Source organism: Anabrus simplex, chromosome 7 (genome assembly GCF_040414725.1).
Source record: "Anabrus simplex isolate iqAnaSimp1 chromosome 7, ASM4041472v1, whole genome shotgun sequence".
In the NCBI taxonomy this organism is placed as follows: Eukaryota; Metazoa; Arthropoda; class Insecta; order Orthoptera; family Tettigoniidae; genus Anabrus; species Anabrus simplex.
Window position 1 is genome coordinate 12,774,200 of NC_090271.1, and position 69,410 is coordinate 12,843,609.

The 69,410-nt window shown below is 38.4% G+C and overlaps 1 protein-coding gene and 1 non-coding gene across 4 annotated transcripts; one reads left to right on the top strand and one right to left on the bottom strand.

Annotated features, from left to right (window-relative positions):
- Nucleotides 1-21,835: 21,835 nt before the first annotated feature.
- On the top strand, nt 21,836-41,998 carry LOC136876860 (protein phosphatase 1L). Of its 3 annotated transcripts, none has more exons than XM_067150620.2 (5): nt 21,836-21,960; nt 22,212-22,489; nt 22,584-23,052; nt 32,050-32,180; nt 41,030-41,998. In XM_067150620.2, the coding sequence occupies exons 1-5, from the start codon at nt 21,918-21,920 to the stop codon at nt 41,420-41,422; spliced, it is 1,314 nt and encodes a 437-aa protein (XP_067006721.2). In that variant the 5' UTR covers nt 21,836-21,917; the 3' UTR covers nt 41,423-41,998. The 3 variants fall into 3 exon arrangements, with proteins under 3 accessions (XP_067006721.2, XP_067006720.2, XP_068084662.1); XM_068228561.1 differs by lacking the exon at nt 21,836-21,960 and adding an exon at nt 22,018-22,151 and having other exon boundaries at nt 22,265-22,489; XM_067150619.2 differs by having other exon boundaries at nt 21,867-22,489.
- Nucleotides 41,999-45,157: 3,159 nt separating this feature from the next.
- On the bottom strand, nt 45,158-45,230 carry TRNAS-CGA (transfer RNA serine (anticodon CGA)). Its single transcript has one exon. It is a non-coding gene; the product is annotated as a tRNA-Ser (tRNA).
- Between the last annotated feature and the right edge of the window lie 24,180 nt (nt 45,231-69,410).

The window sequence follows — 69,410 nt, forward strand, 5'->3', positions numbered from 1 at the left end:
TTTATTTATTTATTTATTTATTTATTTATTTATTTATTTATTTATTTATTTATTTATTTTGGCACTGTTCTAGGCCATTAGGGCTGCTTATTTCGATGTTTTATAAGCAGGGCTGGACGAGGATAGAATGGTTGGAGGTTTGAATCCGCTTGACTGGGCAGCAGCCTGTTAGCGCAGTAAGTGTTTGAATAGACGGCCTTCTGCAGTAATGCACGTTTCAGCACGCCGTTGAACTGCCATTCGGGCTCTTTGAAGTATTATAGATGTTACGGATTCACAGGCTTCCGTAATAAGGTTTTCGAAGGCTTTTAGGATTTTCCGGCTGCTGAGCATACGCTACATCCTTCAAATACGAGGAAGTCCAATGGCGGCAAATCGGGCGATCTAGCAGGCCAGGAGACAGGTCCTCCCCTTCCTATCCATCGACTGGGATGTGTAGCATTCAGGTAGTTGCGAACATCTGCTGACATGTGAGGGGGAGCTCCGTCGTGTTGGTATCAGATGTTTACACGCCCACCCAGTGGCACACCCTCTAGCTGCAATTGTAGTTGGTCTTGAAGAAATTGTGGATATCGGGCTCCTGTCAAATGATCCTCATAGATATATGGTCCAATTAGATGATCACCCAGTATACCACACCAGACATTTATTCCCCATCGTGCATGAAATGCTGCCTGTCTTACCCAGTGTGGATTTTCAACACTCTAGCAGTGTGCATTATGACGATTTACAGAGCCATTATTACGAAAAACGTGCCTCGTCCGAAAATAAAATGTGAGATACAAACGCTGGATCATTCTCCACTTGCGTATCCACGCACAGAAATCAACACGAGTTTCGAAAACTCGCCCGTGGAGTTCTTGATGTAGTTGCAGGTGATACGGACGAAAAACTGAAATGCAATATCCTTACAACATACGACTGGCTGATGTTGCCTTGTTCTGCTCCTGCCCGGGTACTCGTGTGAGGATTTTCCCGGAAAATGTCCAAAACAATCTCAGCAGTTTCACCGGATGTAACTTGTGCCTTTCTAACAAGACCTGTTCGGGGAAATGACGAAGTTGTACTCAAACGTCGCTCCACCCTCCTAAACGCATTTGCGTTTGGTTGTTATCTGTGTCGAAATTTTTCCTGGTACAGGCTGTGCTTCCTGTGCGTTCTGTCTTGCCTCACCGTAGACGAGGAGCATGTCAACCTACTCATCTGTTGAATATATAGCGAAGAAACGACCAGGACTGCCAGGCTATTGTACACGCAACTTTTAGTGATACCCGGTGTTACGGGGGTGAGGAGTAAGGAGGGAGCTCTCCCAGTTCCGATAATACTGCCATCTGAATGGAAATGAAATCTGAATTGAATCGATAATCAATCAATCAATCAATCAATCAATCAATCAATACTGATCTGCATTTAGGGCAGTCGCCCTGGTGGCAGATTCCCTATCTGTTGCTTTCCTAGCCTTTTCCTAAATGATTTCAAAGAAATTGGAAATTTATTGAATATCTCCCTTGGTAAGTTATTCCACTCCCTAACTCCTCTTCCTATAAATGAATATTTGCCCCAGTTTGTCCTCTTGAATTCCAACTTTATCTTCATATTGTGATCTTTCCTACTTTTATAAACGCCATTCAAACTTATTCGTCTACTAATGTCATTCCACCCCATTTCTCCGCTGACAGCTCGGAACGTACCACTTAGTCGAGCAGCTCTTCTTCTTTCTCTCATTTCTTCCCAACCCAAACATTGCAACATTGTTGTAACGCTACTCTTTTGTCGGAAATCCCCCAGAACAAATCGAGCTGCTTTTCTTTGGATTTTTTCCAGTTCTTGAATCAGGTAATCCTGGTGAGGGTCCCATACACTGGAACCATACTCTAGTTGGGGTCTTACCAGAGACTTATATGCACTCTCCTTTACATCCATACTACAACCCCTAAACACCCTCATAACCATTTGCAGAGATCTGTACCTTTTATTTACAATCCCATTTATGTGATTACCCCAATGAAGGTCTTTCCATATATTAACACCCAGATACTTACAATGACCCCCAAAAGGAATTTTCACCCCATCAACGCAGTAATTAAAACTGAGAGGACTTAACTCACAACCTGACTTTTAACCCCGTTTATCAACATACCATTACCTGCTGTCCATCTCACAACATTTTCGAGGTCACGTTGCAGTTGCTCACAATCTTGTAACTTATTTATCACTCTATAGAGAATAACATCATCCGCAAAAAGCCTTACCTCCGATTCCACTCCTTTACTCATATCATTTATATATATAAGAAAACATAAAGGTCCGATAATACTGCCTTGAGGAATTCCCCTCTTAATTATTACAGGGTCAGATAAAGCTTCACCTACTCTAATTCTCTGAGATCTATTTTCTAGAAATATAGCAACCCATTCAGTCACTCTTTTGTCTAGTCCAATTGCACTCATTTTTGCCAGTAGTCTCCCATGATCCACCCTATCAAATGCTTTAGACAGGTCAATCGCGATACAGTCCATTTGACCTCCAGAATCCAAGATATCTGCTATATCTTGCTGGAATCCTACAAGTTGAGCTTCAGTGGAATAACCTTTCCTAAAACCGAATTGCCTACTATCGAACCAGTTATTAATTTCACAAACATGTCTAATATAATCAGAAAGAATGCCTTCCCAAAGCTTACATACAATGCATGTCAAACTTACTGGCCTGTAATTTTCAGCTTTATGTCTATCACCCTTTCCTTTATACACAGGGGCTACTATAGCAACTCTCCATTCATCTGGTATAGCTCCTCCGACCAAACAATAATCAAATAAGTACTTCAGATATGGTACTACATTCCAACCCATTGTCTTTAGTATATCCCCAGAAATCTGATCAATTCCAGCCGCTTTTCTAGTTTTCAACTTTTGTATCTTACTGTAAATGTCATTGTTATCATATGTAAATTTTATTACTTCTTTGGCCTTAGTCTCCTCCTCTATCTCGACATTATCCTTGTAACCAACAATCTTTACATACTGCTGACTGAATACTTCTGCCTTTTGAAGATCCTCACATACACACTCCCCTTGTTCATTAATTATTCCTGGAATGTCCTTCTTGGAACCTGTTTCCCCCTTAAAATACCTATACATACCCTTCCATTTTTCACTAAAATTCGTATGACTGCCAATTATGCTTGCCATCATGTTATCCTTAACTGCCTTCTTTGCTAGATTCAATTTTCTAGTAAGTTCCTTCAATTTCTCCTTACTTCCACAGCCATTTCTAACTCTATTTCTTTCCAGTCCGCACCTCCTTCTTAGTCTCTTTATTTCTCTATTATAATAAGGTGGGTCTTTACCATTCCTTACCACCCTTAATGGTACAAACCTGTTTTCGCATTCCTCAACAATTTCTTTAAACCCATCCCAGAGTCTGTTTACATTTTTATTTACCGTTTTCCACCGATCATAGTTACTTTTTAGAAACTGCCTCATGCCTGCTTTATCAGCCATATGGTACTGCCTAACAGTCCTACTTTTAAGACCTTCCTTTCTATCACATTTATTTTTAACTACCACAAAAACAGCTTCATTATCACTAATACCATCTATTACTTCAGTTTCCCTATAGAGCTCATCTGGTTTTATCAGCACGACATCCAGGATATTTTTCCCTCTGGTTGGTTCCATCACTTTCTGAATCAGCTGTCCTTCCCATATTAACTTATTTGCCATTTGTTGGTCATGCTTCCTGTCGTTCGCATTTCCTTCCCAATTGACATCTGGCAAATTCAGATCTCCCGCTACAATCACATTTCTTTCCATGTCGTTTCCCACATAGCTGACTATCCTATCAAATAATTCCGAATCCGCGTCAGTGCTACCCTTTCCCGATCTGTACACTCCAAAGAAATCAAGTTGGCTATTATCTTTAGAGATGAGACTTACACCTTGAATTTCATGTTTGTCATCTTTAATAGCTTACAAATTCTTCTTTCACCACGATGAATACTCCCCCGCCTACCATTCCTATCCTATCTCTACAATACACACTCCATTTCCATGAGAGTATTTCTGCATCCATTATATCATTTCTCAGCCATGATTCAACTCCTATTACAATATCTGGTAAATATATATCTATTAAATTACTTAATTCTATTCCTTTCCTTACAATACTTCTACAGTTCAACACTAACAATTTTATGTCATCCCTACTTGATTTCCAGTTCCCTGTTCCCTTATCACCGCTCCCTAGGCCATCCCGTTTCCCTGAATGTACCTCCCTATTACCCTTCCAAACAAATTTCCTAACTTATACGTACCACTGCGGTTTAAATGAAGGCCATCTGATCGCAGATCCCTATCTCCTACCCAGCCATTAGGATCTAGAAATTTCACTCCCAGTTTCCCACATACCCACTCCATAGTCTCATTTAAATCCCCAATCACCCTCCAGTGATCCATCGATATGATTTGTCTAATCCTTCATTATCATCAGCCAACAACTGTGTCACACACACATTACATAACACTAGCTGATGTACCCGTGGTTCGCTACGGGATTCTCAGAAAGACTGTCGTTGTAGTTTTCCTACCTGAAGTCATTAGTAGGAATGTAGCGATTAAAAGCAATGTTATCATATAAAATACTCGATCAAATTAAAAACCGCACATTTTCTCACTTTTAGCGGACAGTACTACGGTACCGATCTAACAGTCACCGAGCTCGATAGCTGCAGTCACTTAAGTGCGGCCAATATCCAGTATTCGAGAGATAGTGGGTTCGAACCCTACTGTCGGCAACCCTGAAGATTTTTCCCGTGGTTTTCCATTTTCACACCAGGCAAATGCTGGGGCTGCACCTTAATTAAGGCCACGACCGCTTCCTTCCCACTCTTAGCTCCTTCCTGTCCCGTCGTCGCCACAAGACCTATCTGTGTCGGTGCGACGTAAAACAACTTGTAAGAAAGATCTAGCATTCCAAAGTTCCAGTGCTGGAATGATCAGACCGCAGACAGCCGATTCTCTCCAGATTAATGTGCGACGGGAACCGTTCTGAAAACTGAAGCGGGATGCATCTGTGAAGAGCACATGCCTCCATTCATTCATAGTCCAGTTTCGATGTTGACGGCTCCACAGTAAACGGGCTCGTCTCTGTGCTGGAGTGAGCGGGACGCACACCGCTGGACGTCGGGCAAACTGCCCTGCTGTTCTGAGCCTCCGGTACACAGTTTGCCGGTAAACGGCAACCCCTGAGACGGCGGCAAGCTCTGCCGACAATTGTCTTGCAGATGCACTCCGATTTCGTCGGGCGGTTAAGGGCAGATATCGGTCCTGCTGTGAGGTGGTTACCCTTAGTCGTCCTGGTACTGGCCTACGACTAACATCTCCGGTGTCTCGAAATCGTCTCCAAAGCCTAGAAATGACACTTTGTGGCACATTCAAGGATACGGCGACTTCGGTCTGTCTGGCCTGCTTCCAGGCGGCCGAGTATTCTATCCTGCAAAACGGGGTCAAAATGGCGTCGTTGTGCCATTATGTTGACATGTTCACCACGAGGCTACACTTCGCACAATATAAAAGGGCAAACGCGACTGAGGGAACATGGGACGCAGGCATTGGCTGTGTTTACCTTGCGGTCAGCCGCTAGTCAAAACAAGGCACACTCCTTTCCTATATAGAGCGAACACGTAAGGCAGTACCGGCTCGTGATATTTTACTCTGACAGGGCTGTGCCGCCATCTCTTTCCCCTTCCTAATCAGTCCACTTTTCACTGACCTGCACTATGATACTTTTAGATGAATAATAATAAGAAGAGATACTGGAACTCATGGATGAGCGGCGGAAATGGAAAAGCCGAGAGATAAATAAATACAACCAAGTGCACAAAGAAAGAGGAGGATTGTGGCTGCAAAAGAACACTGGATGACAGAAAGATGTCAAGAAGTAGAAATCCTGCAGCAAAAGAATGACACTTTTAATCTACACAAAAAGTAAAGGAGTGCCTTGGGTTATATCGTAATAGAGAGCATCATGTTCTGGTGGATAAGAACAACCACATTGTGACTGACATCACTGACAAACTCAGGGTCTGGAAGTCATATATAGAAGAACTGTTCAACGATGATAGACCTCACGAACATGGCGTGAATGAGACAAACACAGGTCCCGCCATTTTGAAGGACGAAGTGAGGCGGGTCATCTGCCAAACGAAGAATGGAAAGGCACCTGGGCCTAATGAAGTGCATGCAGAAGTCCTCACACTCCTGGGCGACAATGGTATCAGTATTCTGACAGAACTATTCAACAAAATCTACTCAACTGGAACAATACCATGAGACTGTCTTAGGTCCACTTTTATCACTCTCCCCAAAAAGGCAAATGCCAGACGATGCGAAGAGCACAGAACCATCAGTCTGATGAGCTATGTCCTAAAGATGTCCTTAAAGATCATTCATTGCAGAATCCATGCTAAGTGTGAAGAAGTGATAACTGAAACAGAGTTCGGATTCAGGAATGGTCTTGGGACTAGAGATGCACTTTTATGTATTCAAGTACGTGTCGAGCGTTGATTGGAAATGAACAAGTATGTCTATGCATGTTTAATAGACTACGAAAAGGCATTTGATAAAGTCCAGCATGGGAAGTTGATGGAAATTCTGCAGAACATCGGACTTGGCGACCGAGATATTCGGATTATTGCCAACTTATACTGAGGTCAGAAAGCAACAGTCAAGATTGAGGAAAACCAGTTGGAAGAAATAGACATCCGCCGTGGCGTTCGACAAGGCTGCGTATTATCGCCTCTAGTCTTCAACATTTACTCAGAGGCTATTCTTGCCGAAGCTCTGGAAGAACCGTCTACCGTAGGCATCATTATCAACGCGGAACGTCTAAACAACCTCCGTTATGCTGACGACACGGTGTTGCTAGCCGATAACGTAGAAGACCCTCAAGTATTATCAGACAAAGTGAATACTGCTTGCAACAACAGAGGACTGAAGATAAACATTAATAAAACCCAGTTCATGGTCATCAGTCAACGGCAAGACGTCCACGTGCAGCTCACTCTCGACAATGAACCCATCGCTAGGGTTCGCCAATACAAGTATCTAGGATGTTACCTCAACCAGAAATGGAACTGCAGCCAAGAAATACGGGTCCGCATTGAACATGCGAGATGCATCTTCATGCAGACGAAGAAACTGCTCAACAACCGCAACCTACAACTGAACCTAAGGCTCCGTCTGGTCCGTGCCTACGTCTTTCCCACGTTACTTTATGGAATGGAAGGCTGGACACTTACTCAAGCCTTCTGTAAAAGACTGGAAGCATTCGAAATGTGGGTGTACAGACGGATGCTTCGCATTTCGTGGACAGACAGAATCCGGAATTCCGAGGTGTTGGATCGACTTGGAAAGAAGACTGAAGGCATGCTGACCATCACCAGGCGGAAGCTGGAATACTTCGGCCATATAATACGAAATGATAAGTACAGAATCCTGCAGCTTGTTATACAAGGAAGAATAGAAGGACGTAGGAGTGCTGGTAGACGACGAACTCTATGGATGAAAAACTTCGTAGACTGGTATGGGTTGGACACGATGGCTCTGTTCCGTGTCGCTGCATCCAAATTCAAGATCGCCATGTTAACCGCCAACCTTCGCTAGAAGATGGCACATTAAGAAGAAGAAGAAGAATCCTGTGGGGGTTTTCTGTTCCTCTATCGGGCACGTCCCGCATTGAGGATCGGGGGCTCGCTGGTCTCGTCCGGAGGGTCTGTTCCCCCTGTGGGTAGAATAACACCCACGGTATCCCCTGCCTGTCGTAAGAGGCGACTAAAAGAGGCCCCAGGGGCTCTGAACTTCGGAGCGTGGTTTGGCGACCACGGGGCCCTCAGCTGAGTCCTGGCATTGCTTCCACTTACTTGTGCCAGGCTCCTCACTTTAATCTATCCTATCCGGCCTCCCTTGGTCAACTCTTGTTCTTTTCAGACCCCGACGCTATTAGGTTTGCGAGGCTAGGGAGTCTTTCATTTTCACGCCCTTCGTGGCCCTTGTCTTCCTTTGGCCGATACTTTCATTTTTCGAAGTGTCGGACCCCTTCCATTTTTCGCCCTGATTAGTGTTATATAGAGGATGGTTGCCCAGTTGTACTTTGTACTTTGCAGTGAGTAACAAGCTCAGTACTGAACTTCATGTCTCCTTCTGAAAGAACTTCATTACTCCCAATTAAGTCAGGAAACAAAGCCTATATACTAATCAGTGCACGTGCACCTACAAACAACCACAATCAAAAAGATCCATAGAAAATAGACGACTTCTGGGAATAAGTAGAGAAAGCTACAGCCAAAATTCCGAAGCACCATGCCAAAATAAATTTGGGAGATTTTAATGCCCAAATTGGCAAGGAAAAGAAGTTCAGAACCATCGTGGGACTCTATCCAGCTCATCAGAGAACCAATAGAAACTGAGAAATATTAATTGGCTTCTACTGGAGTTTTCATTTTAAATTAATGTCATTTCCTGGCACTACCACGAAAGAAAACGACTTGGAGATCCCCTAACTTTCATTCAGGAGAATTCCATTAGATCCTGTAGCGATTTCTAAGAAAAAACAAAGGGAAATTATGAATATTAAAGTCAAGAAAGGAGGTATTGACTCTAATCACAACTTATCTCCAATTAACGTTAAATTTCAACCTAACAGACCCAAAATCAGAACAAACAGGAAACTGCGAATCGACCCGGAACATCTTAAAGAAAACTCGGGCTTATTTACTGCAAATATCTCCAACCAGGATCCATGAAACTGGTTAGAACTCAAAGAAGCATTTGTTGAAGCTTCCAAAAGTATAGGCATCCTTCTCAAGAAACGCAAAGACAGATGATGGAATGAAACCTGCTACAAGGCCATAGAACTTAGAATGAGAGCCTAAAAAGATTGAAATTCCCATAAAACTGGAAAAACTCGGCAGGAATTCATTAAGATCCAGAAACAAACCTCAAAAATCATCAGGTGTGAGAAACGCTAAAATAATAAAAGAAAACGATAGAAATTGAACTGAAATTCACAAAAACAACACACGAAACTTTCACAGAACTTTCAGAGGAGAAATGTCAAATTATCAGGCCCTAGCCTTTGTTTCAAACGTCCGGAATGAATTCTAGATACAAATAACTAGGAAAATTTCAAACTGTTAGCAAACCTTATTCAGAAAATTCGAACTGTGAATCTCCTGGAGAATAACTCACCTTTCAAAAACACACACCTATCCAGATTTATAACCACCTACATTAGAAGAAATCAAACAAATTATCAGTGAACTGAAAAATAACAAAGCTCCAGGTGTGCACAGTATAATTGTCAAAATGTGGAAAATTATTGGCGAAAGTCTTGCATCGAAACTTCATGCTATTCCCAGCGATATCTGGATCACAGAAAAGATTCCCGAGGGCTGGAAATGTGCACTCATTCACCCACTGCACAAAAAAATGATAAAACTGACATCAACAACTATAGATGTATCTCCTTGGTATCAGTTATCTACAAAATTTTCTCCAAAATTCAACTGAGATGACTTGAAAGACAAACAGATCACCTCACTGGATAATATCAGACAGGTTTCAGAATGGGAAGATCATGCACAGAACAAACACTCCATCTCAAAACTATCCTACAAATGCGCAAAACTAGAAAAACAGTGATCACCTTCGTAGATTTTAGAAAAACATATGACCCCATAGACCGACGGACACTTTTTAAAGTACCGGTACTCGAAGAATTTATAGTAGACAGAAAAACAAAAGAAATGATCAGTCAAACATTAACTGAAACTATTTCCAAAGTTAAGTTCTTATGAGAAATATCTGGGCCTTTTTATGTCAACACACGGGTTCGACAACTGTCACTACTCTTGTTCAATCTTGTTCTAGAAAAAGTAATAAGAACCTGGGAAACAGAAGTTAAAAGAATAACTCTTTGTAGACAATTGAAAAACAGAATTCACGTGTGGTGTCCAGCGTTTGCAGACTACCTGGTAATTGTTTCTCATAATACGCAATAATCAATCCGCTCCCTCGAAAACCTACATGAAATTGCACCCAAAATTGGACTTCAAATATCATATTAAAAACACCAGTACATGGAAAGAGCACCTCGGTTTCTAGATGGTCAAGCTATGGTGACTAAATTTGGACAAATTTCCCATGTAAATAAATTCAAATACCTTGGAAAAAACATCCAACCTTCTGGATTAAATCGTGAAGCAAATAAGGAGAGAATTACTAAATTACAGAAAGCATATCGGATCACTTGGAACACATAACAAAAATCATTATCTCGGAAAACAAAACTAAGACACTATAATACAGTAATATAATCTGAAGCATTATACGCATCAGAAACCTTAATCATTGGTGGTAGATAACTCATAAAAGATATGGAAAAGCAAGAAAGATAAATTTTACGGAAAATTTTCGGACCAATCTGCACAGAGTGTGTATGGGTAAAAAGGACATCTCATGAAATTCATTGCCATACTGAAAAAATTTCAGACACCATCAGGAAAAGGAGGTTGAAATTCTATGGTCACATTCTCTGAATGAACAATGACAGACTGACGAAAAAATTCTAAATCCTGCCCTCACACTGAAAGTCAAGAACTGGCTAAATGAAATAGAATCAGATCTTCAGGAAATAAACATCAACCAGGAAACCGTGAAGAACCGATCTTCTTTCAGAACACTGAATAATAATCATTGTTTCGCGGAACGAAAACCTAGAACTAATAAAACCTGGACAGAGAAGGTAAGAAGAATTTGAGTGAGAGGATGAAGAGATTTTGGGAAGAGAAGGAAGCAAAATCATCAGCCAAATAAGTTCAAGCGTGCTCCTCAGTAGGGTATAACGATGCGAAAATAATAATAATAATAATAATAATAATAATAATAATAATAATAATAATAATAATAATAATAATAATAATAATAATACGATGACACTGGCTGAATAGAATCCTGATTGAACTACAACAGAAATTAATTAATTAATTAATTAATTACACTACAATGGCTTTTATGCGCACACAGTGACAGGCTAACACAGCTGCCTCTATGGATCGGCCTCCGGATCGCAAGATAGCAGGTTCAAACCCGGCAGAGGTAGTCGGATTTTTGAAGGAAGGAGAAACGTCCATTCGACACTCCATGTCGTATGATGTCGGCATGTAAAAGATCTCTGGTGACACATTTGGTATTTATCCGACAAAATTAGTTAAATCTCAGTCACAGACGCGCAAGAGAGATCCGGTTTGCTCTGTCTGCCATCTAGTAGGCCTAGAGTTAAACGGAACGTCGAAATTGATGAGCAGACAGCTAGATGCGTCAAATGAAAATATCTGCACACGGTAGCTGAGGCCAAGCGATTATTATTATTATTATTATTATTATTATTATTATTATTATTATTATTATTATTATTATTAACAGGCTAACAGCTAATGCCATGCAGACTACTATGACACTGCACTGTTTCACTGATCACATACACAAGTGATAATAACAACAACATCCATGAAAACAAATAAATAGTGCACTCCTGAATTTTTCTCTCCTTGCTCATATTTCAAAGCTTCACAACGTACTTAACAATTTGACCACCCTACACATGGTGCCGTCACGGTATGGTTACATTTTGAGCAGTGGCGTGCGGTGAACACATTCGTTACAACAGCAACAAAATGTTTTTTTCAATATAAGAAAGCGTAGCCCTACTACACTCTCTAAAGTGAACATTACAGTATTGCATTTTAAGCGAAAATATTTATACGAGAAAGGTCTTTCAAGAATATTTTCAACCACAAATTCGCACATATTTCCAAATTGCTGTTCACGGCAGTGACGACACCATCATAACTTAATCTATAGCAGATTTTAAACAATGTACTTACAGTTCCACACCGTGACACTTCGTGATAGTACAGTCATCGTTTTTACAAAAATACACTGGAACTATGTATTTGTTTTTAACTTAAAAAGCCTAGCCTAAGCTGAGTCAGCAAATTGTAACTGGTATTTTACCGTCGCCGAAGTTTTATAGTTTCACTCGCTTTCTGAGTGTACGTGCAACAACGACAAACGAGAGAAAATATTCCACACGACGTATAACACACGTTATATTCATGAAGAATGGCAGAGAATTTACGAAAACTTCGCCTATAATCCAAGAGGAATACTAAACGAATTCATTATATACCACCATCACAGACAACCAAATGCAATATCATTTTACTTCGCGCTTAGCTCTGTGTTCATGCTGGGCAACCTAAAAATTTTTCTGCGGCTTTCGGAAAACATACTCTACACGTGCCGTCAATGAATTGCTCGAATAACTTTATGCATGTCAAAATCCAAGAGTAAAATATATTCTTCTATATTACAATTCATTTTATAAACTGACTCTATTTTTATTAGCAAGACGATGTGCAAGTAGACATTTTTCTTCAAGTATCTAGTATGTGGCGCTGAACACTTCGATTGTCAAGTATTAAAACTAGCATACCTTTCCTAAGCTAGCTGGCCTGTCACCGTAAATTGCTGTCGGCGGAGGACCCACAGCCCCGCCCCGCTTTCAGGACAAGGAAGCTTCAACTGCATGCGTCAACCAAGGGACTTAAATTTCGCTGGGGTTGTTCTCTTTGGCGCCGGCAAGGAAATCCAGCTCGCTGAAGGACCTGCACTGCGATAGAGCAAGCGGATTTTCGAGACAGCTGTACTTGGCTTAGATGTTCGCAGTTTTTTAAACTTTACAAAAAGCGTTCTAAGGAATATTAAGAAATTGTAAATACAAAGTTATTTACCCCAGCGCTGCTGGGGTAGGAGTTCAGTGCACGCCGCGGATTTTGGGTCTTTATTTTAGCTTCCTTATAGAATTGAATTGTTTAAATAGTCAGTATAATGGAGGTATAATATAAGACGTGGGGGGGGGGGGGGAGCCTAGGTACATTGTAAAATGGTTGGCGATGTTACTGAGGGCTCCGCCGTTCAGCGCTTCCATCCGTCTGCACTCTTCTTACCCCTGACTAGTCCATATCGTTCTTCCGCGCTCCTCCCGCACCCCGCATATTAGGAAACTCTTGGGACTTACTGCGGGCTCTGCCGAACAGATCATACACCCGCCGCACTCTTCCTTCCCCTGACAAGCCTGCATCGTCCTTCCAGGCTCCTCCCGCACCCCGTACACTTGCAAGTCTTGCGACCTACTCAGGGCTCTGCTGCCACAGTCCTAGCGCTTCACGACTAAAGAGAAAACATCGTGCTTGCTGGACAACAGCCACGGTTTACAGCGGAAATAATTAAGATAGCATTGTATAACTGAATATCACACCATATAAGTTGCATTTGGCCATCTCTTTATGTAATCATTTACAGAGTGAAATAACGTTAAATGTTTTTGAGAAGGTGGCGGGGTGGCGCCCAAAAGGCCTACATGCACGAACCGCCACTGCTTTCCAGTTACCAAATAACAATAATATAACTGACCACAAGTTGGATGTTGCAATATTCACTTAAATATGGGAGGTTGCCTGTTCAATGTTTCTTTCAAAATATATAGTTGGATCCAACTCTGAAGCAGTCTGCTTTTTTAGATGAATAGCAATGATGTTGGCTCTTCTATTCGACCCCGTAGAAGACGTATGTACAGTGAACTTCTTCGTAAATTTGCCACTTCATTTCTGGTAATGCTGAATCTAGAGCTGATTATAGACCGTAAAGTGCTCCTTTGGGACAAATACCAAGCACGCGTCTTAACGTTTCAGTCTCGCCACAGTCACTATGACGTCAGCGGGTTATACTTAGGCACCTTCTTAGGATTACTCGAACCTCTGAGATGTTGGACGACATTTTCATGGAGTGTGTGCAAATACAGTAGAGACAATACGCGACACTTACGGATTTAGCCTTGTTAAAATGGGAGACAATTCGACGGTGGCGCTCCTAGTGACTTGACCTGAAAAGTCGCGCTAAATTCAAATATCAATTGAAATGCATATACGAAAATGGATAAATAAATTACGTCTAGAAAGAAAGTATTATTGAGATATTAACTTCGAAGTTGCTAACGCAATTCTGGATAATGAATGAAGAATTATTTAAAAGGTTATTATTTAAAGGCTGAAATTAGACATATAAACAAGATATGAAATGGACTGCTGTGAAATGGCTTGATCTTTCATTTATGCATTACTTTTTTGCTTTAGCATTCCTGCCTGAACTTTTACGGTTAGATTTGTCTTTTTTCTCATTTAAAAATCATTGTATCATCACATTAAGACACTTGTCAATAAAAATATCGGCACGTCCCTTACACACATGATGCAATGAATTAACATTTTAAAGCTGGACAATTTTCCTCTTAACATGAAGCCTACTAACAGAAAGAAAATCTATAAAATCCCGGCTTTAATCTGAGAAGAGGGATAAAAGAAAGAAAAGTATGAAAATTTTGTCGATAGTGATGCTTTGAGGAATATTTACGTACAATTAGGGTAAAGATGTAACATACTCTTGGATATATAGTCGAGGATTTCTAAAGTCGCTGGCCTGGAAATGATCTGAACAGATCTTATAAGTTAATTCTTATATAAGCGTAACGTCCCTTCTTTCTTGTACAAAATCACTTCTGTGACATTTCAAAACCCACAGATCACACCTACAACAACACATTGGTATTGAAGGTTAACTCCTGCACTATACAATAAAATATGCGTATTATATTTTAAGCCAGTTAAAATATGGGCCGAGCAGGTCAGAAGATTATGAAGTACTATATAAATCTCTTTATCACTGGAAGAATATGTATACAAACACAATATTACTTACATGTTCTTGTCACGACGGAAGCGAAAGAAAGACCGCGCATTCTTCTCTACTTCATAATTACTGCAGCCAAACACAGAACATACCTTTCCCCTCATGTTGAGAGGAGATATCAAGGAATGATACACGCTACTATTTAATTATGTCAACTCACTGAAAACGCATAAATAACACCAAAAACTTCACACACAAATACACGTGCTCTTATGACAGAATCAGTAGTTCTCAGGTCAGTCCGCTAGAGAGAGTTCTAATAGCTGTCCCTCGATACCTCGCTGAGTGTCGCGTATTGTCTCTATTGTATTTGGTGTGTGTCCACTTCAAAGACAATCCACTTCGATTGTTAAACTCTAAAGTTAGCTTTGTGTAAATCAGCGTATACTGAGACGCCTCTTCCTCTCAAGAGTTTTAAGTCCATGTATGAAAGGCTTCCTCCCTCAATACTCTGCTTTTCGCTTGTTATCAGCTACATAGACATTTGAAATACCAAAGACAGGTTTTCTTTCACTCCGTGGGCATCATTGACGCGAAGTAGGTTACAGATGTTGAAGTGTTGGAAGTAACCCTTCCATTTATCTTTAAATAGACTTTAAATAGACTCAGTCCACGACAACTTCCTGGAGCATTTTTCATTTCATCTGGACAGTCGTTAGGAAGCCCAGTGATTACTTTCACAGCTCCTCTCAGTAACTTCACTGCATCATCTAGAAAGCTAATTTTAATCTTTATTAATGGTGCACAATGCAGGAAATATATGAGACTGATTGTGATGGGAAGTTTCTGATCAGGTTTCAGCAAAGGTTTCTTTTTCAATCTGTAATAAATCTGTTACAATTAATTAACTTTGTATTTCTGGGCTTAAATAAGCAGTTTTCCTTTTTATTCCTTGGTCACTAAGCGGGATAAAATTGGATGCTGCCTACTTAAAAGTAAAAGGTAGAGGGTAGTTTCTCATGAAGTTATTTTCTACAGGCTGTATGTATTACAGAAGTGGATGAGGTGGATGCTCTTGGCCGCTTGGCTGTCATGACCCATCTTTCGTACAGTGACTCTATGTGTAGTGACCAACGAGTTCTTCATTCTGATTGGCTTCGCCATGTTTTAACCAAATGTGCCGTCAGCTTATTTAAACGTATGTATTCCGCATCGGGTAAGATCACTCTTTATGCAATTTCAGCGAAGTACAGGCTACCTGTTTTAACCTCAATACTCCAAAAATGTGTTTTTATCAAACACGGAAGATTATTTAGTATCATTAGTTTCGAAATGTGTGTGAATTTACGCATTTCTGAGGTCTGAGTTTTGAAAAAAATACGCCAGGCTGTTATGCTTATGGATGCAGAAATAGGTCAGAAAAGGGTTTTAAAATGAAAATGGGCAATTGCTTATTTTAAACTCTGAAAGTAGCACGTTATAAGATGCTCCCAGCAACGAGTAGAGTTTCTCCGTTAATGTTCGCCACATCGAAAACCTGTACATAACGAATTGTTTAGAATATAATTTCTGATCTTTTACGTTTTGTGCGATTTCATCGTGTAAGGACAATTAACAGAGATTTTCACGATTATATTATTTTTCACAAATTTCCAAATATTCCCGAAAATATCCGTTTTATCTAAAACCTGTACACAACCAAAGTTACAGGAAAGGTCACTCTCGATCATTCGCTGTAAGTCTCATTCATTTTCACCGTATGAGGTATTATGATTGTTATGTTAACGAATTCAAACCTTTATGGCTATTCACCTCGTAAAGGACGTGCTTATAAGTGCCGCCTAACATCAAGTTGAGTTTTCCCATACATTATAATAACAATAATAATAGCCCAACTCCGAGGTTGAATGGTCAGCATACTGTCCTTCGTTTCAGAGTGTCTCGGGTTCTATTCCCGGCCGTGTGGGATATTTTAATAACTCGGGCTTGGGGACTGGATATTTGTGTTTGTCCTAACACTCTCCTCTTCATACTCAGACAACATACCACACTACAAATCACCACAGAAACGCGCCATAGTTGTTGGGTTAGACACTCGCGCACTACCCGTGTCACAGATCCTTGCATCAACATTAATAACTACAGGACATCATCTATACATGTAAACACAGTTCAAAACACAGAACATACTTTCACACGAGATTTAATTCTCCAGACATCTACAAACCACAAACAATCACACCATTTTCTTTTTACACACTTCCAGAGTTCTCCATTTCCAAAGAGTACATAACCAAGTTCAAGGAAGTAAACAACACAAAGAACACATATTACTGGTTTCTCACATCCTCCCCCCTTGATTGTTGCACGAAGCAACAATCAACTATGCTCAAAGGTTCAGTTTCTCAGGAAATTTTACTCTCCTCCCGCTTCTCGTCACCTGTACCTCCCTCAGTGGAGACATTGAAGGTTGTCGGACTCTGTCATCAACATCAATGACAGGACTAACATCTGAAGGTGAAGATCCCTCAACAAGTAGAGTCTCTGTAAAGGGCGGGTAAGTTCACCAGAAGAAGTCTTCAACCGTACCACTCGTACCACACCATCTCTTCCAGGATATACCTCAAGCACCTTGGCAATAGGCCACTCGATCCGCCTTTTCTGGTCGCAACCAACGAGCACAATGTCCCTTTCCTTGATTTTTGTAGGTTCACCACTTGATTTCTGATGACAATGTACAAGCTGACCCAGATATTCATCGCTGAATCGCTTCCTCAAGTCCTGACGTAGTTGCTGAATATATCTCATCCTTTTTGTTAAACACTTCTCATCTGTCAAGTCCAAATCAGGAGTACTCACATTAGGCAGGTCTTGTAGAAACATGTTAGGCGTGACTGGACTCAAATCTTCAGGATTTTCTGACATACAATTGAGAGGTCGAGAGTTTATCAGAGCCTCGCAGTCACATTATACTCAGTAGTTCTTCGTAGTTTAGAGACGCTCTTCCCAGCACACGACGAAGGGCTCTTTTGATTGTTTGGATGATCCGTTCCCACCAACCTCCCCACCAGGCAGCGGTTGGAGGGTTGAACTTCCACTGGATTCGTAGCAACGAGGCATCTTCTTCTATCTTGCTCCAGTCAATGGATCTGAGCAGGTTATTACTCCCAACAAAGTTGCTTCCGTTGTCGCTGTAAATTATCTTTGGCCTTCCTCTTCGCGCAATGAACCTACGAAGACTCATAATAAACCCATTTGTTGACAGAGTGGTTATTAGTTCTAGATGAACTGCCCTATACACGGCACAAGTGAATAGTACAATCCACGACTTCTGTCCTCCCTTGAGGATTAGTGGACCTGCAAGGTCTGTTCCCACAACTTCAAACACCGACGCGTCCTTCACTCTATCTTCTGGAAGAAGGCACTGCACTTCTGGAACAATACTTTTGGCTTCATGTCGTCTGCATTTCTTGCACGATGCAATCACATTTCTAACAGTTCATCGACCTTTCAGTATCCAGTATCTCTGGCGCAAATGAGCTAGTAGTATATGAGTTCCACTATGAAGCAGTCTTTCATGTTCCACCTGAATCAAAAGCTGAACTAGTTTATGCTTGTTTGGCAAGACAACGGGACATTTGATGTTTTCATCGTCCTTCCTTTCCACAATTTTCGACTTCACCCGCAGGATTCCTTCTGCATCCTTGAAGACACATAGAGATTTTAAACTAGAATCCCTTTCTTTGGTGAACGTTTCCTCTTGTACCAGTTGTATAAGCTTCGTTTCAGTCCTTTCTATCTCTTGCGCTGTTAACTTCCCTTTATATCTTTCATTTGTTTCTTTTGCACTATTCTTCACAAATCTGAATATCCATGCCACCACCCTCACTATCTTCGTATACTTCGAAAAGTACTCCAGGAACCATGAGGTAGTACTACCAACTGTCATCACTACCCCTTTCTCCTCTTCCTGACAAGAGGACTCTATGTCCACAGCCATATTACTAGGCCATTCCTCCTCAGGTAGCCTTAGCCATGCTGGTCCTTCCCACCAGACAGATTCTAAGAGTTCTTTAGCCGAACATCCTCGCGACGGCAAGTCAGCAGGATTTTGTTTCCCAGGAACGTGGTTCCACTCATCCCTTTGTGTGAAGTTTAGCATCTCCTTTATTCTGTTCTCTACGAAGGTTCCCCATCTTCCATCCCTCCTAATCCAACTCAATACAACAGTCGAATCAGTCCAACAATATTGAGGAGTCTCTATGAGACCTAAACTGTTCTTGACAGTGACTAACAGTCGGACACCAATGCAGCAAGATAACAATTCTAGTCTAGGCATAGTTACTTTCTTCACCGGTGCAATTCGTGACTTCGCTAGTAACAACTGCACTGTCGTCCTACAGTTACTTTCACTTCTTAAAAATACAACAGCAGCATAGGCTCAAGCACTGGCATCACAGAAGGCATGTAAAGTGTATGATGTTCGATCGCTGCTTGAAGTAAATCGTCTAGGAATTTCAACATCAGCCAAACAATGTAATTCTTCCAACCACCTTTCGAAGTTTCTTTGCAGATCTTCTGAGACCTCCGCATCCCAGCTTGTCTTCTCTTTCCAACTTTCCTGCAATAGTTTTTTCGGTACAACAGTGACAGGACATGTATAACCTACAGGATCAAATACTGCCTGACAGACAGACAAAATCTTTCTTCTTGTTACAGGTGGCTCTATATTTTGTATTTTCCCTACACACGACAGGCTATCAGTTGTTCTGTTCCATAGTAATCCGAGTACCGGTATGGTTTCTTGAATCGCATCGCTTTCATTTAGTGCAGTACTCGCCCAACCTCTTAACTCAAACTTTGCCGTGGCCATCAAAAGAGAAGCCTCCTGAATAAAACAGTTTAATTCTTCTTCCGAACTGACTGAAGCAACACAGTTGTCCACATAAAATGAATGCTTGAGTTTTTCTGCAGTTTCACGGTACCCAGCAGGACAGTTATCAAGATGATGCTCTATAACAGCTCCTAGAATGAACGGGCTGCAATTTACACCAATTACCTCGCGACAGTGGCGAAAAATCTTAATCTTCCTGGTCGTATAATCATCCCACCAAAGGAATTTCAGATAATTACGGTCCACTTCGTTCACAGAGATTTGCAGAAATGCCTTCTTTATATCTGACACTACTCATATTTCCATTTCTCGAAATCGCAGCAGGATGGATGGTAGAAGTTCCAGCAAGTTGGGGCCTTTCTCCAAACAGTCATTTAGGGACAGCTTTCCTCCTTGTTTACTGGAAGCATCAAAGACGGGTCGGCACGTCGTAATTGAATCACTCTTGAAAACTCCACGATGAGGCATAAAGTATCCCTGCTTGTTTCCAATGTCATCATCAACTTCTTCAATTATATTTTCTTGTAGCCACTCTTGTAGTACTGAATGATATTCTTCGTATCTGTTCTCGGAGGCAAGTTTTGAAGTCATCGATGCAAGTCTTTTCTCTGCCACCATTCTGTTATTCTCAAGATCCTCTCTTCTTTCAAGGAAGTAAACAACACAAAGAACACATATTATTGGTTTCTCACAATAGTGATTACATCCCTTCATATAGCATTTGCGTCAGGAAGGGCATCCGGAAGTTAAACGGGATCAAATCCACATGTGTGACGCAGTTCTCACTCACAACCCCACAGTTATTGGAAGAGCGGTAGATAAAGAAGAAAGTAATGATAACAGTAATAATAACGTATTAGCAAAACCGATAGTAGCAAATAGAATGTTTAAAATACAGCGGATATCTACCAGTACTAACCGAACCGGGGCACAGAATTAGTCGCACATCATGGGGATCGAACCGTGGGTGGTCGATAATTGAGTCCTGAATACAAGTACACCGGGACCAGGAAAACTGCTTGCTTTCACCAAGCAACAAGTAGTATTTTCTCAAACTATAGGCCTGTTGTATAGTGATACTAATATTTAATTCCTCTTTGCGGGGATCAAATCGTAGCCATCATTAAAGGAGCACTATATACAACCCGGGGACCATGGCAGTTGCTTGTTTCTGCCACTAAAGAGTAGCATGTTTTCGATGTTACGAGTGTTTCTATTAGTACCATGAGTAAAATGGTACAGTATATTATGTTAACTTATATTACGGTATGTTTATGGAGCTAGTTAATACAATTTTGTCTACCCATCGGTTAACTAATCATATTATTTTCTACCTTCTGCGTGTGTTAAGATTATATACATACCGATAAGTTATATATATATAAAGTGCATTTCTACGTATAGTTTGATGGTATTACGTTTTATATTCTGATATGTAAAACCAAGTAACCTGGAATATGGTGAGGTTATTTTTTTAAATTTAAATGTAGTCTAACTTTACAGTCATCACATAGGCTTACATTATCCAAGACAATGGCTTTACTATTTTCTGCCACATGTATTATAATATAAATGTTACGATAGGCCTAGCTACCAACACAGAATTTCTAAGCTCTTCAATAATATTGTGACTTGTAGGCATATACCGCGAATAATTCTAAATTTTGAAGTCTTACGTCAGGTAGTCAGACTCTGAATATAACAAGTACTGATAGATATTAGAATCATTCCGTATTGACGGTTTTCACTTTACAATGGCGAAAAATGAGAGTATCCTCCTATTGAATGCATCATATATTCCGTCATTAGACGGAGCAAATTTCACTGAAGATGGCTCAAGCGAGCCGAAACATGTTTGAATTTGTTTGCTCCGTCTAATGGCGGAATATATGATGTATCGAATAGGAGGATACTCTCATTTTTCGCCATTGTAAAGTGAAGTACTGATAGGCCTATATACACACAGCATCTGTCAGCTGAGTACTTGGCTGAAACATGGCGGCTGAACTGGACTTGGCCACACTGTACCTATATAGTCACTGCAATCTTTCGAAATAAGAGGTATAGTTGGTATATCTGGCAATAGTACGGTATTTATTTTAAACCCTCTTATAACTTCCTTGGCTTAGATTACCTTTGAAATGACGTCGAGTTATATCTTTAGATATTACTATTTTTGATTCTGTCTAAGTAATTTTCTTTCAACTTTCCTGTGCATGTCGGCCGCAAATTACATCTTGGCATCACATGTTGGCTGGAGTGAGTTGTCTTCCGGTATCAAAGATCATAATCAAAACATAACACGAAATTCCAGCTCGCGAAAATGGAGGACGAGCTGGAAGATCGTGTATTATATCAAACATATCTCTCCCATATGAAGTTGATATCTCGATTTGCGGTTGGAGTCCCCCTTAACTCGACGTCATTGAGTTATATATGGCGTTTGTTGCGTATGTATATATTTAAACCCGAAGTTTTCGTATTTAGTGCTGTTTTATTTGTAATTATAGTTTATCTTCAAGCTGCTGATGTGTGGAGTCGTACTTTATTGGGACGCTTACAGTATACCATCGGACGATCAACGTCGAAAGTGCAGCGATTGCAGTATTTCGTAAATGGATCAGTATCAGGTGGAGATAAACTCAGCTGGGAGCTGAAAGAAGGACATATAGCTGCTTATGCTGTTCAAGGCAGACGTCCTAAGATGGAAGATAGGTTCGTTGTTCATGAAGACATTAACAAGACTGGCGTGTCCTTATTTGCTGTTTTTGATGGTCATGGGGGAGAGGTAAGGTCCAGTAGTGAATGGTGTATTGCTTATGTACTTTGCATGATTAGTGTTTGCCATATTTCATTCTTATTTAGTTCTGTTTATTTTTCAGTTTGCAGCCAACTATGCACGGGATAAACTGATTCAGAATCTTAACAACAAAGTCATCGAGCTAAAACGTTTGATTACTGAAGGGAAACATAAAAAACCTGAGTCATATTCTTCAACAACACCCAGCTCAAATGTGGAAAAACCTAAAGATTCCGAAAAGAAATTTGAGCCTGTAGAAAGGAAGAAGAGTTTTAGGAAGACTTTAAGTACATCTCAGACTGATGAGTGTGTGAAGAAAACTGGGGGAGTAACAGATCCTGAATTACTCAACCGCCTCGACACATTATCCCGACCAATAACACGAGAAGTTCGCCCTGGACGTTCAGACACTACTCCTATTCCAACAAAACCCATTACGAGCTATGTGGATCACAATGGTGCGATCAACTATGGCAGACTACTCACTGATGAGGTCTTGGCTGTTGATCATCTTCTAGTAGAGGCAGCAAAGAAGAGTTTAGATGTAGCAGGTAACAAAATTAATCTCTCTTTGGATCTTCCTCAGGTTGGTTTAACGCTCAGTTAGTCGTGTGTCGGTTCCTTTGCCACTGTTTTTCCTTCACCCAGTGATAAGACTGGTTAAATTCTTATACAGCGTTGTTTCCCACTGTAGCTTCTGTTCAGTTGTTAAACTATAAATAGTGGTCGATATTATTTATATTTGTTGCTTTGTTCTTGAGTGAAGTGTTGATAAACACAAGGTTGGTCCTTTAGACTGTGATGCGCCTTGTTAGGAAGGTGAGGTTTTTGTAGTGTTGGAGTGTTTTTGTTCTGAAATTCCGATGTTGTACATGTTCTTCGTAGTTGGCAGACTCCTTCAATTTTATGAACCCTTAATGGGAGATCCTTGATAAAGACAAAATTGGTGAATATGAGGAAGTGAAGAAAATATTTAGCTAGAATGTGATCATAACATGGACACCGATAATTAATTTTCTGATGAGGAAGCAAACGTTGGGAGTGATTTATCAGATACCGATGGTACTTTCGTTTTAGGAAAGGATAATATGAATCTGGGCAAATATATCACCCAGTTGTTTTATCATCACCATGTTCTAGTTTACTACGCACACAGAAGGAGGGGGCGATAGCAATTTTAAGAGAAAGAAAACGTGACATTATTAGGAATGGTTTATACTTCAATTTTTTAATCCTCTTGATGACTTACAAGGCTCTATTAACCATCTCTATGAATTAACCAGCAATTTCAACACAAGAACCAAAGGCGGCAAATCCACTGACATGCGACCAAACAGCATTACAGAATTAAGCGTGCCTCACTAGAGGTTAATTTTTGTTTTGACGTTGACAGAATGTTGTCATTTGGTGCTTCCTTCTATATGTTCTTGCCTCCTTTGTAAGATAAACGAAACATGATTTAAGTGTCGATATTGGAAGAGGAAGAATTTGATCACATGTAGGTCATACGAGATGGCTCTTTGTGGCAATCCATTGATCTGAACAGACCTGGCTCATAGTTACATTATGTTGGTTTAAATTGTTGCTCCAGTACTTATTAACCCATTCACATCCTATTTAAATACTGTAGCAGTTCACTGAGAAAACACATTCAAATCCCGCACTACGGCACACACTGTGAGGATGTGGGCCACGGTAAAATCGGCACCACAAAAACACACTGAGGGGTCTTACCCCTTCAGGAGTTAAAAGTGCGTAGATCTTCAATGACATATCCACAGCCTACACAAAACTAAGGCCTCTCGGGAGGTCACGTGGTCTCACCGTAGACTTGCCCACTGTCGTCATTTGTATCACTTTCCGTGTCATCAGCACTATTACACGCATCACTCGAACTAAGACCTTCAGGGTCTACTTCATCGTCACAAACATCACACTGTCTTCATAATCACTCTCTAAAACACTATCTATTAGCTTTCATATTCATTCTTCATCAACACCAACACATCTGCTTGACGCCATGATTGCAACTGACGTGAGCGAAATAATATGAACAAAGATTCTTGAATCTCTTGTTCCAGAAGTGTGTGATAACCTGGAGCACGGGAAATAACCAAAGCCACACGTCTAAACTTCAGCTCAGAATGCGTACAAGTGGCATCTGTGAGTTAGTAACTGAACTACATGTATTGATATACAGCAATGCATCGCCGCGAGCTGAGCTTGTCATTGGATTCATATGCCACGAATAACTTTTGCGAGCTAGGGTCGTCAAATGATGCGATTGGGTTAATAAAAGCCTTGACTAATTCATTTGTCACTGTTGATAATCGCACCTTTCTTGAATTCTGGGATTAGTGCCATTCTGTTATAAATTTCAGCCAGTTGAAATGATAAATGTAGCATGTTTCTTTTAATAGCCTATTTTGCTATAAAAGGAAATACATTTTTTATGATGGCTTAGTGGCTTGGCAATGAGCACATTTCTCTCCTGTGAGTAACGTGATAGGTAAGATTTTTATGATTTACCTTCCAAAATAATGTGACTTATACTGTGATACGTATCTTACAGTAAATTATTTTCTAGGCACTATAATACAGCACATTGTAACTTGAGCACATTTGAAAGAATTAATGCATCAACGTATTTGTACTAATAGAGTCCCAAAAGGCTACTTAACAGCTAGGCGTATGTCTTAAAATACAGTAATGAATTTACTGAATTAAACTATGTATTAAGTACAATTTTATGCTTAAAGCATTGGGAACAAATTCTTTTGACACACACAACAAACGTTACATTCATTGAATTATTATTGTTATATATATTAGACCCACATTATTTTATGATTTATCAATCAATCACTATTATTATACTAGTACAGTGAAACTTGGTTAAGAAGTTCCCGCATAAAAAGTGTGATATTCTTGTGTAGTTGTGTAGTTTGTGTAGTTGAATTACTTTTCTTTCTGTTCATCTAGGCAGCCCTTTTCAGTTTTTATAATCTGCTTTTATCTTGAGCACAGCTTGGATATGAAGCTTCCACTGCCTCAGCCATACTCGTCGGAGACAGCATTATCAGCAGAGTCTGAAAGGGGCCTCATTGTGGGTCTCGATTTGGTCAGCTGGTCGAATCGTACAATATCCAGATTTGTGGGACATTCGGATGTGACAGTGGCCCCGATGTTGGACTGCATGGGATCGTGAGGATAGACATAGAATTAACAAATTTGACATTTTTTTTTTTACCTTATATTGGTCCGTATTGACTGAGAGATCATCAAATAAACACAAGGGGTTGTTTAATGGGTCCACCCTGTTGAAACATAGTTAGTCTAATTATTTATTCATCATACATGTTTCGAGGACTGTGCCATTTTCTTCATCAGTGATATTACCAGTGTGCAAAATTTCTGTACTTTCTAAAATCCAATATAAATACTGTAATTACAATATTATTAAATATACACTGTTACAAATCTTTAAAAAAACTGAGCACAAAAAACTTTCTTGTTAATGATTGTTTTAGGATATTCCTTAACTATTGCTGCAACTGTTCTTAAGATTAAGGCTCATTCTCCACGAGCAGGTAAAACGCCGCTGTTCGCCCGCTACAAACCCGCCTGCGGAACAGAACCATGGGGGTATTTGTAGAGTTGTCTACACGGGCGGTTTGCACGCCGCGGGTGGACGCGTCCATGAGCGGGCAGGCGGGTCTAACACCAGCAAAGGCGTTATTCCCGCTAGCGGTAGAACAGCGAATCATTCTCCTCGTAGCGGCAGTGAGCAGTTCACCCACCTCTGTCGCACGATATGAATTGCCTGAAGTGTAGTATATTCTTTACTAGCTGATGTACCTGTGCTTCGCTACGGAATTCTACATGGTATACAGAATTCTAGGTTGGGTAGTGTACATGTTGTGAGCAAGATTGTATTATGTTCCATAGCTCGTAACGTTACCCTAGAAACGCGACGGGGAAGTCACCGAACGTCTTTTCTAATGTAAAGACTGTATTAGGGAATATCCATTGTAACAATAGGCCCGCTCGCCTACCGTCAGTCAAAATCAAGTTGAGGAGCATTATAATGGCAGACACTCAATCTCCACCTGCCTTTTTTACATCCTCAGAAAGACAGTCTTAGTCATTTTCCCAACTGAAATTAACATAGGTCATTACAATGATGTCAGTAGGAATGACAAGATTAAAAGCAGTCTTTTGATATGAAATACTCGATCAAATGAGAAACCACGCATTTTCTCACTTTTAATGAACAGTACTACGCTGGCGATCTAACAATCCAAATTTTCAGAGCTGGAGTGACCAAGCCGCAGACAATCGTGATCCGTGAACACTTCGTCTTTTTTTTTCGGGGGGGGGGGTCGAATAGTGGAGAGTCCCAGGGCCAAAACTATGCCCTTTTACTACTCTGTTTCCTAGCAATACACAATGAATCGAAAAATCTCAATTCACTACACTGGCGGGGGAAGAAACTATCTGACTTGGAGGCAAATTCTTCCTCAAAGCCAGAGGAGAAAGCCCCTCTTCACGGCTAATTTGGAATAAAATGAATATAGATTTATTAAAAGTGAAGCGGAAGAAACTTTTCTTAAGAAACGGCTCTTTTCAGGGTTGAATTTTGAATTATTTAGTGAATTGTGGTGCTATAATTTGGAGTAGACCTAAATTGTAATTCTAGACCAGGCCTGCTCGTCAGAGTAGGGATGAAATAGCTGGAATACTATGATGAACCAGTGTGTTACGTACCAGCAGTATCAGGAAACGTACGAACCAGAGGAATGGAATGCTAAAGATGAACGTTTTCTAACTCCCCAGCTATTTCCCGCCAATATTCAGTCAGGCTGTTATACTCTGTACGCAGCAGTAATCCCATATATCGGAGTTAAGCGGCAGCATAAGAGACGAAGAACATCACAACAAACAATGGTCAATATAATGTTATTGTTGATGAATGTTATGCGCTTTCGATATAGGCCTTCACATTTAGTTTTCTTCCGACTCTGAAATACCACTCTTATCATATTTAGTATTAAAAACTTCATTTTTTGTCCGTATTGACTCAAGATTTTACAATGCTTAGTAAAGCTAAGGGTTCCACCTATTCAATACGTTATCGTAATGGTCTATTTAGAACATCACATATTTATTTAACTTATCATAAAATACATCTTTGGTACCGGTTTCGGCAATCCACTATGCCATCATCAGCCATTGAGATTTTTATAGCAAGGAACATTCAAAAATTTAAAAATATGCAATAGCAAGTCCTATTCTTACATGAAAAACATTAAAAATATAGCTAAATAGCATAGGCCCATTGTACTATACAAATAACATGTCTTTTTTGAAAAATACAATATTATTTAGTGCATCTAAAATTATTTTATATATAATTGGCAAAGTCTATGATTTGGTATACCTTATGTACAATAGAATCATGTAAAATTGATAATTTGAATACAAAATATACAGAAAACCGACACATACAGCCACGACCATCAAACACGATTCTGAACATCCTCCTAGTCATAAAAGAGCTACATACAATAATTTAATACAGAGAGCATTTAATGTACCCATGTCCAATATAGAACGTAAAAAAGAACTCAACACTATACACAAAATCGCATCTTATAATGGATTCAACAAATGTTTTATAGAACGCATAATAAATAAATTTAAACATCAACCCAATACTAAATTACAAAAAGAAACACCCAAAACAAAAACATATGCTACTTTTACTTTTAACTCTGACATTTTCCGTTTAACCAATATTTTTAAAAAAAGAAATGTCAATATTGCCTTCAAAACCAATAATAGAAATTTAGATATTTTTTACAACTCAAAATCGGTTAATATACAAAACCCATTCGATAGATCAGGTGTATATAGGTTTCATTGCAACGACTGTACCAGTGTTTACCTTGGACAGACTGGGAGATCATTTAATATCAGATACAATGAACATGTCAATGCCATAAAATATAGAAAATTTTCGGCAATAGGTCAGCACATACAGGAATACAAACACAATTTTTACGGTATCAACAAGGACTTGGACATCATCGAAACAATAAATAAAGGCCCACTCCTAGACCTAACAGAGCAATGTTACATTACTTTAGATCAATATTATAATCCCAATTACAATCTAAATTATATTTCGGAAAAACCTACAATTTTATTTGACATGCTTATTTCATTAATTAACAGTTTAAAAATTCCTAAAAATCAATCCGTATATAAAATATTACGTAGCGCGCTAGCCTACTATCCCCGGCAAAGTCCACGCCCCCCCGACACACAGGCACACGCGAACGCAACCTCTCCTGCGTCCCCTTCCCCTTACAGCTGAGTCGGCTGGTTGGCTTTAGACATTCAGCAGTTGTTCCTCACTCTTTCTGCACGCTGTTACATTCAACCTGAGGTGAGTTTCATATCTTCAATTCTTTTCTATAGTACCGCGTATCGTTCTTAATAACTTGTACTCATTTCACTATTTCCTTTTTAGGTCCGTACTGGTTCGAGATTAACACTATTTATGGCCCACTTCTATCTGGCACATAAAATAATATTCAAGATTCGGCCTCAGCCACACAGTTATTTACATTGGAAAATACTAGAAGCAATACTCAAACAAGAAAAAACACATCAGGACTTACATAGTCAAACAGACTGTTGTTTCAATAAGTTTTAAGGAAGAAGAACCTGTATTTATTATCTAAAACAGTATAAGTCGCATATTATGAGGAACTAAGAAACTGTGTTAAAAATGACAGAGGTTTTTATAGAAACATCAAATTTCCTGTCTATCAACTATATCAAACCATAGTCTTTTTAAGCACCTAAAAAACAATTCTAGACGCACAAAAAGATACTTTATTTTTTAACAAAACATGTTACTTGTATAACATTAAAAAAGGGTTAATACTAACTAGCCAAGTTTTAATATTTTCCATGTAAAATAGGACTTGTTGTTTTAAAAACTGGTTAAATGGCAAAAATTAGATTCTTTTATCAATTTTACATGATTCTATTGTACATAAGGTATACCAAATCATAGACTTTGCCAATTATATATAAAATAATTTTAGATGCACCAAATAATATTGTATTTTTCAAAAAAGACATGTTATTTGTATAGTACAATGGGCCTATGCTATTTAGCTATATTTTTAATGTTTTTCATGTAAGAATAGGACTTGCTATTGCATATTTTTAAATTTTTGAATGTTCCTTGCTATAAAAATCTCAATGGCTGATGATGGCATAGTGGATTGCCGAAACCGGTACCAAAGATGTATTTTATGATAAGTTAAATAAATATGTGATGTTCTAAATAGACCATTACGATAACGTATTGAATAGGTGGAACCCTTAGCTTTACTAAGCATTGTAAAAACTCTTATCATAGTCGGTGTGGTGAAACTGAATAAAACATAAAGGTAAGGGTGTATTCTGCTCGAAGGCAGGTCCGAACCTCCGCAGAGGTGTGCCTGAGCCGGAGTTTACGTGCGGTGGAGTGACCAGTTCTTTTCCGCTCCTCCATTCCCTTACCCCCACCAACAGCGTGTGGCAACCCATCCCAAGCTTGACCACGCCCAATGTTGCTTAACTTCGGAGATCTCACGGGATCCGGTGTAGCAGCCCATCCCAATCTTGACCACGTCCAATGTTGCTTAACTTCGGAGATCTCACGGGATTCGATGTTTCAACACGGCTACGGTCTTTGGCAATAAAACATAAATGATCGGAAATTGCATTATCTCTAACTTTTGTTATGCAGTACTTTTCGATAGGACCAATAACTTATTGTAGGTATTAAAAAATACATTTTAGGTGCCTTTTCCTAAACTGCAGTTTCATCCAGGGTGAATAAAATTGTTTATAGCTTAGACTGTAGTTTCTTATTCCCAGACTCTATGTACCGATTTTCATCATATTCTGTTAACCCATTTTCTCCTGGTTCGGCGTTGATATGGACTTAGCAACAAAAATATAAATTCATGAATGTCTCTGTTGTCATAGCCGGTACGGTAAACATGTAAGAGACATAAATAATCGGAAATTTAATTCTATATAACTTGATTTATGTAATATTTATTGATCATCAAACTTGCTGCCTTGCTAAATAATAAATAATAGAACTTCACACTACCTGGTAGGCTCACCATATTTTATATCACAACAGAACGTTTTGGATCTGTACTGTTCCTGACTTAATTAATTGAGGAATATCCTAAAACAGTCATTATGAAGAACTTTTTGGTTCCAAGTTTTTTTAAGATTTGTAACAGTGTATGTTTAATAATAGTAATTATTTAAATTGGGTCTTAGGAAATTTTGCATGCTGGTAATATGCTGGTTGATAAAGAGAATGGCACAGTTCTCAAAACAAATACGATGAATGAATAATTAGACTATGTTTAAATAAATATTGACAGGGCAGACCCATTAAACAACCCGCTGTGTTTATGTGATGAAGGCAGGCATACCGTTGTCAAGGTTCCGGTCGACCACAACTGAATACCACAAGGGAGGATCGCCGTATTGTGTACCAGGCTCATCACACGTCACCCCTTCCCATCTGCACCTGCCATCTGAGAACAAGTAATGGATTGAGGGAACTCTGACGGTACAACGGTACGTCACGGACATCCTGCGTCCTCACGTGTTACCTCTTATGTGACAGTATTGTGGTGCCATTTTTCAACAGGACAGTGTTCATCCACACACAGCATGTGTAACTATGAACTGTCTGCATGTATGTTGAGGTACTCCCGATTCCCACATCTGTCCCCAATAGAACATTTGTTGGACCACACTCTGTCCCAGTGCCAGCATCCAGGATATGAAGGACCAGTTACAACAGTTGTTGGCCTTCTTCCCTCAGGAGAGGATACAATGGCTTTATGACGCCCTTCCCAACCGAATCAGTGCATACATCCAGGCCAGAGGAGATGCAATGTCATAAAAATCCTGCCAAGCTGGAATAACATCACATAACCTCTCAACACACCAAGTTTCATTTTGTTTCCTCCTCCCCTGTGGGGGCTTCATTTTGTTTGTCAGGCAGTGTTTATTGTCCCCCCTCTATCAAGCTAACGAGTATACAAATTGTCAAAAGATTAGGAGAGCTGAAAAAAGTTGTGATTACCCATGTTAGATCAGTTTTTATATTTATTGATTGGTTTTATGTGTAAGCCATACAGAACGAGCTGCAAATGTTAGAGGGTGGACACTATATAAAGAAAGAATCTAGACCAAAACTTCAGAACTCCAGGTTCCCTAGTTCGTCACTTTTGCTAGTTTGCCGTAGTGGCAATGATCTACAGACTACACTAATATGGTTTATGTGTAAGTATAGTAGTATTTGAGGATGAGATGTCGTTGATATGCAGACTGAATCGTAAATGCCACAGTGCAGATAATAATACTCTACAAAAATCGGCAGCACTAAATGAAATAAAGAAACACAATGATGAAAATATTTTAACATGATATATCTTTTTTATTTTTTCTAGGAACTACAGCTCTGATTGCTATGCTAGAAGGTTCTCGGTTAGTTGTAGCCAACGTTGGTGATTCTCGAGGAGTAATGTGCGACAGCAAGGGGAACGCTATTCCACTGTCTTTCGATCACAAACCTCAGCAGGTGAGATGTTTATGTATAATATAACCATGAATTCAGATCTTGAGTGCAACAAAGAAACAGAAAAAAAGGAAGAAAAAATCATATTAATGTGTATTGATCAATTAATCTTAATTTAGTTAAATAGTTAATCTGGCATCGAGTACTTACTAACATATACACACACACCCATCTTCATTATAGACGGTTTTGCCTTTCAGCATTCAATTTGCAAGCATCTTTGAATGTACTAAATGCTTCCACAATCATCTATCTTGAAATCATTCGAAACAGAGTCCAACCATTGTCATCTTGGTCTCCCTTTACTTCTCTTACTCTCCATGACCGAGTCCATTATTCTCTTCACATGACCCCACCACCTAAGCTGGTTTATGCATACTGCTTCATCCATCAAGGTCATTCCTAACTTGGCTTTTATCCCCTCATTCCGAGTACCCTCCTGCCATTCATCCCACCTGATTTCACCAGCGGTCATTATCGCTGCTTTCATGTTTGTTACTTCTAGCTTATGAATAAGATGTCCTGACCACCCAGCTTTCACTCCTGTACAGCAAAGTTGGTCTGAAAACAGACCAGTGTAAAGATATTTTCTATCCGGGAGTTGACTCCTTTCTTAAAGAATATTGTTGATAACAACTGCTAGCTCACTGCTTTAGCACCTTGATACAGTCTCAGTTGCTATACTACCATCCTGAGAGAATACTGTCATATCCTAAATACTTGAAATTATCTACCTGTTCCAGCCTTGTATCCCCAACCTCACATTCACTTCTCTTAGGTTTCTTCCCTACTGGCATCAATGTACTAGTAGCGGTGGGTTCTTTCTAATTAACGTGAATATGACTGTGATACTGAACTTTATAATGAATGAGATTATGTCTGCGTGTTAATAATAGCAATAAAATGTTAGTAATGTTTTATTTGATCAGTAATTATTGCTTACTTCATTTCTAGTTCTAAGTTATAGTACTGTGACTAGGCTGGGGGTGGTAAAAAAAACACGGCTTTTTAATTCTATGACTCAGATTTATTCAAACTAGTACTTACGCACAAACAGACATTCACAGTTTGCGCTCTCTCAACTCACACCAACTCAGTCAAACTGGTTTTACAGTTTGTACACTCTGTCACTCATAAACTGGCACAATCACACAGATTCCAATATTGCACATTGTGCATTGTCTGCCACACAATACAACTCACTGGCATCTGTTGCAAATTTGTAGCATAGAACACCCATCTGATCCGGAACAACGAATATATGGAAAACTTCCCTTAGGAGAGCAGCAGTGGTATTATGTATACATTCCTACGGAGTGCATGGACCTGGCCGTTCTGTGCCATAGTCTAAACCTTGCGAGAAAGAAAGAAACGGTTTGCAAATAAACCACAACAAAACTAAACAAATGACCTTTAGGAAAGGAGGAAAACATACACCTAAAAATACAATAACCATGCACAACAAACCTCTGGAAGTAGTGCCGAAATTCAAGTACCTTGGAGTCACCCTCCAAACTACTCTAACATCCTACAATATCCACGTCAAAGAAAGAGCAGCCGCAGCAATAAAAGCCATCTACAACATTCAACAACCTCAACAAATATCATTGGGTACAGCAATGCTACTGTTCAGGACAGCCATATCACCAATAGCAACCTATGGGATTAGCATCACCTGGGAAAAACTCACACTCAGCGACCTGATGACAATAGAAAAAGTCAAGGCCCGATATCTCAAGAGAATACTAGGCATTGGGAAGTCAGCCCCTTCAAGGTTAACGTATGTTCTAACCAAGGAGGACTATTTCATTGACGATATCAAAACACAGTTTTGTCTACCAAACACCAAGCCCTACGAGAATGCGCGCCAAAATTTAAATGAGAAAAGGAATGCTATTTGGTCCGACTTCTATTCCACGGATGCTATAATGGCGGAAGAATGGAAGCAAGCAAATTACGAGCTACGGCACGTAGTACCACAGATTCTGCCAAACCAAAAACTTCCGCCAGCCAAACGAAGACTGTATATGTAACCTGTGCAACGATCATTGTGAAAGATACCATGCACAAAACTGCAAAATGAGGACAACCTCAATAATAAGAATGGCATTAGCATAGTTGACCATCTGTACAAAAACTGTTTTTGCACATTGTGCGCTTTTCATTTAATAATTGTGTGTGATGACGAGCAGTCAGTAGACCTTGTCATCCATTTTATGAGGGATAGTGACCTGTTTTATTTCATTTATTTCAGGGTAACTATTAGTTCTGTTTTAGTTTGTCTTTGTGTATTTTTAATGTGGTTTTGAAACTTAATTTAAATGAAATATGTTTTCATTTTAAAGCCAATGCGTTATTCCATTTGAATACATTTTAATCTATTTCTAAATCGTTTTATAATAAAATAAGGTGTTTATTTTAAATTCATAGTCATTTTCATCATAACCATTAGGGGCCGATGTCCTAGATGTGAGGCCCCTTTAAACAAGCATCATCATCATCTTTGCGTAGATCCATAAGAAATGCCTCTTTGCTGTGAAAGACATGTAAGTGAATTTTTGAGGGATTTCTCCTAAGATCGACCAGTTTCTTCAGAGAGAACCCTGTGCTATCTCTTAGATTTGTTTAGCTGAACACTACGAGCTGATTGCAGAAACGGTGTTTAGACGATGTCTACGGTTAAACAATGCCTAAGTATGGCTGCCGCATTGCAGAGATGTTATTTATCACTTAGACTCTGTCTAAAACCGATGTTCAACCGGCCATGTCTAAACACTACCGAGAACACTGTTTAACCTCAAATGAGAGGAGTGAATCACAATCAGAGGTTATGTACCTCGAAACATGTAATTTGTGTTATCATGTTGAGAAGATTCCAGGAAGAAAGGTTTGTCTGACAGCCTCTCTGTGTGTTGCCCACTGCGAGATCGCAGCAATTTATTTGAAATGTACGTGGAGGTAAAGCTTAAAATAAGAGTTCGCTTTTCAAGAGACTTGTTTCTTGAGACTGACAAAAGGACAGTCCGGTAACTGCCAACTGGCAACCGACATATTTTATTATACATGGGGTAATTTCCATGGAGTTATAGGACACTTCGACTACATACATGTCAGAATTACTTGTCCCAGTTGTCAGAGGGCTGTCACAAGCATCAACCGGGAGTGATGTACTTATATTTACTGCCAAATAAGCACACATAATAGTGAAAACTAAAAAGTAGGTTGTATGTGGTTTATATATATATATATATCAGTGTTCTCCCCAGAAATTTTTGTCAGCCGAGTGGCAGGTATAAGTAGCCGGGTGGGGGAATACTACTTCAAAAATGAGTGATAACATTTCAATAAATAAATTGTTTATTCCCCTCTGGTTGATATAGGTGGGGCACATGCTTGGATTAACAATAATATCAGAGAGGTAAACATAAACTGAAAAATTGATTTCACTGTTATCACCAACAAGACAAAATAAGATATATATTTTTCTACCATTAAAAAATTGAAATTTACTTTTAGCATGACATTTTATATGTTGATTTTTCTTTTCTTCTTTGAGGCCCAATTGTCTGCAGCTCTTACATAATTGAATTCTGGTGAGTCTGGTCCCTCTAGTGAAATCAGCATCAAATTGTTGAGTGTGCTCTGCTTCATACAATTCCTCAAAGAGGTTTTAACTCTCTTCAAAGCCGAAAATCCCCTTTCACATTCTGCTGTGCTCACGGGTATGGACAGTCCAATAGCAGCTAGTCTTGCTAAATTCGGAAAAGATTCCTTAAGCTCGCATGTTGTTGCAAACTTCATCATTATTTGTTTAGGTCTTGGAACATTTTTGATGCAACAGACCATTCCAGTTTAGCACTATTGTAATTTATGACTGGAGGGCTTCCCATTTTAGAGTAGAAGTCAAGAAGCAACTCAGAAGCTTCATTCTGGAAATGGACACTGCGCCGGAATCGAGTCCATGGGAATACGCATCGGTATCTCTGACCGTTTGTAAAATCACTTGTAACAACGAAACTAGCGGGAATGAAATCGTGATGCAATGAAGGAAGTGTGTTTAAAATAACACTTAATGACTAAGACAATGATATGGTTCAATATATGCGAAGTACATACATCTCAAATCAAGAATAAAATAATGAACAAAACCCCAAACTCTGTTAAATCTTAACTTATGATAATGTCAAATATTAGTGTGGTATTCGCGTTACCACTTCATGAAATTAAGCATGGAAGGACTGAATGTCAGTAATTTCTGTGTAGCTGCTAGTGATAGTGTTGCCCGGCTGAGCGGCTCAGACTGTTGTGGATCTGGCCTTCTGACCCCAACTTGGCAGGTTCGATCCTGGCTCAGTCCGGTAGTACGGTACTTGAATGTGCTCAAATATGTCAGCCTTAGTTGATTTCCTGGCACGTAAAAGAACTCCTACGGGACACAATTCCGGCACCTAGGCGTCTCCGGAAACCGTCCAAAGTAGTTACTGGTACGTAAAAGACAACATTATTATTATTATCAGTATAACACTGTTAAAGAATTCACCAAGGTGACTGGGAGGATGCCGGTACCAAGCATCACATTGGGATGCATGACTTTAACAATGCTGCTGCAACAGATAATCCTCTCCAATTGATTCGTAAATGTATTTCTATATTGAGAGAATGTAGTTAGAATTTTGTGTTTTAGAACGCTACTAATATATCACAATCACCATCTCATTCTTATAATGGTCTCTAACGATTCTGGGCAATATTATATGGTGTATTTCTTCCATTTGTATTGCATGGAATTCGTTATAATCGTTATTAATTCAAGTACTGACAGTGAATGTTGAACTTCTGGTGTTCTACCGCTCGTTCATAATCATGTATCATCGTCCTTGGTCACTCCGTTGCTGTGGAGTGCCGTGCGGGTTTGTGACATCATTACAAACCATTATTCTCATCATTATTCCGTATTGAAAAATAGCTGATCACAAAGTTTATACAAGGAGTAATTTTAATACCACCTATTCAGTACAAATTTATTCCACTATCATCATCATCAGTTTTCCACTCCAGTTGCCCGGGTGTGGTTTACGAGCACTCTCCACTTCTGTCTGTCCATGTACCACTCTTCTCTCAAGACGACATCCCAGCTGATTCCTCTTGTTCCTATGTCCTCTTGCACTTGGTCCAGCCACCTCTTCCTAGGTCTTCCTACCGGTCGTTTTCCGGCCACGACTGTGTGTAGCCATTGTTTTGCTGTCCTTCCATCGTCCATTCGTTTGACATGGCCAAACCATTTCAAACGGGCCCTTGTCACTTTTTCATTCAGGGATGGGTACACACCAGCTTGCTCCCTTATTCCACTATAGTGTGGTTAAATACACATGGAAATTATCAGAAATTTGAAGTACATGTTTCGCCCACTATTTATTGGGCATCATCAGCTTCAATCAATCTTAAAACACATAAGGTCTAAGGAGTCATAATAACTTGCATACAAAATATTGATGAATAATTACAAGTGTTAATACTGTGGATGCAAAATGTTTACAGTAAAAAAAAAAAAGTATTAAAACAGAACTTATACTAAAATCACTTTGAAAGAATGATGTGTTCATCTAAAAGTAATAGTCATATATTGTTTTTAAAAAAGTAGTCCATGTCTGACACTGAAATGGATCTTCTTGATGAGAAGCTTAAGCAATATATATTACATTAGGAAAACAGAATATCAAAAATAAGGCGTCAACAGGATAAGAACAAGATGGTTAAAAGATGCAGTAAAAGTTCATATTTGAGGCCAATATTTAAAATAAGGATGGAAAGAAGTAGTTGAATTGAAGGCAGTGTAGTTTATGACGTCTTGGAAAGTTGGATTAAAATTCTTTGATGTTTTTCAGCACTTCACGAAGGGGAAGGGGAAGGCGAAGTGAGAGTGTGTTGTCATTTGTTGTCGAGTTAAGGGGATTGGTTTCTATTTGTGACGTAGCTGCTTTGTGATAGGTTCCTACTTTCACTGGGCGTATTCGATTGCTTTCTAATACTTCCATGTATCTTAAAATGTGTTCAAATAAGGGGTTTCTTTGTTCGTTTGTTTCATTTAAATTTTTATCCTTATTAAACATTTTGTCCAGAAATATGTGTATACTTTCCAAACTGTTCATTAGTCTTCCCTTATTTAGTCTTTTGATAATTACGAGATCCTGGTTGATGCTTGTAAATTGGTGTCCTGTCTCTCTCATATGTTCGCCCATTGCCGAAAACCTCCTGTGTCTCTCTGCATTACTATGCTCCTGATATCTTATTATGAAATTGCGCCCGGATTGCCCGACATATGTGGCCCAACACTGATTACATGTTAACTTGTAAATTCCTGAGTTTTGGAACTTACTTTCATTATTCTCGTATACAGTATATGGCCTGTACAACACATTCGGTTACACGTTACTATTGTTTCATCTTCCCTTCGTCGAAGCTATTTACGGCTAGATTACACTCACCATAACGCTATAATCAAAGCTACACTTCCCTGTACGTTGGTTTGTCGCTTTAGTGTTGATAATATTATGAGATTTAATTTCCACTGAAAGCGATATTCTTATCTGTGGGCAAGTCGTGCTCATGCTTAACCATATTTGAGTATTGTGCAGGAAGACAAACAGCTGACTAGCGTTCGGCGCGCGCATCTACGAATTTCATTGGTTGCAACAAGCAAAGAGTTTCATGAAAGATACTTCTATCTTCATTTTCAAACCAATATTGAAACTTTAAACGATGTCTACGTTGGTGTGCTTTAGTGTCGATAATATGATGAGATTTAATTTCCACCCAGAGCGATATTCTTATCTGTGGGCAAGTCGTGCTCATGCTTAACCATATTTGAGTATTGTGTAGGAAGACAAACAGATGACTAGCGTTCGGCGCGTGCACCAACGAATTTCATTGGTTGCAACAAGCAAAGAGTTGCATGAAAGATACTTCTTTCTTCATTTTCAAACCAATATTGAAACTTTAAACGATGTCTACGTTGGTGTGCCGCTTTAGTGTCGATAATATGATGAGATTTAATTTCCACCCAGAGCGATATTCTTATCTGTGGGCAAGTCGTGCTCATGCTTAACCATATTTGAGTATTGTGTAGGAAGACAAACAGATGACTAGCGTTCGGCGCGTGCACCGACGAATTTCATTGGTTGCAACAAGCAAAGAGTTGCATGAAAGATACTTCTATCTCCATTTTCAAACCAATATTGAAACTTTAAACGATATCTAATTAAATGCCGGCTGAACATTGTTTATGCAATGGAAGATCGTGCTCGATTTAGACGTTGTTTGGGTAGACGTTGTCTAAGGCTTAAAACTAGTCATCGTTTCTGCAATCGACCCTACCTGTTTCCAAAAATTTATTATAAAAGTTATGGATTGTTGTACAGCCTGAAACTTTTACGCTTGAGAATCTTTCTGCAAATCGTCTTTGAAACTATAAATTATAAATAAATACGTATTGTATAGTAGAAAACATGTATTGAACCATATTTCACTTCATGATTAATTAATTAATTAATTACAGAACAAAACACATCACACACATATTAACCCTTGTTAGTTCGTTGGATCTCTCTACTTTTTCCAAGCTTTCCTTGTGGCTTTCAACCTCCTGAGAAAAGTGTGATCTTAGCTGACAGCAGTGATGTTGCCATATTTAAATAGCTATTTAATATACACTTTTGTTGCAGTAACATACACATATTATATATTTTTTGGATTCAGGGAAGCTTATCTAGAGAAATGAATTTCATTTTATGGGTCCGTATTGAACTTTGATTAAACCAAGTAAAATAATAAGCGAGTTATTTCACCTACTCAATACAAATTAAATAGCGTTTATTAAATAAGAATTTAATGGGACTAGTTTCGACCTATTTAAAGGTCATCTTCAGCCATATCACGTGTAGAAAAAAAATATTTAAAACACAGTTGTTTTAAACCTATAAGTTTGACACTTAGAAAAATTGTTTATAGAATTTCCTGAAAACACGTTTGTTGTAAGAAATTAGTTCTCTTAGCTGTAGGAATATACGAGAAGAAGAAGTCTTAAAATATTCTTCGTAGTATTCAAGAACGTAGATACAATTAAAAATTCACAGTCTTGATGAGATGTGGAAATGGGCATATATGCATAGTGTTGTTGTAGTAGAGGAGAAGAAGTTATGATATTCTTCTTATCACTGCGAATGTGACTTGAACAAATATGTTATTGCAGTGGAAAGGAATTCCTTTCCTTTGCATACATGCTCAATTCTACATCTCATCAAGATTATGAATGATTTTAAAGTGTATCTATACTTCGCAGTGATAAGAAGAATTTCAGAAGACTACTTCTCCTTTACTACAACAACACTATGCATATATGCCCATTTCCACATCTCATCAAGACTGTGAATTTTGAATTGTATCTACGTTCTTGAATACTTCGAAGAATATTTTAAGACTTCTTCTCGTATATTCCTACAGCTAAGTGAAATAATTTCTTACAACAAATGTGTTTTCAGGAAATTCTATAAACAATTTTTCATAGTGTCAAACTTATAGGTTTTAAGACCATCTTTAAAACAACTGTGTTTCAAATACTTTGTTCTACACGCGATATGGCTGAAGATGACCTTTAAATAGGTCAAAACTAGTCCCGTTAAATGTTTATTTAATGTGTATTGAAAAGGTGGAATAACTCACTTATTATTTTACTTGGTTCAGGAACGCTTACTGTCTTCAGGGAGTGAAAAACCAAAATGTGAATTTTTAATGACTTTTCATGTGCATGTGTCAATGTGATTATAATAATTGAATTTTTGCCTCTCTTTTTTTAGATGCGTGAAAGAAAGCGCATCAAAGAAGCAGGAGGATTCATTACCTTTAACGGCGTGTGGCGCGTTGCTGGCATTCTCGCTACATCTCGCGCGTTAGGCGACTATCCTCTAAAGGACAAGAAATTGGTTATAGCAGATCCAGATATCTTGACATTCGATTTAGCAGACCATAAGCCAATGTTCTTGGTCTTGGCTTCAGATGGATTGTGGGACACGTTCTCTAATGAAGAAGCCGTGTCATTCATCAAAGAGAGACTGAATGAGCCTCACTTTGGAGCCAAAAGTATCACTTTACAGTCTTTTTACAGAGGCTCTCTGGACAATATTACTGTAGTTGTAATTAATTTCAAAGATCAGAAATGGAGTTATGTTTCTGTGAAGAAGAATGAGTAAGTGTGGTTTGCACAAAATGGCCTATCCTAGATTTTGTATTCATGAATTTGTATGGAATATAAGTTTATTGTATTATATTTAAATTGGTTACTTGTTACAGTGACTTGAGATTATAAAATATTTTAATTACAGAACTGCCTTTGGTGCAGTGCTGGTATTTTTAAAGAGAAGGTATTTATTTTTGTGATATGCTATTTACACTATTTTGAATGATTATAGAGGGGTAAGACTATTGTCATTATTGTTGTTAACAAGATTGAGTTTAAAGAATGACAGAGAGTAGTATCCCAGTACAGCATTGATCTAGTCTCAAAAGATATCTAGTGACTAAATTCTGTACAAAGTGTTGTGCCAAAACTTGTTGTACTGGGAATTTGTTGTGAACTGATGCCAAAGGTTTGCTCATTAATTCAGTATTTGTAGTCTATGGTTTTACTGTTTGTCCCACCATCATTATTCATCACAGTTTAATAAGTACGGGTTTCCTGAATTGTATTTTGGGAATGTTTGATGATTATTCATGTGTATAGAATTTTGTATGTTCTGTGTGGTGAATAAATATCTGAATCAATGTAATATTTGTATTTGTAACTACTGTTGGATGGTGAGCAGTAGTAGTTGTCCACCTAAAGTTTTATAATTGTCAAGAATCCTTATAATTGAAAGGACTACTCAGAGAGGTAGCGTGTTTTACTGTTGACTAAATTTAGTAAACTGCTGTTTACATTTGAAGGGTATGGGGAAGAAACAATGAATGTCGAAAAATATTGGGAAAAAGAGGCAAAATTTTATGTTGGTGTGGTGAACAGAGATCCATGATGGTCATCCCAAAAATGAGGATGAAAGAATCTGTGTGCAGGTGAATGTCACTGCTCAGGTCGTCATGTTGCAGTGACATTTCCTTTCTTCCTAGTATAGTAATGCAATACTGGCAGCATTTTCTATATTTGTTTGATTTATCATCATCATCATCTTCTTCTTCATTTAACATTGGCCAGGTCGGGGTGTTGATGGCACTCTCCACCGTTCCCTCTCCTTCCACCACTCATTTTCAGTAATTGTATTCCAGTCCAGTCTTCTTTTTCTTATACTGTTCTTGACAGAGTCATCCATCTTGCTCTGGGCCACCCTCTTGCCCTCTTTCCTTCTATCTTAGCCTCCAACACTTGTTTTGGTATCCTTTCGTCCTCCATCCTCTTAACATGTCCAGACAATCTCAATTTATTCTTCTCCATCCTATCTCTCAGTTTTTCTACCTCTATCTTTTCTGACCTCAACATTTCTTACTCTCTCTTCTTGTTTTCCCTACCATACTCCTCAGGAACTTCATCTCACTGGCCTGAATTTTGCTCTCATTTCTTGCTGCTAAAGTCGCTCTCTGATGCATACGTTAATATAGGGTTAAAGTACATCTTGTACATTATCACTCTAAATTTCATAGGAACTCTGTTCCACACCAGATTCCTTACATTCTGGTAGAACAGATTTCCTGTCTCCCAAATATTTGAAGTATTAAACAACCTCAAGGTCTTGTCTCCTGATACTAGTGATTCCTTTTCCTTCTCTTTCTCCTCTTGTCATCACCACTGTTATGCTCTTCTCCACACTGATTTTCATACCATATTTCTTAATATTGTCATTTAAAGCCTCTAGTTGGATTTGCACTTCTGTATTGTTGACTCCCCAGATCACTGTCATCTGCAAACAATAATATTTTCATATCCCCACCATATCTTGCCTTTGTTTCCCTTATAATTTCATCCATAACCATTATAAACATAAGTAGAGACAATACACTTCCCAGTCTTAGTAAAGTTTGGTTCATAACCCAATCTGTTCTCCCCACTGGGGTCTGGACACAACTGGAACAATTCGTATACATTACTTTCACTAGTTCCCTTGACTGCCTTTCACACCTGTCCTCTATTAACACTATCGTATGCTTTCACTAGATCAAGGAATACTATCACCAGATCTTTCCCACATTCCCACTGTTTTTTCATTAGTAATCTCATGGTAAATATAGGGTCTATTGTTGACCTGTCCTGTTGAAATCCATACTGCTCTTCTTGTAAATTTCTTTCTGCTCTTCCTCTCATCCTACTTTCTTTTATTCTCTCCAATATTTTGGTTACTTGGGACAACAGTGTAATTCCTTGATAGTTGTCACATACTTTCCTGCCACCTTTCTTAAATACTGGTATTATTACACCTTTACGCCAATCATCAGGAACTTGCTTTTTCCTCCATATACACCTTTGCGGTCTATGTAACCAATGTAGACCAATAGATCCTGCTGTCTTTATCATTTCCACACATATTCCATCCATCCCTGCTGCTTTGCCTGTTTTCATTTGTTTAACAGCCATTTCCACCTCTGCCATTGCAATATCACTCTCAATTTCTGGATCATCCTAATTTCCCAGTAAACTCTCTTCTGCATCATTTCTCATATTCAGAAGTTTATCAAAATAATCTTTCCACATATTCTTTATCTCCTCTGGGTCTGTTATTATATTTCCACATTCTTCCTTCACTTGTTTTGTGTAGATTTTGTCTTTTCTCTTATTTTTCACCAATCCATACATCATCTTTTTCCAACTCTTGTGCGAATCTCTACCAACATTTTTTTTCTTTTCCTAATTCACCAATTATTTACACTTGCTTTTAATTTCATGATATTTAATCGTACTTTCTTCTTTTGTTTAACAACCTTCTTTACCTTTTCATTCCTTCACGCTCGCCGAAGTTCTGCCACAAATCTTCTTTGCACAGCTTAAAAATATATTTTTAAATTTGGTCCATTCTTCCACAGTTTCTATTTCTGATATAGGGATGTGCTGTTTTAATTCCTCCTGAAATATCTCGCGAGTTCTTTTATCTTGTAATTTCCATACTTTTATTTTCTTCTGTCTTATTTCGTTTACTCTTACAATTTTACCTATTTTCAGTTTTGCCACCACTACTCTGTGGTCTCCATCAAACGCCTCACATGGTAGTGCTGTTACAGCCATTAACTGTTTATGATTTGTTTTCTCAACCAAAATATAATAATGGTAACTTTTGTCCCTTCTTTCACCCCAGCCATATCTAATGATCTTTCTACTATTCTTCTTTCAAAACAACTGTTACCGACAATCATTGCATTTCTCTTACAAAAATCAATCAACTTATCTCCCGCACTATTTCTTTCTCCATATCTAAATTGACTAATCACTTCTTCTTTACCAATTCTGTCATTTCCACCCTGCGCATTGAGGTCTCCCATGACTAACAGTTCCACATCTGTGATGTATTGGTTTGTTATATGTCATTAATTAGTTCCTCAGTGTTTTAAATTGCTGTTCGTTGTAATGTTGCTAATTGATTGTGTATGTGTTTGAACTGAGTTTGAAGAAGTTTCATATTTCGTGATCGATTTTTGTTTTAACTGTCAGTAGAAATGAGTAACATAGAAGATAATGTACAGGTAACCTCTAAAAAGGCCTTCTCATGGCAGAATTAGTGGGGCATCAAAAAGCACATCAAACCCACGAGACTGGAGATAATTGCAACTGCAAGATATTAAAGTGCTTTGACAATGTGGTTGAAAATGAAAGGATTAGAATAACTAGATACTTTAATGAGTTAAAAACTTACTGAATTTTCACGAACGCATTGTAACGTATTAGGTCATGTTATGTACATGTAGTACGTGTTGAAGAGATGTTAAGTACAGAACAAAAATGGCCAGCCGGACACCAGTGGGAACTGAACCCACAACCTCCCGATTTCGCGTCGGTTGCTCTACCAATTGAGCTATGGTGTCCAGCTGGCCATTTTTGTTCTGTACTTAACATCTCTTCAACACGTACTACATGTACGTAACACGACCTAATACGTTGAAAGTCTGTTTCGATTACAATGCGGTCGTGAAAATTCAATATTCATTGACATGCCCCACAACGGGCGACTTAAACGCACTCTACAGTGTGCTAGCAGCAGTGCCAGACCTGTAGCTCAGATCCTTTCAAACAGAACAAAGATGGCCTAGGCCACCATAGCTCAATTGGTAGAGCAACCGACGCGAAATTGGGAGGTTGTGGGTTCAGATCCCACTGGTGTCCGGCTGGCCATTTTTGTTCTGTACTTAACATCTCTTCAACACGTACTACATGTACGTAACACGACCTAATACGTTGAAAGTCTGTTTCGATTAAAAACTTACGATGAGCAAAACATTTACTGTATTTTCCTCCGATCTACAGCATTGAAGCCTTATTGATCTATTAAGGAGAAAAATAATAATGCCCAACCTAGGCAGCTTACTCTAATATACACATATAATCATTCCTGTAAAATAAACATATCTAACACCAAAGCAAGGGAAAAAAAAGCAATATTGATGTACATAATAATAATCAAATGGCAACGAGGCAGAATGGTCTGTTTTCCCTAGTATAAGACAGTATGGCGATATGGCAATGAGAAACTAAATTGGTAACATATTGCTATGTAGAGTACGATGTTGTGTCAGATTTGCATCTGCACTTTAAACAAGACAGTATGATAGTATGGCAATGAAAAACTAAACTGGTAACATATTGCTATGTATAGTAAGATGTTATGTTAGATTTGCATCTGCACTTTAAACAAAGAGTATATCACTTCCGGCCAGGTTCGCACTCAGCATATTCTTTCTTGAACACTGACCTCTCTGGTTTTCTACTTAAATTGCAAACCTGGCTTCGTATTTCCTCTACTATAGTGCCGGTGTGCAATTTTTCACCCTACGTTTCGTTACTGTTGACCACTATTTGAATACTGTTGTCTCACTATATTTATTATCTTTAGAATCCAGACAACTCACCACATTAACTGAAACCATATTCACTCACCATTAACTTGGAACCTCAGCTCATATACCAACCATCTCCACATATTAGCTTTATCCTTAACACCTGTCCAATTTACAGTCACTCTCTTCCTCATTCACTGCATACTTTACCGCCTACGGATTTAACTATTTAATCACTCTTGTCATGGTTACGAATAACACACAAACTCCACTATTTTCATGTGTACACCAATTTACTTTCTACTGCAGATTGCCTTTTTTGCTTCTTGTCACTATGCCTTCGTCCAATTTGTTGTTCTTACCCCATATCTCCCTTAGGCTCAAACTTCTCCCTTTCGCCAGGGTACCTCTTGCTTCTTCTTCCTGCCTCCCAGCCGTATTTTCACTTCATTTGTGTGCTCTTGTCACATCTTGTGTTTCCGCCCCCACAATCACTTCCTGTATCTTCCTTTCTTCTCTCACACAGGCCTTCGTCCTCATCTCCTTAATTAATGCCCTGGTCTCCTTGGTTTCCTTCCTTATCTCCCTCCTCATCTCAGCTGTTACCTCTCTGGTTCCTTCTTCGATCGATTCAAAAATAGCTTCTGTCAAGTTAATTTCTTCTTGCTGCGAGCTTGGGTCCAGTGTCTTATTTTCTTTGATTCTTTCTTTATCTCCAGGTCCGTCTTCACCCACTTTACTGTCTCTGACTTGCCTTTCTTCCACTCTTCCCCACTACACCTTCGTCCTTCCTGTTCTCTTCCATTTCCTGTAATTTCACTGTCCACACTCTGGTCCATAGTCCATTGGATACTACTAGTTGTTTACCCTTAATGTAGGCTCTTAACCCTTGTATTTTAGCCCTGACTAAATGTTTTTTCAGCGTGTTTATATTCTTTATCCCTTCTCTTCCCATGTCTCTTTTAATCCAAATTTTTTTGCTACGTATATTATCTGCGCCTCTTATCACTACTTCCGCCATCAGGGTGGAAAACAACTTCAATTTTATCGGCCTATCACCCCGTTTTTTACCTATCCTTTCCACATCATCAATATCAACTTCACTAAAATTAATTTTCATCATTTTCTGAATAACTTCCACAACTTTGTAGGTTGTCAGAACTTTGTCTGCCCCTTTGTCTTCCGGCACTCCATATATAAATAAGCATTTCTTCCTGCGTTCTCGGTTGCTGTCTTCAATTTCTGCTTTCAGCTTCACCACCTCTTCCTCCATCTCCTTTGTTTTTGCCTTGAGTGATATCATTTCTCTCTCGATGATTTCCACTTTGTTCATTGTCTCGTCTGTTCTTCCCTGTATCCAACGCCTCATATGTTCAAATTCCTTCATTTGTTCTTTCATCATATTTTTAATCTGCTCAAATGGACATACTTCTTCCATCACTTCTTTCACCACTCTTCTTATGATCTCCACATCTTCCCAGTTCATGTTGCCACTGGAAGTCGGGCCGGGGTTCACCTCCACACCTCCTATGGCTAACAGTACCATAATCACCGCTGCCACCAGTATCATCTCGCCCATCATTCTTGTTTCCACTTTACCTCCTTTATTTCTAACAGTTTCCTTTTTCCATCGCCCCTGCCATCTTCCAATAGCTGCACGATATTGATCCACACCAATCATCTTCCTCTTCCTTCCCGTCTTACTTTTCCACTCACCGGTCACACTCCACACCGGCTCTACCGGCACTTCAACTCAGCACGTCTGTCACCGAACGCTGACTAGGTTAGACTGCAAAACATTTACTGTACTTGGCAGGATTAATTACATTGTGGCCTATATGTAATGAGCGTTCTACAAAAGATGAACATGAAGCCTCTTATAGATATACAGTGCACTCCCGATAATTCGTGTGTGGATAATTCGCTTTGCGGTTAATTCGCAGGTCTCTGAAAGTTATTATTTAAAGTATTAATTCTTACACCCACTAATCATCACATTGAGTAAAATTATCTCTGCGTAATTTAAAAGAATTTTAATGCGGTGCATGGAGACAAAATCATTGATATTTGAGGAGACTGGACTTCGTAGCAGTAGGCCTATAAGCACACTGCTGCCAGAATGCTGCAAACTTGGAAAAATTCGAGCATGTTGCTGCGCGTGGCACAGCACAGATTTCCGTAATCTTGGAAACAGAGACAGTGAAAGAGGAATGCACTCAGAATTTACCCTCCCTTTCCCCATAGCCCAAGGTCGCTGAACTGTACGCCAAGTGAAGGGTAGGTGCGCCGGCAGCGAGTGTATTGTAGGCTACTCTACTTAAGAAGTGTGAACGGAGTGTGGAAGTTTTTTCGAGTTTTGAATAAGTCGGTACTGTAGTAAGAGTTTTCAATATGAGTGGTTGAAAAATGAAGTATAAAAGGTTAACCGTCTGTGAAAAACTGAAAATTATAGAAAGACTGGAGAAAGGCGATACGTCATCAAAGTTAGCCTGCGAGTTTGGTGTGGGTGAAACAACAGTGAGAGACATGAAGAAGCAAAAGGAAACCCTCATCAAATTTTCTGCTAATTGTGATCGTTCATCGTCCCGGAAATCAGTGAGAACATCGGACTATGCAAATCTAGACAAAGCCACAATACGGTGGTTTAATAAAAAACGAGTGGAAAGTATTCCTGTGTCTGGCCCAATGTGTGCGGAGCAAGCAAAACGTTTTCACGATGCTCTTGACTTAGAAGGCGATTTTAAAGCATCTTCTGGCTGGCTTACGCGGTTTAAGAAACGCTATGGAATATGAGAAGTTGCTATTAACGTCTCAGCGCAGACACGGGTGCTGCTGAAAAGTTTGCACAGGAATTTCAATCATTCATTGAAAAAGAACAGCTTGACCTTGGACAACTTTACAATGCAGACGAAACAGGGTTGTATTGGAAATGTTCACCGTCCAGAACATTAGTGATGCAACAAGCAAGCCCCAGGCCACAAAACATCCAAGGAAAGAATAACCATTATGGTATGTGCTAACGCAAGTGGTGATCATAAATAAAAATTATTAGCAATAGGGAAATCCAGAAAACCCCGTTGTTTTAAATGAGAGAATGTACCTTTGCAATACTACCATCAAAAGGCATCGTGGATGGACACAGATATTTAAGGAGTGGTTTCATAATCATTTTGTGAAACAAGTGACGGCCTACGTAATTAAGCAGTCACTGCCAATCAAAGCAATGTTCTTCATTGACAATGCGCCTTCTCATCCACACAAAAGTGAACTTAAAGAAGGTGATATTTACGTGAAATAGCTTCCCCCTAATGTAACTTCTATTCTTCAACCTATGGACCAAAGCGTTATTGCTGCTTTAAAGAAGAACTACAGGTCATCTCTGTTACAGCAATTGGTTGAGGAAGGCATCGATATTCCAACATTTTGCAAGGACTTCTGTTTGTTGGATGCTCTTCATGCAGTCAATAAGTCATGGGACAAAATTACCGCTACTACGCTCGCACGATCATGGAAATCTGTTCTAGGTGAAGAGGAAGCATTTGCCGGCTTCAGTGACGATGATATTTCGAACGGGCAACGTAGTCTCGCTACGATGATATCATTACTGAAAAACCTGGATAAATGCCAAGATGCAGAAGAAAGTGACATTATTGAGTGGTTAGACATCGATAAGGACGATTATGGTTTCGGACATGAAAGTGAGGAGGATATTGTACGGAATTTGATAGTTGGTGAGGAAGACAGAGTTTCAGATGATATAGAGTGCGGGAGTGATGCAACGGAAACTCCGAAAGTTTCCCACAGCCAAGCTAGTGCCTCTGTAGACACACTTATCTCTTACATAGAAAATAAGGTGAATTTTCATTTTCAGATATTGTTTTCTTGAGAAATGTATGATCCAAAATTAGAAAAAATGAACAATCGTCTAAGAAACAAAAAATTATGACCGATTTTTTTCGTTAGATACCGGTACGAATGTTGGCATAATCCACATGGCATTTTGTAATTGTTCTCTAGCGTATCTTACAATACATTGTGAAGTGTTATAATTATTTTCTGTTTGTTCATAAAATACATTTCATTGTTTTGACCTACGGTTTTGTTTTTACGAGGCTTAAAAATGGCAACGGGTAATTCGCAGTTTCCGATAATTTGCGGAAGTGTGTGCATTAATTACCACGAATTATCGGGAGTGCACTGTACAGTGAAAGTGAAGATTCCATTGTTGACATTCAGATCTGCTACAAAGCTGTGTTGTCATTTCATGGTATTACAGCTTAGTGAATCCAAAATATACAGAGGCATTTGAGGTTAACTGGAACAGCACTAAAAGATGGTCGTCTTCAACGTGTGAATAGGCCAAACAAGTTGAATGATGAAACAATCCGATGCATTAATGAGAACATAAAGCCTTTCAAGGAAGGAATTAACATTATTCTTTTCATGATTTCAAAATTTCAAGATTTAACTGTTAAAAAAATGCATAACCTATATGTACAGAAATGTCCTGAAAACAAGGTTTCATATGAATGCTGCAGGTGTATATTTAATTTGGTTATCCTAGGAAGGGCAGTTAGGGTGATTCAGTTAAGGTCAATAAAGAGAGTTATGAAGATAAATTGTCAACACTTCAAATTAACCGACGAGCAGGAAATGAAGAGGGCTGTAATCAATCACAGTCATTGGCTTGAGAGTTGCAGACATTGGAAACACAGCATCAATTACATCTCTGGAAAGCAGTGGAATTTTATAGCAGCAAAAGGAAAGCAATCTGGAACGGAGCAAATCAAAGCACAGCGAGGCCACACGTATGGATTTCCAGAAGAATCTACATGTGCCATGATGTATACTGGCGCCGTCAGCTATCGCTTTTCCTTTTTAATATACATGTTCTCTCAGCTTAACTTCCAAATCCTTCTTTTATATTTACACAGAAACTCACGGGAGAATGGGAGCCGAAGAAGTTGCTTCGATGATATGGAATTTCATATTTAATGACTCAGATGAATCTGCGGAAGAACTGGAAATATTTTGTGATTCATGCCTTGGCCAAAATAAAAACTACGTCATTTTTTCAGTTCCTCCATTATGTGAAGACAGTGAAAACGACTTTCCCTGAACATGGTGACTCCTTTGTGGAATGTGACAGGAACATGGCTTTGCTGAACCAGAAGGCTATCATTGTGACCCAGTCAGGGTGGAATGACGAATTTATGAAAACCAAACCATAGTTTTTGTCATGGACTAAATTTCTGATACCATTGTATATAAAGAAATGTCCTTTAGTAATGGCAAGTCCAAGGACCTTATTATGTTGAAAAGCTTCTTTTGAATCATTACCTCATTGTAGACAAGCCCAAGATGAATGAAAATGCACTTGCAACATTCATTACCAAAGTTTAAATACACTGACAGAATGATTATTGTATTGTTGTGTTAGTGTTCATATTGATTGGTTTTTAGTAGTTTAATGTGACATTCATTTTTTTATCTTCACGACCCAGTTTTATAATGGATAAAACATTAAATAATACCTTATAGTGAGATGATGCCTGCTTGTAATGCTAATATGTAAGTACCATTTACTACTGTGAAGTGGAAGAATACATGAGCCAGTAAACTTTAACCACTCAGACCGGTTCGATGTACATATCACGTTCACGGGATTCTACTCGTTCAGCCGGTTCAACGTACCACAAACAGCCGGTGCAGGCTACTCATGTAACACTGCTGATTCGCGGGATTTGTTTTCACCTTATGAATCGAGAACTTATGTACTTTCATGCCTTCTCTGTTTCATAACTAGAACTAATACAAAATTGATCTATATCTGTTGCTTTTGAATCATATCGATAAGGGATAGAACATGAGATACGCTCTATTTAGTTTCAAGGTATTTGCTTTAAAAGGTATCTCGTCCTTTCCTGCCATCTCGAGAATATTTTATGAACTATATCTAACTTGAAAATTCTTGCCACATATGAAGGGAAAGCACCGAAAGCAAATATTGTGCAGATATTTTTTTGCTTAGCAGGCTAGCGGCTACTCGGTCGCAGAGGAATGGCTGGGCCATCTCATTCTCTTACGGGTGCGGAGATTATTGGTTTGATAGATCACAGTAGTGGAAGTGATGTATCGGTAGTGATATGCACAACAAGAGGTTACTGGAGAAGTGGCAGACAACGCAGATGAAGAAGAAATAGCTTCAGCTGCTGTTTGTTGGTTGTGGCGAGAGGTAGCTGTTGTCACGAGCACACAAAACATCCTCTTCACAGGTGTGTCAGGTACAAGAAAGCATTTCGTGTCTGTTTTAGATGCTTTTTCTTGCTATTTGTCAACGACAAAATGATTGACCTAATTGTTTGAGAAACAATGTAGGTACACGGCAAAGGGTTTATTTGGTGCGCCCTTGAAACCAAGGTCGCACACCCAGAAGTGGAAGACAGTGACAGGGGAGGAAATTTATGTGTTCTTAAGGCTTGTAATGTTCATGGGCACAGAAACCCACCCTGAAGAGCTATTTCACTAGGGATGGATTTTTAGAAACCCCTATATTCCTTCAGACAATGGCAAGAGACAGGTTTGAACTCATCTTGCGATATTTACATTTTGTTGATAATTCTACACGGGACCTAAAATGCGTTTAAAAATTCAGCCTCTCCTGGAAATTATAAACATAAATTTTCAGACGGCCTCATCTCCACCGAAAATATTTCTGTGGATGAGTCCCTTACACTCTGGGAAGGCAGACTTGGAATAAAAATTTATTTTCCTCTAAACGCTGCAAAGTTCGGAATCAAACCTCTGCGAATCCCCATCAGGGTATCCGTGGTCATTTATCATTTACAGTGGGGCTGACACAGATATCACACCTTCCGTTGAGGTACCTGATAATTTGAAGAGCTCTAAAATTGTGGTCACACCATGTGAGCCACTAATGCAAAAGGGGTACACACTGTGGATGGACAATTATAATTCTCCATCACTTTCTATTCTTTTCAAACAAAAGGGCATAAATGTTGCTGGCACCCTCGGACTGAATAAAAAGAATGTTCTGGATTCAGTCAGACGTAAAAAACTAAAGAAGGTCGAAGCCATTGCTGCGGAAAGCAACAGAGTAATAGTGTTGAAATGGAAAGATGTCTCCATTTCAAGATGTAATAGCAATGAAATGGTCTGCAAAACAATTAGGGGAAAGGATATTGAGAATCCTAAATGCATTTTTGAATACAATTGCTGTGTGGGATGAATAGACAAGAAGGACCAAATGACACAGCTGTATCCCATGGAAAGGAAAAGATCACAAAAGTGGTATATAAAACTGTTTATGCTTTTCTTGAGTATGTCAATACACAATCCGTAACATTTTGTTTTCAAAGAAACAGTCCACTGATAATCTGGCATATAGTCTGGATTTGGTAAAATCAGTTATACTGGCTCATAGGGCACAAATATCTGTCTGTAATTCTGGACGCCCCTCAATAAACACCCCGCCAGCAAGGCTATTGGAAAGGCATTTTATTGAGAAAATTTTTGCCAACTGGATCAAAAGCTTGGCCCCAAAGGAAATGTGCTGTATGTAAGGCACAAAAGAACAAATGAGAGGACACATATACTGATATCCGGACTGTGAAGTTGGGCTGTGTCGTGAATTTTATTTCAAGGGGTTTCATACAAAAATAAACCTGTAAATGCAAAAGAAACTCCCTTTTAGTACCTGTGTGTATATGTAGATTGAGTATTATCATGTAAATATGTTGCTTTCATTGTAAATATACTGGAAACAAATTTCAAAATTGGAACTTACCCAAATTATATATTTTTGTAAATATTGCGTGTGATTATGGACAACCCTGAACAGCAGCCATCGCATATATTACTAAAAAACATTGGACTTGATCTCGGTAGGTAGTCCTAAAATTTTTATTACGTTATTTTGTGAAGATTTAACATTATGAATTTTTTAACTTGATGGTGTCTAAACCTCTGCTGAGCTACGATTTAAATACCGCCTGAGAAGTGAGCAGCTCTGGATTAAATTGCTGGCTTGAGGGGTTAATACAGCATGGTTTCAAACTTTAAAATTCAATTTAGACAAAAGTAGAAAAATTGACTGTTGCTTCTCCCCTGTACCCTTTAGTTGTTAACAAGTACACTCACCATTCAAGTTTTCCACTTCACCACTTTGTACTCGTTCACACAGCACATCTGCTCTCCAACACAACCTCCCACAGGGCAGTATCATCTCCTGTGCAGTTAACGTCACAGTTTACCGTGTGTTGTGTAATCAAGACCATCTTATTTCTTGCTGACACACTACCAAATGACTTGCCACCGACTCATAACTCACTCACAACTGACTGACTCCTGCCACCTTCTTTCTTTAGGCCAGCAGAATATTATTGCAGTTTCCACTTCTGAGCGCCTTCTTCATTCACCCAGCTTCTTCTAACTCTTATTTTGAAATTTTTCTAATTCTATATTTCCTCCTGTTCAATACGTTTTGTTTACATTCTAGTAATACGTGTTTGGGCCATCTTCAGTAAAATAACTCCAAATACAGCTTGCTTACTTACTTAGTCGGTCCTCTTCTAGCTTGCAGTGTCAAGGTTTTCTAGAGGGTCCTCCAGCGAGTTCTGTCTCGGGCCAGCTGCATCACTTTGCTCCTCTCTCCATCCCTGGCTTCCCCAGCTGCCTTCATGTCTTCTTCCCATGTTCTTTTGGGGTTCCCGTGCGGTCTTGCTCCTTGCATTCTGGCATCCAAAGCTTGTTTAGCCATTCTTTGGATATGTCCAAACTATGTAACTGGCTCTGTTCAGTTTTCTCGAGCACAGACTAGACATTAAGACTAGTTCTAATGGTCTGGTTCCTGATTCTCTCCCTTCGAGTTTCCCCTCTATTTTGCGGCGAAATTGTATTTCTGAAGCCTGAATTCTACTCCGGTGTTTGCTGGTAGGTGTCCAAGTTTTGCAGCCATAGAGCAAGGTAGGGAGATATATCACTTTGTATACACAAAGTTTCATGGATTTAGTCACAGATTGGATGTTAAGGAAATTTCTCTTCAGTGCACTGAAGAGCTGCCCTGAGGTTTGGGATCGAGCTGTGATTTCACCATTCATTCTACCATCTTGCTGCACTGTAGCTCCAAGATATTGAAAATCTGTGGTCTGAGGATGCACCCTTGTTTAAGTCCCACTGAAGACTTAAACTCCCAAGACTGTACATTGCAGGTGTAGACATAATTCCAATATTTCCTATCTGATCTGGTGTGGGTTAGGCTATTGTGACATCATCATGGTCTTAGTTTTGTAGCATTGAATTTCATGCCCCTTTTTTTCCAGCTCTACTTCCCAGATTAACAACTTTTGCAGGTTTCTTTCTGAGTCCCCCAGTAGTAGTATGTCATCAGCAAAGGCACAGTAGGTGATATATACTGTCCTCAGAAACTTATAGCCAAGCTTGAATTTCTGCACCTGCCCTTTACATGATTTGGTAACATCATCCATTAGGATATAGATGTCGATTCCCATAGGGAACCTGAAGTATTTGTCCCGAATGAGTAAATTTTTAATACCAATATAAATGGTCCATTATTGGACATTATACATTTTCCAGCTAACTCATTCCTGGTTGCCAGCGTTTCGCCCTCGTGTGCTAAGTTGGGCTCATCAGTTGGTACTTAGCACACCCACCAAGACGCATGGCTAGTGCATACCGTGGAGGCCACTCATTCAGGACAAATATTTCAGGTTCGCTATGGGAATCAACATCTATATCATCTGATAGCCAAGCAGGCATCAATTTTTGGTAAAGAGACAAAGTCTCTCATAGTGCATTGGCATTGCCGGTGGCTCCAAGTAGCCTACGCAGTGGCCTCCACGGTATGCATTAGCCATGTGTCTTGGTGGGTGTGCTAAGTACCAACTGATGAGCCCAACTTAGCACACGGGGGCAAAACGCTGGCAACCAAGAATGAGTTAGCTGGAAAATTTATGTCCAATAACGGACCATTTATATTAGCTGGAAAATTTATGTCCAATAACGGACCATTTATATTGGTATTATCCATTAGGATAACGGAAGAGAAGTGGACTGAGCATGCACCCTTGTTTAACACATTGCGTGCCAAGCGACCCCATTTGGGTATGTGAGAGTAGTCAAGTTTTTGAACTTCATGTCCCCATATGGGGTCGTACATTCGTTCTAAATCGAGAACTTTGCGAACCCATTTGGGTGCGCAGTAAGTATGTGTTTCGAAGCTGCATAAAGTCTCTTCCTGAGATCTGCTGGTCGTCTATTTAAGTACGTGCATAGTCCATCTTCCATTCCTTAATTCCTGTTTTGGCGTGACCCCATATGGATACGTCAAGAGTGCTTTGTAGGGTGACAAAGTCATTGTCTATCTCGCGCACGGATTGTTTATGTAACTGTGCAGTGCTGTGAGTTTCCTTTTATTTTTCAAGTCGTTACGAGTAAATTGAGCAGTAAAATACTTAGTGCAGATAGTCTGGACGACATATCGAACAAGTCGGACAATGGTTATCTTGACAAAGTTTATAGTTACAGTGATTTTGAACCCAGTACAGAGTAAATAGCGATCTCGCATGTTCATCCACATTGATGAATTACAGTCTTCAGCATACACATCCCCACTCTACTCTGGGTTTCCAAGCCAGCTGTTGCAACAATTCTGTGGCTTGGTTCTAAAAGGGCCAATGTCAAAAAACCTGTTTTTGAGCTACGAGCATTTGAAGTTTTGCTTATAGTTTTCAAACTATTTTTTTCAACAACTAACTTTAAATAACTTTATACCTTCTTTGTGGAAGTCACCTTATTAACGCTAATTTTTTCTATCGTATTCTTTAAAAATTGCCAGGTCTCTAATCTTTATTGGTAATCTAACATTATTGGCAAGGGCCTATTTAATAAAACGTTAACTGTTCGTTTAGTACTTAACAGAGACATTGCCCTTTGAACATGTTGCAAGCCAGGATAAAACGCGTTTGTATCAGTTAATATCTCAATTTCGATAAAAAGTGACATTGGCCTTTTTAGAACCAAGCCACAGAATTATGACCGTCTTCAACGATATAGTCACTGATTTCCCATCTGGTACAATCATCGCTGCTAGGTTCTCTTACTCAAATTAAAAGTTATACAAACACAATTATATACTTATTCAATATTCCGTAACTAATTCTTATTATAATATTATTCTGTTACATCCTAATTTACCAAATTCACATGATTTTCAGTACTTTATATAACTACATTTTATACGAAAATTTCCTAACCTAAAATCGGAACATTTCCTGACCTAATATCGGGGATCGTACATTTTTATGGTTCCAGTATGAACAAGCTAATACATCTCTCATAAGCAACAGCATATAATGCGTCCCTGCAAAGGAAAAGGTAAGTATGACCAAGCGTCGGGACAGTAACTACTGTATAAGTACGACCCCATATGGGGGCGCGTGTACGTGTACAGTTCGTAATGACCAATATCGATTTAGGCGTAATCCAATTTCTAGGCTTGCTTCCTCTACTCTCTTGATCAGCTCTGTCAACTCCTCTTCAGATGATGCTATCAAGGTGGTGTCATAAGCAAATTTCAAGTTGTTGATCTTGCATCCCCCAATGGAAAACCCTTTGTCCCAGCCATCGAATGCAGTTCTCATTGCATATTCAGCATAGAGATTGAAAAGTAACGGTGACAGGATACATCCCGGGCAAACTCCAGCCCTTGTACGAAACTGCTGAGACTGTTTGTTTTAAATCTTCACAGGGCTGTATTTTCCTTATACAAGGACTTGAGGAGATCAATCAAATGGAGTGGCAAACCCATGTCATCCAAAATTTTCAAAAGATGGTTCCATTTGCCAGTATCGAAGGTCTTTTGGTAGTCAACAAAGCACAGGTATACCGGAACATTGAATTCTCTAGCCTTTTCTATGATTTGTCTTATGCTTAAGATCTGTTCTCGAGTGCCTTTTCCTTTCATGAATCCAGTCTGGACTTCAGGAATTTGATACTCTAGGAATGCTTTAGTGCCTTCCAAATTTCATCCATCGGAATCAAAGACTTTCCCTAGATCGATGAAGGCCAGGTGTGCCTCTTTTCCGTACCTCATCAGTTTTTCGCTGATCTACCTGATTGTAAATATGAGGGCTTGGGTGCTTCTTCCTGGTCGGAACTTACACTGTGCCTCTTTCAACTGTGGTTCTATAACTTGCCTTAGCCTGTCTTCCAAAATCCTTGCATATATTTTCCCCGGCACACTCAGGAGCAATATCCCTCGATGGTTTGTGGAATCTCTGTTATCACCCTTCTTGAATTTTGGCACTCTTCCAGGCAAGATTGATAATCTGGTGGAACAAGTCTTCGCCACTTTTGCTCATAAACTGGAGCATCTCAGGTGCTATCTGATCACAGCTTGCAGCTTTACCTAGTTTCATTTTCATCAATGCACACTTTAGCTCCTCAATAGGTCCAACTTCCTCTTGGTGCTGCTGTTCTTCTCCAACCTGATCACATCTCCACTTTCCATATTCCCTCCTAACAGTTCTTGAAAGTGTTCTTTCCACTGTTCCATGATGTCATTTTCATTTCGGAGGAGGTACAGCTTCTGTTCTTTCTGAACTTAAGGGGATCCTGCTTCTCTGTTCACAAATATTTCAACACCCTATAAAACAGCTTTTGGTTGTTTTGGAGGTTTCTTTCCATTGTTTCTCCCAACTTTTCCCACGATTGTTCTTTTGCATCTTTCACTGTGTTCTTCAACACAAGCCTTTGGTTTTTGTGGGTCTCATAATCACTAGGATGTTTTGTGAGTATTTCTTCCACAGTTCCTTCTTCTTTCTAACTAGTTCCTTTACCTCTTCCGTCCACCATGGTGTCCTCTTCTGTTGTTGCCTTCCTCTGGAATTCGAGACTTTGGCTGCGGCTTCGAGGATTACCTCCTTGAAGAGCCACGATGTCTCTTCCAGTTGGTCTTCTCCCATAGGCGGCAGTTCCAATTGGTCAATCCTTTGTTTCACCACCTCTTGGTAGACTTTCAATTTATGAACCCTTATTCTTTCTTTAGGTTTACTCCTGCTAACAGGGTCTTGGGTCTTGATGTTAACATGCAGTCTCATAACTACTAGATGGTGGTCACTTCCAATCTCATAACCTCTACACAGTCTTGCATCCAAGATACATCTCCACCGACTCCTCTGTGCTATTGTGTAGTCAATGATAGATTTCTCTATGCGGCTGGGGACTTCTCTTGTATAGTGGTGCACTTCTTTGCATGGGAACATAGTATTTGTGATTACAAAATCGTTTCCCCACACACATATCCAGGAGTCTTCTCCCATTATCATTCTGGTGTGTTTCTCTGTATTTCCCCAGCAGGTCCTCCATTCCCTCTTTGTTGTTTCCAACCCTAACATTGAAGTCACCAAGAACAAAGACAGTTCCCGTGGTGTTGTCCACTGTCCTCTGCAATTCATCATAGAACCTGACTTCCTCTTCTGAAATATCATCTTCATTAGGGGCATATATTACAATGAAAGTGGTGTCTTCATTGGTGCTTCTGTTGAAGGTTAAACTCACCAAGATCATTCTTTTGTTGATGAATTTCCAGCACTAGACATAAAGTGGGCAGCCTTCGGGTATAACTATATAACTATGGCAACTCCTCCCTTTGCACTCTGTTTCTTGCCCATGTCTGAATGGACCATTAAAAACCTTGCACCACTGCTTGGTTCCATTAGCTGATCTTTTCTTGGTCTCTGTCATCGCCAGAATGTTCAGCTTCGCTCTTAGCATTTCCAACATCAATTCAAACTCTTTACCTGCAACTCCTCATACATTCCATGTTGCCATATTCATAATCCTTTTTCCTTGCTTGGTTATCAATACTTTTTCCTCCAGTTTCTTTTAATAATTGTATCTCGGACACTTGGGTTATCAGACCTGGTTCTAAAGCCTTATGGGAGGAGCTGCCTCCCTCATAGTCCTTGCTTAGCCTGCTAGATTTTCTGTCAGAGTTTCTTCCCTTAGCCTTTGAGGTTTCTCCCTCTCTCTGCCTTAGTCCCAGACTGCTTATTCAGGTTTCCTGTTATTCACAGCTAACCCCCATATTTGAGGGCTGTTTGCTATCCGCCACCTGCGTCCCACCTGGTAGGTGAGGGCTCATCCTGGGTCCAAATATAGAATGAGAAAAATTTCAAAATAATACTTAGCTGTCAATATGGATAAATAATATAATTTATATCATGTACTTCTTCTAACTGTTTGTGGGCAGAAACATACATTTACATACAGTGAAACCCTCATTAGTGCATTCCTCTTTAACACGTTTTCCCGCTTAGTACATCGTAAATTCAAAGTCATGATTCTGATCGTATTATATCGATGTAAAAATACCTCGCTTGTTGCATCACTAATTTTTGCTATTACCGCTTAGTAGATCACATTTTTCCTAGCCCTGAAAATGTTATTTATCATCCCTTGTGAAAGGAGCATGATTTACAACTCGGGCAAGAGCCCTCGTCATAGTTGCGTAATAATAGGAAAAGTCCCTGAATTACTGAACTTCACAGAATACTGTAAGTTGCACCTTCAGGGAGCAAACCGTTAGCCTCAGGAATGTTCAGTTTTGCTTTCCGGTTAGCAGTAAGATTGTTGAATAACACAATGAGCCTGTTTGTACTTGTATTTCGCATTCCATTCAGAAGTTAGAAATTTGTTTTGTGTTGAGTGCTACAGTGAAGGGTAGCGAATATTTGTCATGTGATAGCCTGCATCTGGATTAAGAAGATAATAGTGTGAAGTTGACTAGTGTGGTTCATATTTGTCTTGTGATAACCTAATTATGGATACAAAAAACATTGTAAAATTCCATACTAATGAAGACAAAATTAAAATCGTCAGAAAGTGGAGTGGCATCCGTTTTAAGCGTGCAGAGGTGACAAGAATGTTGAAACTCGCACCTTCGAGTTTCGACTCGATCACTCAAGTTTTATTACATGTTATAAACCTCATTTTAGGTCCGTATTGAAAATTTAACAGTTCAACAATGATAAAGGTGTTTTAATTTATTCCACCTATTCAATACTTATATTATCACGTATAGTTGTTACATAATTAAATTCTTAGTTACATGGGACATGTTTCGCCCTCAATTAAGGGCATCTTCAGCCTAAATACAATAATCAAAAATACAACTAAATTAAAAGTGGACGTTAAATACAATCATCAAAAATACAACTAAAATAAAAAGTGGAAGTTAAAAGTTTAGTCTGTTCTTAAAATTCAGAACAATAAAATTGTGAAAAATGATAAAATAAAAAGATGCTAATGGAAAACTGTCTTATGATTAAACTATAATCTTGTCAGAGACTAAAACTTCTATTAAAATTCGAATTAAAACAGTTCATATAAAATATTGGAAAATCAAAGTAGTAATAAAAAGCCAACGACATGAGGGCGTGTACACAAGCATAAACTTGATTGTCATGAATACAATCTTTTCAAGGCCGTTGATGAAATTCGTAGTAAGTAAGGCAGAAGCATCTATTGAAAAATTGTAAGAGGCCGTTAGCACCGGTAGGTAATAAAATGGCTGAATCCTTGCCAGAAAATGTCAACAGATGCAGAAATAAGTTTTCTGTAAGAAAAGGAAAAGAAGAAATAAGAAATTGAACGTAAGGAGAGAATTCAGTCTTGCATAATTTTGAAACAGATGAGGACTTACATGTAAGTGGAAGTTGTTATTTCTTAACTACTGTTGAGTTGGTTGCTGCCCGTCTGTTGGCTCTAAGTCTGGTGTTATAACTGTGCTGCAGAGGCGGTAGCGAACTCGGAGGGGAAGGAATAGGGGAGTGCGGAAGGGAGGAGAGGATGGGTGGAGTCAAATGTGACGAGGCTGACAAAGGGGCGGAGTCAACTGCATTGCTGGAAGTAGGCCTAATATCTGTAGGTATGGGAGGAGTATTAGGGTTTGAAGAATTAAATATATTAGGTATCCTAAATTTATTCGAACTAACTGACTTTAATAATTTCGGCATTAATTCATGTAACATACTTTTATTGTCCGTGGTTTCATTGAGATTCTTTTGCTTATTGTACGTCTGATCTAAATAGATGTATAAACTTTCTAATTCATTCAGCATTCTTCCTTTTTGTATGTTTCTAATTATCATTAAGTCTTTCTCTATGGATTCAAATCTGTGGCCAGTCTCCCTCATATGCAAACTCATCGCTGAGTATTTCCTATGTTTTTCCGCGTTAACATGTTCCATGTATCTTGTCATAAAATTTCTCCCAGTCTGTCCAACATATGAAAAATTACACTGAGTACATTTAAGTCTGTATACTCCCGATCCTAAATAACGATTCTTATCATAATTAACTTTTTTATGATTAAAGAATATGGACTGGTTAGTATTAGTAGTTTTAAAAGCTATATTAAAATTATGTTTCTTGAATACGCTAGTAATCTGGTGTATAGCTGGATTATTAAAAGTGAATGTAGCATACTCAGTTTTTTTGGTCTTTTCTGGTATCAGATTCGTAGATAATTTGTTCTTAATTTTATTGATTAATTTGTTGATCATTTCTATTTTGAAACCATTTTGTTTAGCGAGGTATCTAATATAATTCAATTCTTTCTTCAAATTCATGGGAGATAGAGGGATTCTAAATGCTCTATAAATTAGACTGTGAAAAGATGCTTGTTTATGTGAACTCGGGTGTAAAGAGGAATTGTTTATAGTTGTAGATGATTGTGTCGGTTTTCTAAATATTTGGAAATCAAAAGTGTTAACCTTACGCGTAACTGTTATATCTAGAAAATTCAATGAGTTATCGACTTCGTCCTCTTTCGTGAATTTCAAATTAGGTTCGATTTCATTTAATTTATTTAAGATTTCTTGACTATTAGTGACATCTTTGTTTATGATTACAAATGTATCATCTACATATCTCAACCATAAATCCATTCCTTTAATTTTTGCTATTATTTCATTGTGTTCGATTGAATCCATAAATATGTCGGCAAGGATGCCCGATATTGGGTCACCCATTGCTAATCCATTCTGTTTATAAATATTATTGTTAAATGTGAAGTAGTTATTGTCTAATACGAACTTTAACAATCTAGTGAATTCTTCTACTTCCATTTTACTAAGATTACTGTGTTTACAAATATTATCATGAATGATATTAACAGTTTTATCTGTCGGAATATTCGGGAACATATTCACTACGTCATACGAACACATCATCTGGTTTGGAAGTACGCCAAATCCAAGCAAAATGTCACACAAGTCAATGGAATTTCTTAATGGTTGTTTATTATTAAAAGTGTAATGTCTTTTCAAAAAATTGTGAATGTATTTGGAGACTTTATACGTGGGAGAATTACGGCAATTGATAATCGGACGAATCGGAATATCTTTTTTATGTATTTTGGGCATAGCTCTAGTTTCCGGGAGCCTAGGATTCATATTGACAAGTTTTAATTGTTCTTGTTCAGTAAAGAGAGATGTGGATCTTTTAAGTAAGGCTTTTAAGTTGCGTTGAATTTTAGTTAGCGGATTTTTTGTTACTAATGTGTATTTATTATTATCAAAAAATCTTCAGTTTTTTTGATATATGTATCTTTATCCATCAAAACGATCGCACCCCCCTTGTCAGCCTTGGTTACTATAATATTGTTATCTTCAATTTTCGATTTCATGTTTTTTATTGTTTTCTGTTGTTTGGGATCAAAATTGGAATAAATTTCTTTAGCCAGTCTGGGTAATTTCTTCTTTAACTCCAATCTTACTTCATCTTGTACATCGCATGGGAGTTTTGATATGTTCGCCTCCGCTTCTGCAACTGTGTTAATGATATCTATTTCTCTATCTTTATTAGGCCAATTGTATTTTGGACCCCTTTTAAGTAGGTCATTCTCTCCTTCCGTAAATTTTACCTTGGTCAAGTTAACTACCGTGGGAGTGACATTGTCCGATGGGCCCTTAATTTGTTCTTGTTTCGTTTGTTTACTACGACGTATTTGTGTGTCTATTAAATGATTCAATTTCTTATTCAATGTATCCTGTTTCTTACTAAGTGCGTATGTTAATTTGTGTTCCATGTGTTGATAAAAAGACTGCCATTCTAATGGGGCTAAATCCTGTGTCACCGCTAAGTGAACGTTATATAATTGCAAATTCAATTTGGACTTCTTCCTGTAATATGCCTTGATTTCATTTTTAAGCCATAATTCATTTACCTTATTTTGGGTTACATTATGGCTTGGATTGCTTATGTTCTTACGTTGTGTTGATTTTAGAAAAGTAGGTACAAGTTTTAGTCTCAGACATTGTTTAAGAAAAGCTAAATCTTTTCCTAACTTACAAATCTTCATTTTCAGGTTGAGAAACTTATTTAATCTACATTTTGCCTGGTTGGCTGTCACATTACATGTTATAAACCTCATTTTAGGTCCGTATTGAAAATTTAACAGTTCAACAATGATAAAGGTGTTTTAATTTATTCCACCTATTCAATACTTATATTATCACGTATAGTTGTTACATAATTAAATTCTTAGTTACATGGGACATGTTTCGCCCTCAATTAAGGGCATCTTCAGCCTAAATACAATAATCAAAAATACAACTAAATTAAAAGTGGACGTTAAATACAATCATCAAAAATACAACTAAAATAAAAAGTGGAAGTTAAAAGTTTAGTCTGTTCTTAAAATTCAGAACAATAAAATTGTGAAAAATGATAAAATAAAAAGATGCTAATGGAAAACTGTCTTATGATTAAACTATAATCTTGTCAGAGACTAAAACTTCTATTAAAATTCGAATTAAAACAGTTCATATAAAATATTGGAAAATCAAAGTAGTAATAAAAAGCCAACGACATGAGGGCGTGTACACAAGCATAAACTTGATTGTCATGAATACAATCTTTTCAAGGCCGTTGATGAAATTCGTAGTAAGTAAGGCAGAAGCATCTATTGAAAAATTGTAAGTGGCCGTTAGCACCGGTAGGTAATAAAATGGCTGAATCCTTGCCAGAAAATGTCAACAGATGCAGAAATAAGTTTTATGTAATTGGAAGTTGTTATTTCTTAACTACTGTTGAGTTGGTTGCTGCCCGTCTGTTGGCCAACAGACGGGCAGCAACCAACTCAACAATCAAGTTTATGCTTGTGTACACGCCCTCATGTCGTTGGCTTTTTATTACTACTTTGATTTTCCAATATTTTATATGAACTGTTTTAATTCGAATTTTAATAGAAGTTTTAGTCTCTGACAAGATTATAGTTTAATCATAAGACAGTTTTCCATTAGCATCTTTTTATTTTATCATTTTTCACAATTTTATTGTTCTGAATTTTAAGAACAGACTAAACTTTTAACTTCCACTTTTTATTTTAGTTGTATTTTTGATGATTGTATTTAACGTCCACTTTTAATTTAGTTGTATTTTTGATTATTGTATTTAGGCTGAAGATGCCCTTAATTGAGGGCGAAACATGTCCCATGTAACTAAGAATTTAATTATGTAACAACTATACGTGATAATATAAGTATTGAATAGGTGGAATAAATTAAAACACCTTTATCATTGTTGAACTGTTAAATTTTCAATACGGACCTAAAATGAGGTTTATAACATGTAATGTGACAGCCAACCAGGCAAAATGTAGATTAAATAAGTTTCTCAACCTGAAAATGAAGATTTGTAAGTTAGGAAAAGATTTAGCTTTTCTTAAACAATGTCTGAGACTAAAACTTGTACCTACTTTTCTAAAATCAACACAACGTAAGAACATAAGCAATCCAAGCCATAATGTAACCCAAAATAAGGTAAATGAATTATGGCTTAAAAATGAAATCAAGGCATATTACAGGAAGAAGTCCAAATTGAATTTGCAATTATATAACGTTCACTTAGCGGTGACACAGGATTTAGCCCCATTAGAATGGCAGTCTTTTTATCAACACATGGAACACAAATTAACATACGCACTTAGTAAGAAACAGGATACATTGAATAAGAAATTGAATCATTTAATAGACACACAAATACGTCGTAGTAAACAAACGAAACAAGAACAAATTAAGGGCCCATCGGACAATGTCACTCCCACGGTAGTTAACTTGACCAAGGTAAAATTTACGGAAGGAGAGAATGACCTACTTAAAAGGGGTCCAAAATACAATTGGCCTAATAAAGATAGAGAAATAGATATCATTAACACAGTTGCAGAAGCGGAGGCGAACATATCAAAACTCCCACGCGATGTACAAGATGAAGTAAGATTGGAGTTAAAGAAGAAATTACCCAGACTGGCTAAAGAAATTTATTCCAATTTTGATCCCAAACAACAGAAAACAATAAAAAACATGAAATCGAAAATTGAAGATAACAATATTATAGTAACCAAGGCTGACAAGGGGGGTGCGATCGTTTTGATGGATAAAGATACATATATCAAAAAAACTGAAGATTTTTTGATAATAATAAATACACATTAGTAACAAAAAATCCGCTAACTAAAATTCAACGCAACTTAAAAGCCTTACTTAAAAGATCCACATCTCTCTTTACTGAACAAGAACAATTAAAACTTGTCAATATGAATCCTAGGCTCCCGGAAACTAGAGCTATGCCCAAAATACATAAAAAAGATATTCCGATTCGTCCGATTATCAATTGCCGTAATTCTCCCACGTATAAAGTCTCCAAATACATTCACAATTTTTTGAAAAGACATTACACTTTTAATAATAAACAACCATTAAGAAATTCCATTGACTTGTGTGACATTTTGCTTGGATTTGGCGTACTTCCAAACCAGATGATGTGTTCGTATGACGTAGTGAATATGTTCCCGAATATTCCGACAGATAAAACTGTTAATATCATTCATGATAATATTTGTAAACACAGTAATCTTAGTAAAATGGAAGTAGAAGAATTCACTAGATTGTTAAAGTTCGTATTAGACAATAACTACTTCACATTTAACAATAATATTTATAAACAGAATGGATTAGCAATGGGTGACCCAATATCGGGCATCCTTGCCGACATATTTATGGATTCAATCGAACACAATGAAATAATAGCAAAAATTAAAGGAATAGATTTATGGTTGAGATATGTAGATGATACATTTGTAATCATAAACAAAGATGTCACTAATAGTCAAGAAATCTTAAATAAATTAAATGAAATCGAACCTAATTTGAAATTCACGAAAGAGGACGAAGTCAATAACTCATTGAATTTTCTAGATATAACAGTTACGCGTAAGGTTAACACTTTTGATTTCCAAATATTTAGAAAACCGACACAATCATCTACAACTATAAACAATTCCTCTTTACACCCGAGTTCACATAAACAAGCATCTTTTCACAGTCTAATTTATAGAGCATTTAGAATCCCTCTATCTCCCATGAATTTGAAGAAAGAATTGAATTATATTAGATACCTCGCTAAACAAAATGGTTTCAAAATAGAAATGATCAACAAATTAATCAATAAAATTAAGAACAAATTATCTACGAATCTGATACCAGAAAAGACCAAAAAAACTGAGTATGCTACATTCACTTTTAATAATCCAGCTATACACCAGATTACTAGCGTATTCAAGAAACATAATTTTAATATAGCTTTTAAAACTACTAATACTAACCAGTCCATATTCTTTAATCATAAAAAAGTTAATTATGATAAGAATCGTTATTTAGGATCGGGAGTATACAGACTTAAATGTACTCAGTGTAATTTTTCATATGTTGGACAGACTGGGAGAAATTTTATGACAAGATACACGGAACATGTTAACGCGGAAAAACATAGGAAATACTCAGCGATGAGTTTGCATATGAGGGAGACTGGCCACAGATTTGAATCCATAGAGAAAGACTTAATGATAATTAGAAACATACAAAAAGGAAGAATGCTGAATGAATTAGAAAGTTTATACATCTATTTAGATCAGACGTACAATAAGCAAAAGAATCTCAATGAAACCACGGACAATAAAAGTATGTTACATGAATTAATGCCGAAATTATTAAAGTCAGTTAGTTCGAATAAATTTAGGATACCTAATATATTTAATTCTTCAAACCCTAATACTCCTCCCATACCTACAGATATTAGGCCTACTTCCAGCAATGCAGTTGACTCCGCCCCTTTGTCAGCCTCGTCACATTTGACTCCACCCATCCTCTCCTCCCTTCCGCACTCCCCTATTCCTTCCCCTCCGAGTTCGCTACCGCCTCTGCAGCACAGTTATAACACCAGACTTAGAGCCAACAGACGGGCAGCAACCAACTCAACAGTAGTTAAGAAATAACAACTTCCACTTACATGTAAGTCCTCATCTGTTTCAAAATTATGCAAGACTGAATTCTCTCCTTACGTTCAATTTCTTATTTCTTCTTTTCCTTTTCTTACAGAAAACTTATTTCTGCATCTGTTGACATTTTCTGGCAAGGATTCAGCCATTTTATTACCTACCGGTGCTAACGGCCTCTTACAATTTTTCAATAGATGCTTCTGCCTTACTTACTACGAATTTCATCAACGGCCTTGAAAAGATTGTATTCATGACAATCAAGTTTATGCTTGTGTACACGCCCTCATGTCGTTGGCTTTTTATTACTACTTTGATTTTCCAATATTTTATATGAACTGTTTTAATTCGAATTTTAATAGAAGTTTTAGTCTCTGACAAGATTATAGTTTAATCATAAGACAGTTTTCCATTAGCATCTTTTTATTTTATCATTTTTCACAATTTTATTGTTCTGAATTTTAAGAACAGACTAAACTTTTAACTTCCACTTTTTATTTTAGTTGTATTTTTGATGATTGTATTTAACGTCCACTTTTAATTTAGTTGTATTTTTGATTATTGTATTTAGGCTGAAGATGCCCTTAATTGAGGGCGAAACATGTCCCATGTAACTAAGAATTTAATTATGTAACAACTATACGTGATAATATAAGTATTGAATAGGTGGAATAAATTAAAACACCTTTATCACTCAAGTTTTGTCAGATTCGAAATGACAGCCAAAGTTATTTGCAGTCAGACATGGTCGAGTGTAACCTCCAATTCATTGTCCAAAAGGGTGACCAGAAAATAATGTTTAATAACTCACTGGTCCCAAATATAAGGTTTCC

Bases quoted from the DNA above. Each gene is read 5' to 3' on its own strand.
- LOC136876860 (XM_067150619.2), top strand. From the start codon at position 22,025: ATGGAGGACGAGCTGGAAGATCGTGTATTATATCAAACATATCTCTCC. The intron at 22,490-22,583 runs GTAAGGTCCAGT...TTTATTTTTCAG, and splicing joins TTGATGGTCATGGGGGAGAG to TTTGCAGCCAACTATGCACG. The intron at 23,053-32,049 runs GTAACAAAATTA...TATTTTTTCTAG, and splicing joins GAAGAGTTTAGATGTAGCAG to GAACTACAGCTCTGATTGCT.